Source organism: Anopheles ziemanni, chromosome 3 (genome assembly GCF_943734765.1).
Source record: "Anopheles ziemanni chromosome 3, idAnoZiCoDA_A2_x.2, whole genome shotgun sequence".
Lineage (NCBI taxonomy): Eukaryota > Metazoa > Arthropoda > Insecta > Diptera > Culicidae > Anopheles > Anopheles ziemanni.
In genome coordinates this window covers 82,488,189-82,559,029 of record NC_080706.1, presented here as the reverse complement: position 1 = coordinate 82,559,029, position 70,841 = coordinate 82,488,189, and the positions used below count along the sequence as shown (strand labels likewise).

The window sequence follows — 70,841 nt, the reverse complement described above, 5'->3', positions numbered from 1 at the left end:
TTCTCTAAAAGAGCCGATTTACTCCTTCCTTCAATGTACCGCTGCTATCTACAAGCTCCGTAGCCAGCAGAAACATCAGCTAACGCAAAGCGTTATTTAAAGAATTCTACGGGTAGAACCTCCCGATAAGCTAATTGCTTAATTGGTCTATCGCAGCTTAGGCGGCTTTTTAGATATGATACTTCCATAGCGACATACCGTTTGCTATAGTCACATTGCTCTATGAAGAGGTTGGAGAATGTCTTCCAACAACGGACTGCTTGAATCTTGGTTCAATAAAAGTCCCAAGATACAAGGGGTTTTAAGCAAGTCAAGCAGCCAAGCGGCCGAGGTTAACTGTGTCGTTAGTTACTGACGTCGCGTGGGATTTGGTAGCGAACGGGAGACATGCATATTGCTCTGGTGTTTATTGCCTGTTGTTGGTAACCCCCAACACGCAATGTTCCTGTACAAACAGTAGCGTAGCTTCGATGCGAACCATCAAGAAACCATCGGTTTCTGATCGTTGTCCCCCAATCGTCAGCGACGTTTGCAGCGAGTCATCGTGCTTAATTGTGTCTTCAAACGGTACATTGCGGCCTTCCCAGCTCGCGCACGTGAGCGGTAGCAAAGAGAAGCTGCTGTTAAATGTAAAACAAAATAAAACTTAAACGAACATACACACATGCCACAAATAAACAGGTCACCATTCGCATTCGTAGCACACGGGATCCTACCGACGTCTCGAGTCGGTGCAAAATACCTCACATTCACCCGAGCGAGATGCACTGGGACAAACACACTGCCTGCCAAAGCAGCGCCCGAACGGATCCGACCGATGGACGGCAGGTTGGGCAAAAATTTGACGGCTACAAATTGCACTGGCTCCGCGCGAACAGACCTCAAAGATTCCAATCGTTACCCGAGCGTACGTCGCCGAGCTGACGAACGCCAGGACTCGCTGGCAAGAGAACGGTATATAATCAATCCGTCCGCTTTTTGTAGACCAAATGTGTTTTGTTCTTTTACTTTCAGTGAAACAAGTATTTCGCTCCCAAGCGTCCGGAGCGAGCAGAACCCCAAGCAGCATCTCGTCGTGAGCTGCATCTCTATACCGCTGTCTTTCGCTCTTTTCATCGTTTATAACTTTAATGAACATTTCGCTTGGACGAGGTACTGGATGCGCAAGGGGAAAACCTTGCCTGTAGTACGGTACGGTTAGTACGGAGGACAGGTTGGTTAATAATTACGGTCAATAAATTATTAAAGTGATTGTGTCCAATTTTGGACACTCTTTGTTGAGCGTTTGGAGCAGAGCGAGAGTCTCCCGCGCCCGAAGGCTGCGGCCATGATTGTTCCTCATACGAGGAACGACGATTGAGCAATCCGGGTCGGGAAATGGGTTGCCAAGGAATGAAATACGGAAAGGAAAGGTAAAGGTAAACGTAACGCTCGAGGGGAACTGCGGGACCGTGGGGAGTGGAGAAGCACTGCAGTGACATGTGCCATCCCATTTGACAGCTCGGTCCGTCAGCGCCTTTATATGGCTGCACCGAGAATGAGCCGTAAATGTGCATTGTAAAACAATCGAGACCAAATTGTTATGGCTCCAATTTGGCTGCATAACGGTGCAGGAACTGTTTGCACTCGAACGCACGATCGCCGTTTATAATTATCGGTGTGCAGTGGATCTTGCCTCGCCGCATCGTAATCGATCTTAACGATCGCTCCGGGTAGGATGCGTCCGATATAGCGTTTATAATTATCAGTGACCACATAATCGGCACGAAAGCATCGTCTGCCGGAGAAAAAGTGATGTGATTTGTGCAGTGAACGATCGTGCAACATTTCACTTTCCAAATATTGTATAATCACGCAATACCGATACGTCTGTGAGCAGATGCATAAGTCTGTGCGAACAACAACATTTCTCAGCGTATGTATAAGGCAGACAGGATTTACATACCCCGCCACGTCACGGATAAGTGATGGTAATGCATACACTCATTTGAATAGCGGATCGGTCATCTTGAACGGACTAACTGACCCACATCGGCAGCGGCTTCCCAGCAAACCCTAGCGGTATTAGGCGCCCCAACGACGACTTGATGTGCATCGTCACCGTCTCCAGCTCCCTGGGGACTCCCCGTATCAATGCAACGCTAATTAAATGCCACGCCTTTTTGCACAATCACACGTAAAAGCTCGGTCCTGGGGAGGAGGGGGGGGGGGACTCCCTGGACGGGCTTTATTGCGAAAGATTTCTCAATGGCGGAGCAAAACCATCGAAGACATAGAATTAATTTCCCCGGCAGTGCCTCGGACACGAACTGCCCGGATTTTCCTTTGAAGTTCCCAAAGCTTCCTCCAGGAACTTAGCAGGCGATCCCAAGTGTGGACTATTATTTGCGCAAGACAGTTATGTTAAGTCTTGGGCACAACGCATTGTGTACCCGGTGGAACTCCTCTTTAGGGCAGCTCCTATTTAACTGGCTGTACTGCTAGTGGTGATGGTGATGGCGGTAGTGGTGGTAGCTAGTGCACCCAGAACACCAGAACACTTTACCGGATGCATAATTGCACCGTGCAAACAAAGGCCCCACTGGCGATGTGCAGCCCATGGCCGAGGGCACCCCTTTTATGTTCGGACTAATGCTTTCTGGAAGTCCACAACCGGAGGTGAATCGCCGTGAGCTTGGCTTTCCCATGGCTAAGTACTTGCCAATAGAAACAATTGAAGTAATGGCACGATTTGGTCGATGGGAAGGTGATGGCAATGTAGGGCGCCACCGATGGCACTCCCTCCCGTGCATGTAGGTTTAATTAACAACCATCCAAATAACACCACCACGTTTTATCTGCAAATCAGAAAGAGCAGCTTGTTCCCTCATGAAGCAAACACAAGTTTATCGTATTTCGATACTTCCATCTATTCAACATCATCTGAAGTTTGGAAAAACTCATAACAAAAATTTGAAGCAAAACAAACTTATAGTACGGAGTGTACTGTTGTGATGTATAGAGGTTATTATATTTACTCCTCACCATAGTAGACCAACAAAACAGAAAGTTCAACAAGGAACCTTTTTCTTCAAGATTAAAAATCTTTAATTCTAAGAGTTCTACTTTTCCTCCTACAGCAACAAACCGCTTCCCGGTCAATGCACCGATACTCTATGGAGTCATAAACTTCAGACAAAGGTGACCCCATCAAGCACTCCGCGAACCGAGGTGTTTCCACATAATAGAAGGCCTTGGTAGAGAAATTGTTATCATTACCGGTGAAGCCAGCCCTGGACCGTCCTGCTCGGTGACACCCACATGCCGTGGTACAATGGCAACCTCAACCACTGAAGTCCACCGACGGTCGGCACGTGGTTATAGGTTGGGGTGGATAAAAGTCAAAGACTCTCGAACCGTCTCTCCAGAGCTCTGGCTGCGCCTACGGTCAACGCACCTCACGCTATGCTGAACGTCGGCGACGGTTGTTTGTTGTATCGGAGACCATGAATAATCGGACGCGGTTGCGATGTGCGATGTTTTCCATGCACCACCCTACCCCTCATGGTTGAACCGACCTGCTTCTCCCGAAGTGTCTTTGTTTACTTGCTCGATATTTTCCACTCGATTTTTGTTCTTATACTTCAGAGAACCGCGGGATCGCTAGTTTGGTAACATAGAAAATACCTTCACTGGGAGGAAACATACACACACACACATACGCGCGGGGAAGACAAATGTTGGTCGGGTGGTTCGTTAGACCTGGACACCCGGTAACAGAAACCCAAGCTCCCGTTGAGTGGCGAATGGGAGCGTATAGATTATGGTAGTGCAGACTGGTCGAACTTCAGCCGACACGGGTTAAGATGAGTTTGGTTAAGCTCCAAGACTTGCGTCGTTTTTTTCCATCGGTGCATATATTTATGTGCAGCGATCAAATACCTCTCGACCGAACGCAAAAGAGGAAACGTTTGGTGATCTCCAACGAAGCCCAACAAATGGTATACCGCGATGTTTGACTTCGAGACCTGAGAGAAAACTTTGTTTGGTTATCGCACCTTCTTCCCCGAACGTCGCCCAAAGGCCTGCCGGATGCCGGGTGCCCCCGTGGTGCATTTTGTGGCCGCATCTTTATTGCTCCAATATCCGGCACTTTTCGCCGACTTCGGTTCACAAGAGAGCTTCTAAAGCTCTCCCAACTGGCAGACCAGCCAACCATCCCGAATGGTCCCGGGCTTGCGGGAAGACGGTGTAGACACCGGGGTAGCGAAAAGTTGTCCCGATATCCCGAAAAAGGGCAACGCCTGATGGACGAATTTACGAACTTCTGCCCCGGACCGTACCGAAACCATCGGTACGCCAATTTTGCGCTCCTTACTACAGGCCCCCGAAACCCGGTTCGACGCGACTTTGTGCCTTCTACGGACATCAACATCATCTTCATAGCCATTTCCGTACGTGCACGTTTTGCCCCGAAGCGATGCTGGCGCGCGCGAAAAAGAGGGATGCGATAACAGTCCGGTGGGCTGGCCGTTTTTCAGTGCCGTGCGCTCTCAATAAGCAGTTTTCGTGTTGACATCTTGTCTCGACGTTGTTTGTTCTGCGTGTAGAATGTCTACACATGGCTGTACATGAAAAACCAAAGACGGTTGGTCAAAAAGCACGAGTCACCCCATTTCCAGTCACAACAGGGCAAACCCTCTGCATACTCAAACATCGCAGCGCAACGCTCCGAAGAGAAATGAATGGTAAACATATTCGGGGCTACTCGAGGAGAAAAATATGACTTTACAATGTTGCGAACAAATTCTTCAAAACATTCCCGCAGCCCAATGTATTTTGGATGGCTCTAGATTGGAGGACGCCCACGTGCACGACGTCCAAAAATGGAGTTCGCATGCCTCCACACTGATAGCTGCCGCATTTGCACGTAGGTAGCGACCTCTGCAAGACTTAATTAAATCCCTTCCGTTTATAAATGTACCCATTTCCTGCCCATTCTCTTGTGCTTTTTTCTTTCTTCTGTGCATAAGTATGTCCACTTTATATCTGATACGGGAAGATCAAATGTATTCGTTTGTCCAGAACCTCGCGTGGCGTGTGGCGTTGTTTTCTGCTACTCGCGAGTTGCGTAGGAGGGGACAAATGAACACAAATGGAACGCGCTCGTCCCATACCTTTCCTCAGCTCTAATGAGATAATCATTAGCCGTTGTGTTTCGACGAAGAAGCACCGGTATCCCATCCACCTTCCAGATGCTGATGGGCCTCCGAACGTGTTCCGTTGGCGTTCAAAAATGTATCGACCGCCCGCGGGAGTTGTGAGACCAAACCCAACCGCCCATGAGGCAGGTCTAATGAGTGCAAAGATCCTTTAGTATGCATGCCTTCTGCGCCTACGCGTTTAAAATTCATTGGGACCTCACATTTGGCAGAAGGCCTCAAGTGGTAGTAACTACTAGAGGTCGCTGGGAACTCAAATCCATTTCGCTGACACGGACACTTTCGCTTTGCTCATTTGTGTCAAATTCTCTGACAGCTCTTAGCGGCAATTCCACTTTGACTTCAGAGACCTAAAGCGGCAGCTATCTAGGATGTTTGGGAAACATTAAGATTTTGCACCGGACTGCTCAGACATGGGGCTTTTCTTCTTTCCCAACCGTCGAGCGTAAAGAGCGGTTCCGATTAGCTTAAGATGGAATCGATACGCAAATGAGTTCGCACAGGTTCGACATGTTCCGCCCGTCCCGGACCCGGACATGGCGCATGCGGAACACTTCGAAGCTGCAGCGAAGCTAAACTTCTTCTTTTACCTTGCCTTGAACCTCATGCATCGCGGGCTAACGGGAACTACATACAGTGAGCAGTAATCGAAAGTTTAGCACGAGGTTGTAAAGCAATAAAAAAGAAAGTTGTAATGGCGTCGGGACATCGTGTGGCTTCAGTGGTCCGACCGCAAAAAAATGTGGGATTCAGGCTAGGGTGTCAACTTTTTGATGTTTTTAGATCCAGTTTCTTGTGGTTGTTTGCGACTACGAGAGTCTGAAGCATCGGATATATAGCAAGAGTTGTTGGGCTTATTTGACTATTGTTGAAGTAGGAATGGAATATTCCAAACCGCTGACACTTTACTTGGCTAGAAAGCTTCATGTTCCGCGCACGCCTTCGTATTTGTTTTAAAATATTTGCAAGAAAACGGGTTAAGTCCAACTTTGGAAGTGGCAAGAATGGCACTCTCCCTGTGCTGCGCCACCAAACAAAGCCGATTCCTGATAGCCACAAGCAGCAATGCGCTTAACGCCTCCGATAAGGCGCCGGCTCGAAAGAATTACACGCCACTACATCACTAATCGCCCGCCGAACCTGTTGGCTCGGTTCCGGAGACTTTCACCGCGTGATTATCCTCCATAAAAAGACCGAACTCTCCGCAGTTCGCAACCAGTCCAGCAACACCACCACACCGCACTAGGGCTGCTGCCCGTTTAAAGGAGAACCACATTAGCGAAAGGGTAATAACGGCAGCCATCGGGCTGTGCCCGTGCTCCACATATTTGGTAGCGCCCGGGCTTTGATGGGCGGGTGGGCAGCAGCACCTTACTTTTACTTTTCAAATCCTCCCCATTGCTGGAAGGTTGGCAAACATTTGCGCCTCACTGCGGGCCCGCTGCGGGTCTACGGTTTCATTGAGACAAATTGTGCGACTTCTAGCAGGTCGTGGTCATGGTCGGAGGGCAATTCCAAGAAAAGCTAGCGAAATCGGCGTTTAGATCCTGTTATGGCCAGCCGGGTCGGTTTTATGGCAAGTCGTTCTGCAATAAATCCATGAAAGCTATTAGAAATGACTTCACGACTTTGGCCTACATTTGTGATATCCAAAACCAAAATCTGTTGCTGGTTTGTGTAAATTTTATAAATTGTTTTGAGAGAGTTATCACTGAAATCTGAGTAATATTTTCTCAACCGTCGAAAGTTTTCACTCCCTTAGTTCATTGTTTCTAATACATACTCCATCGAGACTCGCACGACTAAATCGTGAATTCGCAATATAAAATTAATAATCCTCCAACAAGTATAGATTGTGGATTCCACCATTAGAACCACGTCAAGAAGCACCCGCTAAAATAGACAACCAACCCTGGTCGGTGCGCCATGAATCAAAGATATCAGAATAGACAAACTGATTGCCGTTCCCAGGTGAAATCTTCCTAGACAGAAAAAGAGGTACTTCAGGGTGTTGCAGAGGAACCAATTTGTACTCGCCGCGCTGGTCAGGCAAAGGCAAGCGAGCGTGCATGTAAATTTTCACAATTTATCACTCCCGTCAGAACTACTGGTATCGTCATGTTGCAGTCTGCGCATGTTATGTTCACCCCACCCAAGCTCCTCTTTTTCTCTGTCTACGAGTTTCGCCATTGAAAGTCGGATGCGTTCGGTCAAGCCGCTCGAAGCTGCGGAACGATGGGTAAACGAAAATCGTTTGCGGTGTGGAAGTTTGTGGTTGTGCAAATACAACTCACTTAAGCGCTAGAACTTAAACTGGTATTTATCATAGAAAACATTCTTCCAACTACACTTGAGGGAGACCTATCGCCTATGCTGCTTGGTTGCTGCCTTTGCTCCACAATTTTTCCATCTCTACGGACTGGTTCTACTCCATTTGAAAGCCCCCTCGAGGCAGCGTGGTCCACGGCTATCGCTTGGAACGATCATTATGCACTCGACCTAGGGTACACACATTCACACGGCTGTGCAGACGAGATGAGTGTTTCCATTGCTTCCAGCTCGTCTTCGAGTCTGGCGCCCAGTTCCAGTGAAAACGGACAGCATATGGCTAACAATCCTACTCCATTGACCGCCGTTTGCGCGGGCACGCTTGCCACTATATGCAAATTGATACACGCTTGTGAGTGACGTTAACATCTTCCAATTGGCCGAATCGAACTTCCTGCCATCAGCTAATGCACGTACCAGACTTCCAAGAGATCGACGTCATCCTTCGATTCAAGCAGTTGCAAACATTTCTCTCCGAGACTAAATCGACTCCCCAGTGCTGGTAGAAGGGAACGGGATTGATTCATGTCGGACCCTGGAAAGGAGAAGCAACGCTAACAGGACTGCTTGCACCAACGTCTACCGTGTAATAATTAAAAAGAGATTAAACTCCGCATTCCAGTCATTTCCACTGAGCTTTAGGGAGAAAAAAAGTCCAAACAGTTCATGGAACTCGTCAGAATGTAGCACAAAACAACCCGTTCAACTCCAAATCGATCAAACAGACGGATGGAGAGTCAAGGATGCACCTCCGAGAGCCTTGCAGCAATCAAGTCTCGCATGGACAACTGATAGCAGGGCAGATGCTTCACGAGACCATTACACTTTATCCGAATGAAAAATCGGCTTACGATAAAAACAAAGTCACTCTGCGGCAGAACGAGTGGCTTGCCCGTTGTGCGGGAAGTGAATCATAAACGAAGTTCATCCATTAGATCCACTCCCTCACACAAACACACACACCAACCCTTGTCGCCATCGATCTCGCGCGAGGCGAGATGATGTAGTAGATTTGATTTCCTTAATTTTTTATTATTACCATAAACGCCACGATTGGACCGAGGAACGCCATAAAATCCGGTATGAGACGGACGCAAACTGGCGCGGGACCGTGTTTTTATTTTTCCTCCACCCATCCTTCCCTCCACTAGCCACCCCTGCGTCGAGCGGTCCGGGATCGAGAAAGATATAGGAAAACCTTAAAAGAGTGGACATTTGAAACCTACCACCATCGATCGTCGATCGTTTCGATCTCGATCGATCGACTGCACATCGCACGCATGGATCATCCGCCGTCCGAACGAACCGGGCGGCCGGTGTACAGCGACGGGGAGCACCCAGGACCACTTCCGTCAGTGGGATGCTCGTCGGCGGGAAGATTAATTTATCGTGATAAAATTCTTCCTCCTGCCTTCGGTGGCGTATCGCGCGGTTCGTCGGCGGACGAGTGCAGCGAGCATCAACGCGTCGTTTGCGGCGCATACGCCTCTGAAGAGATGCAAGTCCACGAGGCAGCGTTGTATGCTTAAGCAAGAAAAATATGGTTTCTTTGATTATCCAAACTAAGACTTTGAAGTAAATTGAAAATAAAATTTTCCACACAGCCATTTTTAAAACTATTGAGTCAACCCTCAAACTTTACAGTAGTAGGTAGTACAATTCAAACTTTATAAAAAATTAGCTTTGATTCTGATGTACACTTTTTCTTTTAAGACGATGGCTATTACGAAAAAGATACCATCAGCTATATGACCCTTACAAAGGATGATTGTATTCAAGAGCACATTTACCAAATTTTGTTGGTCAAAGTTTAGCCGCCCATTTGTTCTGAACTGTCCACTGTGCAGCACTCTGTAGACGCGATTGAAGGATAGACACCAGCCGTAGCACCGATCGAGAGCGATAATCTGCAAGACGCAGCGAAGATCCAGCGAATGCACTGTCGTTCGATTTCGCGGGCGATTTGCTGGCGGGCAAGTAATTAAGCACGGCGCAGACAAGTAGGCTTACACGACCAACGCAAGGACCGGGCGAAGATCGCGACCGGCCGACCCTTCTACTCTTCTGGTTCACGCGCCTGCCAGAACGAGGAAAGGGACTACTCACTCACGCTTGATTTATCAATCGTACCGCACGATGCGCACGGATGGTCGCGAATACCCAAGACACACACACACACTCACACACACAAAACAGATTGAAGGGGCAGTTTGTGTCCGCTCCGCGGTTCCCGGCACGCCACTGAATTGAAATATCACATACTGTCCGCCGTGGTCGACGCCGCCGATGGTGAGGAATTTGAAGCATTCGCATACTTCGTCGACGAAACGTTCCGTCTGCCCGTTCGATGAGTCGAACTCGATTATGTTGAGTTTTGTGCACCAGTGCCTCGCCCCTCCCGCGCCATCCGCCGGCACCGGATAAGTCTTTGACTTTTGAAATATTTTTTTTCACTGCTTCACCACCATTCTGCATCAGTGGATATTTCTTGTTTTTTTTTCTTCATAAGACCTACCATTTGTCTGTTCATCTTCGTTTTTATACATTTTTAGCCGTGGTCCACCGATGACCGATACGGTCGAGTCAACCGAGTTCCACGGACGGCGTGCCTCCGCCGTGGTATTAAGAAGGACGAGCAGACCGACGGAAGAATGGCTGACGATGCACTCGCATTCCGAACAACTCAGATGGTACCCTTGAGTGGGTGGAGGCAAAAAGAGTCTTCTTTTCAAATCATCCGTTTAAACTTCCACGAGTCTAGTAAGACCAAGGATAATTCTACACCTAAAAGTAGTGTTATGACTAACATTGCAACCGAGAGAGATGGAGAAAGCCGGACATTGAAATCGATTGTCCTTTAGTTCTCGTTCTTATTCGACCAGAAAGTGGACCACATTTACGATTGATTAATGATAGTTTGAAACGCGCCTTTCAAAGACCACAGCAATCCTACGGCGAACAATGTTTGGCAATCGATTCGGTCATCTTAAAATTTGAGTATTAGATCATACCTATGCAAACGACCGAGTGGAAGCTGAGGTTTGTTCCACATTTTGTTCTGGGAAACCCTTTCGAAGACCATCTATCAACATCGCTTATTAATGAACCGAAGGATCATTCCGGAAGATTACTTCTACTTTACGACGAACCGCTGGTAACGATTATTAAATATTCAGCTCGCACCCCCGCAACACTAGTTCCTTGCATTCAGCAACGAAGTTGTACCGACAGATCGCATCGCATGCTCCTCCACCGTTGGCTTTTGATTAATACACATTCAAAGCGGACACAAAGTTGCCTTTTAGTGCCAACATTAACGGGACGATACGATGAGCGTGAGGTGAATTTTATCGTGCAGCGCGACACCACGTCGCATATTTCTTACAGCCGTCCCCCGATGGACGACAGCTTGGATGGATTTCCTAGACAAGAAAGGAGTCCACTTGAACCTTACAATGTAGCTGCCCGGGACCGGGCAGGACCTGAGCGCCAAGGGACAAACGGTTTGACAGGATCGCCGTCTTAACGCCTGGGGAAGGAATGAAAAGGCAATCGGTGACGGTAATCGGCTCGGAAGATGGTCGAGATGGTTGCGTGTTGGGTCCGCACTATCGCGGAAAGCACAGAGAAGTGGCGTAGACGTGGCGATAGTCGATATAAGATGAACCAACACTCCATGATATAAGAATCAAAGCGCAAGGCAGAACATTGTTACATTGTTGTTGAGCGACGCATTCGCACATTGCACAGTGCAGCAACATATGCTCCGTTTGCAAATCGAGTGCGATTAAATTTTAATCACCTCGTTTATTTCCACCCGATGTTAAATGAGCCTGCCCGGACGGGAAAGTGTACAGAATTCGTACCATTGGGTAATAAAATAAATACTCTGTGCCGACCGAAAGACCAAGGGCATGACTCATGCGGAAAACAAGGCGCCTCGAAGAAGGAGTTCGATAAATGAAAATCTTAACACCTACATTAAGTTCAAAGCAACTTTACAGTGGACTACTAAATTGAGCTCAAGGGGTAAGTCTTCATGCACATGGTACTTGTTGATATTAAAGTTATACCAGTAAAGTCAAACCAGAATTAGCGGCTAAAATATATGCTTGCGAACGTTACGTGACGTTACGGAAGACTCGACGCGCACAGGAACTAGGCCACTGAAACATCACTTCCGCTGTAAGAAAAACATGCCAATAAGCTCGCGTACGCCGAGTAGGAAGTGACGCATCTCACGCCCGCCAACCACGCGGCGCGCAATTGTTTAATGAGACAATGAATCCGCGGGTTCGTTTGTTTGGAAATGGAAACCCAATTGCACGAGTGGTGTTTTAAATCGAAAAGAAATCTGCACAGACAAGTTCCACTCCCCCTTCATCCAACCCCGAACTCGAACCATTTCCAGCCCGATGCTCTGGGGCTCAAGCTGGGGCTTTGAACAAAAGAAGCATACGTACGGCGTAAGCCCATGGACGCCATGGAGGTGATGGTGATCGTGTACATTAGCGCACCTGAACATGCAGTTGTTGCTCGCTCATTAGCGCCGGAAAATGTATTTTGATAATCGTGCCAGCCAGCTTCACCTTTCGCCGTCGGCGTGTGGATGCTTCAACTTTTGCACCCCTCTCCCCTTACTCCCCACCCCTTTTCCGCCCCCTTCTGCCTGCCGAATAAACTCGCGGGCCAATTACGCCAGCCAGCCCACCACCGTCTCGTTATGCAATAGCGCTCGGAAGATCACACCATCGAGCAGAAATTGTGTCAGATAAACCCGGGCTCCGGTGTGCTTTCTTTTGTTTTTCGTTTCCTTCTTCTTGGGCTTAGTTTTTGTTAAATGGAAATCTTTAATACCTTTTTAATATCACTGTGGAACGCAAGCCAGCCGTTCGCCGGGCAACACACTCTACATTAGTACATCCGCGCCATGCGTCGTGTCTAATTGCACCCGCTCTCCATCACCTCCACCGCTCGTGTCTGTGTGTGTTTGTACGTTTCAACCTGTCCGGGGATGCCGGGCAAACGGCGAGGTCGCAGCATACGCACGCGAGCAAGCAAACGAACGGGATCGCGGAAGCGGAGCATAAAAAATAAACATTTGATGAGCAGCACATAAAATCGCACACCTCCGTCGAGGGGGAGAGTAGCGAAGGCGGAGAGGGTGGAGGGGCTGGAGACGATGAGGTGTTCCGTTCCGATGAAGTGCTGCCACGACGGGGTTGAACAAATCACCCCACAAATCCACCCCGGGACGGGAGAGATAGCAGCATTAGCGAGAGGAAAAACCAAATCTCCCTCCGGCGGGGAACTCGCTTCGAGAAAAAAAAAGCAAGCCAAACCCGGACAGAATAAAGATCAGTTTATCTAATGGCTGCGTACTGTCCTCGGGACTACGCACGATGGACGTGGCTCGTCCGTACCGCGTTGGTAGTGGTGGAAAAATCTAATTTGCCTCCGAGAGTGCCACAGCAATAAACAGCCGAAGGGGACCTGAACCGAACAACTGTAGCCATTTAGCTGATCGCCTTCCGTCGGCACAGCCACCCGCCAGCTATCCGCACCTTCAGCAGGGCTCCCAGAACTCCCGGCAGTCACCCTTCCCTCCCTCGGGAAAGGAAAAAGGTTGAATAAAAACAACGCACCTCCTTTCCCTCGAGCTCTCGAATGTGGTCTAGGCGTCGCCGTGCGTCTGGTAATCTACGCACAGGGCTACACGAACGCGACAACTATAATTGACCGGAGGCATTGATTTTCTACTTTATCGAGCACGGCCCTGCCCCATCCGCTCCGTGACAGGGTCCGATGATGTGATGTTTTCGTTTCAACCCTCCAGAGCCCCGTTAGATGGTGGTCGAAGTTGAACGAATGGAAAACCATCACCGGACCGTGCATTTAGGCGTCGACGAGGGTAAGGTTCTTTTAATCATGCAGCTGTGAAAGTACTCAGCGGAGTGTCAGCGTTTCAGAATTCAAAAGCAAACGGTAATTAGCACCGGTGAACCAGCTCCGGAGCGCTAGGGGAGGGAATAGTCACTGGTGGCGATTAGAAGAGGCGCGTACCCAAACGCAAACGCACCGACCAGTTTCTGCACGCCAGAATTGCTCGGAATGCACTCCAATAGAACGCGATGAGTGAAAACAGCTTTGGTCGACCAGCTCCTTCCCAGGTTCAGGGAATCCAGAACCAACGACGACATTCTTGCCCGTCGCGTGTTATCGTCGACATAAGCTCATCAGTCTGATTGCCATCGGACTCACGGCAGGAGTTGTGGAACTGGAGGTTCCAGCCCGCTCGCGAATGCCACAGGACGTTTGACCACAAATTCTATCGGCGTCCTCCACATCACGATGCACCACCATCATCCACCATCACCCTCCGCCAAAGCGAAGTTGAGAAAATCCGATTAAAGCTCGTTTACATATAATACGGTGTGGAATTGCTTGCTCGCCCTGTTCGAACGCCACAGGTTTGGCGCGGGCAGAGTTCCATGTCACCATGTTTCGCCGGATCTGACAGGAGCCCAAAGACGGTGCGCTCCTCTCGATCACGTCGATAGGCGATCTGATTCGCCCTTGCTTGTTCTCCGGCGGGGCTTAGACGTCACCGAGAATTAGCAGGCCGACCGCGCGCAGTTTAGATCCGCACGATCCGTTAGTTAGGAAAGCGGAACGAGCGGTTTGGCGGCGATTGTTTTGGGATGCCTATAATCCTATCAATACGAAACTCGATCGTGCCCGCCAGCCTTTCACCGGCCGCCAAGAGGTACAACTCCGTTGTTTCGGACCGTTTGGGTGCTACTGTTTAGCACATTCTTGAGCCGCCGTTGCCGATGGAAGGTGCCGGTCCATCTAAATGGATTAGATTGTTTTATTTCTCAATTGAGACCGGGTTCAGACGGTACCGGAGGGTTTTAAGAAGTTGCTACCGGGGTTTAGCTCCGGCCAGTTAAGTTACGCATCCGTGGCGCTCTTCCAAAATGTTTCTTTTCTCGTTCCGCGCACCGCTCGTAAAGAACTTTAGTGTCATAAGCGCACGGACTTACGGTCGTTTCTAGGCGTGTTGGAGATTATTCACCCTCCCCGTATCCGTAACTGCCATCTCGGGCCGCCTGAAAGCTGGTTTAAATTTTCGCCGGTAACACGAGCCGTACAGATTGCCATCATCATGAACTGGCTGGGAAGGAACCCTCGCACGACGTCACGCCGTGGAAACAGTGTCCACTGACACATCGAGAGGCTAAGCAGATTTTATCGAAATCCATATAAATAACCGGTGACTTCTAGTGGGCTATTGGTGCGTTGCAATGGTGTGTGATCTATGCTTTTGTGTACAGACGAGTGCAATTTGATCCTGTCGTAGAGAAACCAACCGAAGGTGTGGTTTCATATTTATTGCCTCGAGGTATCACTGTAAGCCATTATTGAAAATATATTTATCATGAAAAATAGTACCAGAATTGATAGCAATTAAAGTGTGCCTGGATGATTTACAACAAATCTTAACATTTTTTTAAAATTTGCTTGAGATGTTAAAAGTGCTTTTATCCTATTTATAGTCATTCCCCCCATATTAGATATAAATTATTTAACAAGAAAGTTCTAAAGCATGAATATTCTAAACAGAAGCTAAAATAACTCACAGTATCTCAAATAAAACGGCGCCTACACATAGCCCAAAAAGCCTATGTTTTTTCAAAAGTACAAGTAAAACCTCCGTAAAAACCTTGTCGAATCGCGCAGCAATTATGAACTACAGATCGGTGCGAGATTTTGATCACTAGTTAAAACTGCTAAACCGACGACCGAACCTCCAGATATGCCGATAATTAGTGCAACGCAGCAATCAGCATTAAGCATAATCTTACCGACATCTCTAGCAACACCTCCCCCGGACTCACGCCACCACCATATAAGAAAACGAAAAGGGAGTGTTGGCACCTTGTGACCACCTATCTTTTGGGGATGCAAAATTTATGTAACACTGATCCGCGCGATATCGTGCACCGGTGATATGTTGCCCTCACTTTTTTTTCTTCACTCTCTTTTTACAACCTTGCTTCGGTGCCCATGGGACGACCGTTAGTTGCCTACTCTTTCACCTTCGCCGGCATCGTAGCAGTGGAGGAATGGGAAAAACATTTTGCTAAAAAAAACCGTACACTCAAAGGGAGGGAGTGTAAAAATCCATTAAAAACCTACCTCAAATTGGTAACGCGCTTTGAAAACTATCTTAGCCTTGTGAGGGGTGGGAGAGGGTAGACGGGGGGGGGGGGGGGGGGGAAGAAACGTTGAAGGAGGAAAACAGGACAACTCTTCGATACGTTCCGCGGCCCGGGCAAACCCTAAACCGCCACTAATCCTAGGCTGAAGAAAAGAAGCGAACTTACCTTTTTCGACGCACCGGACAAGGGATCGGTTGTCCTCCTTCTAGGTCAGGTTTGGCCGAGACAGGTTGAGAGAGGTCGTCTGAGGGAGATTTCGCTTCCCTGCGTCGCTGGGTACGCACCGCACACGTTCTCGTAACACGTTTGAAATGTTTTTAACACCTTTACCACCGGCTCGCGTTGGTCAGCGTGCGCGAAATAATGAGTAATAAATGTTGCCAATTAAATGTATGCACGCAGGGGTAGCAACCCCCTCCTACCCAAGGGCCGGTCGGACACCAGACGGACGCGCACTTTTCCGCGACAGTTGTAGGTTTTTTTTTTGTGTTATTCCTTCGCACTCCACACTTCTAGATTTTTCAGAGATTAGCCAACCATGTATGTAAGCAACCGAACGCCCGAATCACTGCAGACCACTTCGATATGCCACTGTCACTCACCAATGTCGCACGGCAATATTGCACAACGAATCTGGTTGAAAACTGCTTGAAACGAGTATTATTTCTTCGTGTATGTGTGTATATGTTGTTGTTCACGAACCGTAATGCTCGTTTCTGCGATGAAAAACCACAACTAGCGGCGCACCATTGAGCTTACCCTGCAGAAATAGACAAAGATTAAAATGAGCTGATTAACTAGCCCGGCCAGACCGAGGCACTGAGCTGAACATGGTAACCGAACGATCGAACGATGCCACTAAATGTCACCAGTAGGTTGCAGGCGAACGATGCACTTGCAGTGCAGCAGTGCACAGTTTACCATTACAGCTCGTTCCCGATGGTCTCGCTCGAGCCACTTCCGTTCGATTGCGCAATTGTTATTTGCACTTGAAATTAGAGTCGATTTGAGCCCCCTTCCCTTACCGAAGGGGAAAACAACAGACTGACATTTCGGGACAACGTCGGAACGGAACGAAAAGCTCCTAGAACCTAGAGAGCCGTTGGGTGGGCGCGCGCTTCTCTACGAGCTCCACAGATTCCGCAGTTCCCAAGCTACAAAGCGCTTGGTGCCTTGGGCAAACAAACCGAAACGCCTGAAGAAGAGAAACCCTTCCGAAACCAGTGTCAACACGAGGGTGCGCGCGCGCGCTCGCACTCACGGTTGTTCTTCGAGGGATGAGGCCTTTAATGCTGTCGATTATTCATTTATCTTCGCCCCGCGGGAAGGTTGCCATGCGGGTTCGGGCCGCAGCAGCAGCATACCACAGCAAACACCGATGCACTTTCCGGTTGCCCGCACCGCCCCGAGGGCACCGCGCGTCGAAAGCGCAGATGCAGAACGCCACAACCGTACACGATGCGAGAAAGAGCTGTGCGCGCAAGCAAGCGACGAACCTCCGCCGTTGCGTCTTTGCGCGGTCACATTGTTTGCTCGGACGTCGAGGGATTTAAATTTGTTTATCAAACACTGTGCACTATATCTTTCGTTTCGGGGCTGTTGTTTTAGCCGCGAGCATGTAGAATATCACACGCGAAAGGACGCGGAACCCGCAGCCGGGTGACTGGCCACCATTGCTCGGCGGGAACAAATACTCACAGAACGTGGAGGAACACCGAGAAGGTTGATGTTCCATATTCTCGAGATTTAACATCCTTACATTTGACTGCTGCCTTCATAAATCACTTTGTCCCTTAACTGTTTATTGCCTCGAATATAATCACTTTTCACGCCAGCCTTTATCGATTAAAAACATCATTACTCTACATCACATCCTCCATGGTTTCCGCGATAACGAAACGGTATAACAGGTTGCCTCGATGTCTTTCATGCCCCTTTTTTTTGTTTCTCGGTCCACTTAGGCAAAAAGGTCACCGAAAGGGGCATAAACCTTCCCATCGCCTTTAGCATCTAACAAAAGGTGGACGAAATTGTTCATCCCTTGATGAAATAAAAAGTGAAAAAATAAAACAAAGTCACCACATAACACTCGCACACACTTGCAACGCACCGGGTCAAAACGGATCGGAGGGACATTTTTCTCATTCCACCCCGTCCGAAATGATTCTTCTTCTTCGCCTTGCTCTGCTGGTAGCAAAACACGTTCATCATTATCTTGTCAAGTCACGGAAAGCGCAGAAAGGGCACGAGGATGCGACCGGGATCAGGACGGCTACCGCGGAGCGGGGTGACAAGAATGTAACACAGGAATGGCACAATTTGGCAATTGGAAGCAACCGCAGCAAGCGACGAATTCGACAACAGGTTCCGGAGGATGCAGCTCAAGAAGTGTGTGAAATTAAGAGAAAGAAAAACGATTGTCGAAAAATAATTCAAAATACCACCAGCAGAAGCATCCACCAGGTGTCCGTGTGCATCCGATCAAACGTGCTGAAAAGTTATTTCAAACTAATGAATCGTTTTTATTTTCATTTCGCACACCCGTTTTCGTTGACAATGGACACTTGTATTTATAGTTTTGTTAAATGTTTGAGCACATATTAGCACTTTTAAATTATTATTTTGAATTGATAGTAAAGTTAATAGAAAACATTTTTCATTGATGTGTGTCCTAACAGGACTTGTTCGTTTTATCCACGGGAGAAGTGCACGAAAACACAATCAATCTACGATTTATCTTCAACTTACAAGACACAACATTGCTTCACTCCATGTACTTTTCGTGCACGAATTAAGCCAACACTTTTGATTGCTCAGCAGAGGCAACTGTTAACGTACCATTCACATACAAACAAGATAAACAAGTTTTCTTTTTCGGTTTTTGAATTCACCATTCCACCGCAAACACTAAAATCCTTCACAATTTCAATCGTTAAATTGAAGAGTTTCAACACAACCGCAATGCGTAACGCACACTTTACACTCCCGACCAGCTCAACACGTCGACGCGGACTGACGGCGTTTCGAGGCTGCTTCGCGATCTCTCCGTTCGCTGCTCACTGTGAACAGAATAAGCATCCAACATGTTTCGCTCCGCCATCAAACATGCCTACGAAACATGATAATGTTTCTCCATTCTCTCGGTATTTCTCATTCTATTGATCCTCTCATTATGCGTGCATGAATGTTTGCTCTCCACGCGGTGTTCGCGCATAGTTCGTTGGTTTGGGCATCAAAGATTCTTCCTTAAAAAACCCAACCACAGCTACTCTGAAGGCTTCCGAATGCTCTCTTCTGCCCTGTCGTCGGCAGTGGTTCCCGTTTTTTTTAGCTTTTGCATTTGCTTTTGCTTTGCAGCTTAACATTTTCTCTCATTTATATTTCGTTGCCTTTCTTCTCGCCTTTCTCATCTCACCGTTTCTTTCCTTTAAACCTCGTTCGATTGGGTTTCTTTTAGCAGCATCGCCACCACCATCGTCATCATCATCTTCAGCATTCCTCGGCTGCCACAGCCGCTGCCGTCTCCCGTGGGCTTCTGATTTTCCCGGGCCCCACTTTCGGGCCGCAACCGTTGCCATTCGTGGCCAAAGTGTGCGATAGTCGTACACACAACTTAAATATTAGTCACTTTAATGCGATCCCCGAGTGCTCCCATGCCTTTTCTATATGCTACTTCATTATCGTATGTAAATGAAACTATTAAAAGAATTTTTATCAGCTTTATCGTGTTATCGGCGATTGTGGAGGAACACAATCTTACACATCGTTGTACACCCTCGGAAACCCGTTCGATGCGGCAGGGAACGGCTTACGCCACAGCGCCGCTTTCCCACTGCTGGGAAGTTGTTCTCGTTGCGTTTCTAAGTATCACCAGCACCGTAGATCGGTGGTCAACCGCAGGCTTCTACCAACCGAACGATTGGAGCGAAAGCCGGGACGGAGTCAGGATGGAAAGGATGCTGCCGAAGAGAGGAACCCTTCACATTCAAAGCCACCAGGGATAGAGGTATATGCTGGTGTACGTATAAGATCGAGAGACAGACAGATAAATAGAGAGAGAGTGAGAGAGAGAAAAAAAAAAGAGATTGAAAGAGAGTAGAAGAGAACGAACATGAGGGCAGGTCTTGTAAGACGCTGGAGTACTCTTGAGGGCAAGTCTCAGCAGGAGCCTTAAATTTTCTCCGCTGGAAAGCAGCGAGGATCGTTTTGAAGATCAAGTACACTTCTCGGGAAGCTAGCCCTCTCTACAGGCGAAGGGGTTGCTAAACTTGCCACAACATCAAAGAGTAGGCCCTTCGCCACAGTGTGTGTGTGTGTGTCAATGATTTTGGCTTCCTTATGATTCGCTTCCTGAATTCGCGCACGTTGACCCAAGAGCGTAACCCTTTGCGAAGGCGATAGGGACATTCACATCGACGACACTTCAGGTGATCGGCGCTCCTACCCTATTAACCGAAAGCAAGTGCTTGGAAGATACGGATGAAATGGTTTAAACCACCCTCCATTATCTGATGCACCATGCAGCACGGAATCTCCGGAAAATCTTCTGGTTTAATAATGATGGAAATTAGTCAAGGTGCATACTTGCCCCATGGGCTGCTTGGACCCTCAAATACACCATCGATCGTGTCGCAGGGAAGGTAAGAACGTTTCCGAACCGTCGCATGCCCTGCTCAGGTCTGCTCTGCTAAAGAGAAAGGCGTCGCCCGCCGTGGCCTATCGACGGGTGATCTTGGGCATGAAGCATGGAAGCTCTGTCCGCGGTTCTCTTCGTGCGTCTGTAAACGCGACGCAAAAGGGCGAAGACACACGGAAAGGCAAGCGCAACGAAATGATAACTGTCAATCGAAGAGGGCGAGGCGGACACGCGAGAGGAGGGGGGGGGGGGGGGGGCACGTCGTGGCGCAGAAGGATGCTCGCTGAAAATGATACATTCCATACAAGGGAACGGATGGATCCGGGAAGGACATTATCATAATGCCAAAATAACGCTGAAAAGTAATATGTCATTTGGAGGCTGAGGAATGGACCCACCGTTCGCCAGTCCACCGTGCGTCTCTCCCTTGTTTTCCCACCACCACCTCGGTAGGGTAATATGGGCCTGGGTCTTGAAAATATATGGCCCCGATAGGCTGCGGAGCGAACCAATCGGTCCGTGCAAATATGTTCATTTATTATGTAAAGGGAACCGCATCATTCGAAAGCCCCGGCATGCTGGGATAAAAATTGATGGTATTAGTAGGTGCCCTAGGTTTCGTCTAGTGCAAGCTGTAGGATAAGTCGCCATAGAAACCGTAAAGACATTGTGTGAGGGCTTTATTTTTCCAAGCCAAGGACTCCATCGTATCGGTAGTTATAAATAGATATCGAAGAAATATGATTGGAATGCAAAAATATCAAGCCCACTGGTTAATCCGACACAGAGTTCTACGAACGTTAATCTTTCATTGAGCTACAAGAGAAAGTGCTGAATCATCTAGGAAACTTCATCCACTAAATTACACGTCGTCTATTTGATAGGGTCTATAACAGGGTTAAAATTATTCTAAAGAACTTTGTAGAAGAAAAATCTCAATAAAACATGCTTTTGTTTTTTATGACTTAGCTACCCGCTCTACCTCCGCTGTCCGGCAGTACAGTCTGGAAAATGCGTGAGCCCACAAATTCCTGGAATGCGCATTCCAACACATTCTGAATACAACTAAATGAGCCGACGCTAGCGGAAAGAAAGTATTGCGGAACGGCTGCGAAATGGTACGTGTGCGTAAAACCCATCGACTGGTTTTGTACGATCTTCTACCACAAAAAAGGCAGTCCCTAATTGGCGTCGGACGAGACTAGCGGTGGGTGAGAAACGAGGATGGTGAGAGGTTTGATAGTGAAAGATAACACCACGTACCCTGATGCTAATGGCCTTGGGTGGGTTTGATCGAAAAATTATTCCAAAATTTAGCACACTTCCCCTCGCAGCAGAACTGATTCGATAGAAAACCTGTTGCCTGACGCACAGTTTAGCTTTACATCGCGTTGCTTCTTCTCGCGTTACTTACCATTCCGTTAGAAAAGTTATGGAATGTGTGGCCCGCAGAACGAACATCTACTAGATCAAAACTTTATTGGTAGCAAATGATCGTAGTGGATGGAAAATGTAGGACAGTTACGGTTTATAACAGCGGCCATCGCTTAAATAATTACCATGCAGTCATCGACAGCGCCAAATTTCAGAACCAAATTTATAATAGAATCCACCTCTTCTTTATACCAAGTTGTTCGGAACCTTACTTGGTGCACACGAAAAAAGAAGGGAGAAAATTGAAATCACAGTAATCATTGACAGCACTATTGCTAAATCAAACACTTAAATAAAGCTTCTATTCTTCAATATTGTATGCGAAGGTGTATACCGCGAATGTAACATTTTGCTTCATTCCAACCCGACCCGACTGAAATGAAATACACTTTTTGTTGACATGATTGGAAAGTATAAAAAAGCGCGTATTAGGTCTTGTATCAGTGTCTTGTTGAAGCAAATGACCCTTTTGCAATAAATAACAAAAAACGCAGCGGTAATGAGATGATTTTCAATATATTTTAACCAAGTTAGATAACGAGTATTCATGTATTATTTCATTTCTTTTCAGTCAAACGAATTTTCGCATTCAAAAGCTTTGCCGAAACGACCCGCTTAATGTAACTAATGTCCACCGTCCTACCGCCCCGCTCTAGCACTGCAATCAACAATTGCAGTACATTGGTCTGAGTTTTGAAAGGCACTTTGGGTTTAAATTTCCCAACACCGTTCCAGGAACATTTCAGCAGGAATTTGGGCGAAAACAGGAGGCGCAGCATGTGGTGCAGTTCCTGCCGGATCGTTTTGCCCGGTTTCATGCGACTACGAAGCCACAGTTTTGTTTGGTTAAAGCTATCCGGCGTTCCCAAAGACCTGTCTACCATGATAAGCTTCTCCTTCGAAGCAATCGTTCTTTTCAGAAAAATCGGCTTCTTAGGAACGCTTGGCGTCGCGGCAGCAGGACAATAAAGCCGATGGTTGTTGACGAACTGTTCTATAGTACTCCGCAATTGTTCGAACGCGACGGTTAGCTGGTGGGTTGCCTGCTTGTTTTGTTCCACCGCTTCCAATAGTCCTGCTAACATGGGTGAAGTAATGCATCCTGCTTCCATACGGTGTGAAGTATTGGTTCCTGCTTCCACACCTGGTGAAGTAATGATTGCTTCTTCCGTGCTGGGTGAAGCAATTGATCCTTCTTGCATACTGGGCGAAGCAATGGTTGCTTCTTCCGTACTAGAAGGTTCCATCTAAAAAGATAGTGATGCACAGGTTATTTTTATTTTGAAGAACTGAGTGGGCCATGCAAAGTATAACGTACTGAGAATATTCACCTTCAGCTGTACCAGAAGTGTTCGTGCACCAAATTAACCGATTGATGTTCACGCGGTAAAAGCTTGTTTAGAAATAACAAATTCAACAACACAGAGGATCTGACAGTTCTCTACTTTATTTTTCTTGCGACAAGCTTAAGGTCACTTTACATGTAAGCACAGGACTCTGGAGCTTAAGGTCACTTTACATGTAAACAATATAAATAAAACAATAACCGTCACCCGTTCAACCAAACCTACATACGTAGACGTTCAGCCGGACTACCCGGGTAGTCCATACATTTTGTATGGGAGACTCCGTTTTCCTGTACTTAAGACTTAATAACTTTTAATCTATACGTCGGATCGATTTGAAATTTTCAGTGAAGATACTTGAGGGTGTTTCTCAAAATATTGTATAACTTTTATAATTTTAAAAATTCATTAAATATGTTAATTTGAGATTCCAAAAAATTTCACCCTTCACATCTATGACCCAAACCTGTGTAGCTTCAACATTTTAGATAGGAGTTTGCATTTTCTGTATTTCAGTATACGTATCTTTGATCATTGAAGCTGAATAGCTTGAAATTTACAGAAAATTATTCAATTTTTTTTCCAACAGTGTTTTAGAAATGTTCAACGTTCAAGTAGGATTGTTTCATTCGAAAACACGAATTCGATAGTTTAAACATTTATGCCTTACGTTTAGGTATTAAAATCTCAATCTAATATTAAATACAAGTATGCTACACATAAATTTGTTCAGAAAATGTGCGCCACAAACACGTTTATTAATCCGCTTCTAGTCGACTATGTGTGTGATTCGAAGTACAACAAAAGCGAAGTAAAAGTGAGCGTTATGGAAAATATCAATCTTTAGAATAGATAAAACCGAACAGACTTATAGAAGAATTACTGGCAACAGCATTTCTGACGAAAAAAGAATTAAATAACGGACAAAACTCTGTTCCCAGTTAAAGCATGAAGATAGCATGAAGCGACTGTCTCAGTTTATTAATTTTTACAATATTTTATGCAATTTTCCAAAAAAATTCAAGTATTTAAGTATCTACGAGCAAATATCTTCTTCTTCTTCTTGGCGTAACGACCTTGTTATTGTTGGTCATGCCTGCCCGTTAAGGGCTTACGAGACTTGTTTTCCCTGTTATACGTGGATAGTCAGTCCTCTAGTACAGGGGAGGGTCCGGATTCGAACCCACACCGTCGAGATGGTGTTGGGCAGCCCCGGCGCTCATGGGCCAATTTTCTAACCGGCGCTACCGCTCGGCTGTCGCGGAACCCAAAACAGTAATTTAAAATTCTCAATTTTGCATATGGATTCCCTTCTGATTTCAAGTAGCACATATTTATTGAAACAAAACACTGAGCAGTCGAGAGATGATATCCGCGTTATTCATAATATTTTGCTGTTTCTCGTTTTATTCACTATTTTACTAGTTCATTACATCGATTCCACCTGATGAGAATATTTTTGTACATGAAGTACCTTATGATTCATTAAAACAAGACTACCCTTTATTTTATGTGGTACGACAATCCCTAGTGGGGGACCAGGCCTCTCTCCGAAGAGAGTTTCTGTAACTAAAAGACGGAATCGGCGAACAGCCCGTTCGTAATACCGGAGGGTGCCGACTCGAGATTCGACCCCACACCAGTATCGTAGTGTTTCCTCGCACTATCGCTGCATCCCCACACACAAGACTAACCTATGATTCATTAAAACAAGAAATGACGGAATAGGCACAACTTTAGAATTCTCAGTCCGAAAGGCCCATTTGGACACTGCCTGAGAATACTGCTCTTTTGCTACGTGTTTTTTTATCCTACGATTTACGTTTTTCTGGTTTAAATTGTAATCATTACTTCACTAAATGTAGGTCATATGTTTCACAACATATGATGCTGCGTAGTTGATTGTTTATGGGAAGAAGCGACACTCTTCGCCCGAGCAGTTGAGTAGTTTCTGAAATCCGTTTTGCGGGTCGCCCACGGTTAGGTCGAAGAATTCGATTCGGTAGGGAACCTATTTAACTAACGCCGAATGCACGTGGTGCAGCTACTTCTTAGTTTGGAAGTACCGTATAATTTGATTTACACTCGGTTTCAGTGTAATTATCGTATAGAGCTCCACGACCTGCAGCGTTTCCTTGGGCAGTTAGAGTCGCACGAACAAAATCCTCGTAGCCGCTCGAGTGAATAGTAAATATATTCCTTTCAATCGTTGATTGCCCATATACGCCTTCCCGAGGTAGATGCACTAGAAATACTGAAAAAAGATAAAAAAATAATATTATTCGGCTTCATATAAGTCATGTCGCGTTTATGACTTACTGCATAAAATTAATGCAGGTTTCTGCAGCGCTTATGAAGAGCGATAACGCTCCCAGATATTTGGTAAGCGTATTTGTTTCAACCAGGATGTCGAACGCGGGCAGCTCTTCGCTCTACTGATCTTCGATGTATTCAGTTAGTGGGAGCTCCGGTTCGAGTCTATCAGTAACTGGAGATTGTGCTCACATTCGTCATGCTAAAAAGATGAAAAAAAAAACTATTGCACTTGTGCTTGCACCGACCGTTTAATCATCTTACTCTTATCAAATAGATTGCCTACAATGTTGCACTGGCTTATGTACGGGTCTTTTTTTCTTCCATGTTAAATAGCTTCATGATCCTTTTCAATGTTTTATACAGCGGTTTGGAATGTTCTTGTAAGTCCTCGCTGCAAGTTCGGAAGTCCGACCGTGCTGCATCCATGTGTAACGGTCGTTGTTACGGCGGAAGGGAAGACCTTTATAGAAAAGTATTCTGTAGTTTCTATAAAAAATTTCATCCAATAAAAAATCTATTCATTCGTTCTTGGTATAAAAAATATGCAAACATACCTGATATCGTGTCATACCAATCGACAGTGGGCAGTTATACGATCGAGCCTAAAATAGGCTGAATGTTTGCATTGCTTCCCCCGAAGAAAATATTGAAGTAAACGGGTGTTCTGGGTAGCGTCAACCGTCATCGCTTGATCTGGATTATGCTAGGTTTGTGGCGAAGCCCTTTCCCGTACATCGCCTAATTCTGCAGCTTTCGTTTCTTTTTACATCAGATAGGGGTGGTCGGGGTAATACGCACCTCTTAAGGAAAACTATAAAATTTTCTAACAACTTGGCTCTGGATTGTTGATTTCATCACTGAATTGGATTCATTAAAGTTCAAACTAGTTACCAGTTCAGGAATTTTTGCCTTTTTTGCTAAGAAAAACGTATTTTTTTCAGTTTTGAAAAAGTTCAATTTTTGATCGATCTGTATCTGGTTGAGGCAAAACGCCCCTTTGCTAGGGGTAATACGCACCACAACAAAGGGGCAATACGCACCACAACAAAGGGGCAATACGCACCATAACAAAGAGGCAATATGCACCACAACAAAGAGGCAACATCCACCGTCAAATAAAGATAGTTTGTTTACAAACTGGTGCATTTCACCCCGACATACTGGGTGCATATTGCCCCCATTCATAGTTGAACACATTTTCAACTAAAATATGAGTAAATCTGCATACTTTCCGAAATTTTCATGAACAGTCTCAAGCACTGATTCTCAATTCACTAAATTTCGTATTCCTCGTGGGCAAATATTGGTATTTGCCCTTAATATTCCTTAGCAGAATGGTACGTCACATTATAACAAAAATTATCTGAGCTGAGAATGATTTTGTTTTGCGTTTATTTCACGTTTCTGTTGATGTAGAGCTGCCAAACTCACAGGGTGACCATATTTTAGATTGATCTTACAGGTTGACTACTTTTTACGCGTTAAAAACTCGTCTTTCAATGGAAATTGGAAGGGGTGCGTATTGCCCCAGGGGTGCGTATTACCCCGACCACCCCTACTTTTGTTCTTTTCAACCTTTTTTGTTTAGACAATTACTCACCTCTTGGAGTAATTGGATTTTGGAATCAAAATCTAGACAGTATTGAGGCGTTCTCCAAAAGACCTGTACTGGTTTTATCTATCACTTTCTTATTCCTTTATCTTGACCGCCGATTTTACTCGAACCAAACGTTTTTACTATTGTTAGTCTTATTTCTTGTGCCTTGTTTCACTTGCTTCCTTGCCATCAAACTGGGTTGTTTGTATTATTGTTAAATGGAAATATTCCCACATTCGAAAAGTTCTTGAACAGAAGTCTGTATTACAGAATGTCTTGCTCTTTTAAGATACTGAAGTGTTTTGTAATTTTTTGAACTATTTGACGGTTGCGATTGATTCATCTTAAGCTGAACATTGTTTATGTGTTTCGTGAGTATAGCTTCATAGTTTTGCTTATAGTTTCGTAATATAGCCCTTCCGTCTTTTGACAAGGGCTGTTTGTAATCAATTGAGTTAAGTCCCGATTTGGACTCTATTTGAAGATTGTTTATATCTGTGACGACTGCTTTGTACACATATGCATAACGTTTTACTTGAGTTTTGCCTCGAAAATTCCTAAAAAGCTCAGAAAAGTTCGGAAAATCTACTTTTACTCTGGTAGGTTGCTTAATGACGCTATTCTGAGCCGTATGGACTTGACCGATTTTTTGTTTCTTGCGGTAATCATTTTGATTACTACTTTCTCCAGAAACTACCACATCATTTTTCATTTCCAGAGACCTTTCACTGTTCATAGTAGACGATGTAACTCCTTGCACTACCTTCGTTCTGTCGAGAGGAATACTACCGAATAGTCCCAGTACTTGAGGTAGACTATGATAATATTGCCTAACGACGTATTGTAACACTGGATCTATGGCAATGGCGGCAGCTACCTCATTCCTTAAGGACTTACATCCATATAGTTCGGGGATTTTCTTAGCTAGACCGTCAAACAAGCATCGACTGATGATAGGAACGTCCATACACCCCTGCGAATCACTTGCAGAAACTTCGTAAGCATTATCTTGGATTCTAATGCTGATAATTTTCTCAACCACCCCTTCTATGGAATAGGCAAACGATTGCTTCACACCGTTTTCTCCTTCGATGACGACTGTTAGTGGTGATAAAATAACACCACGCCTTAGCAAAATGTTACAGGTTAGAAAGGTGCATGCACTGGCACACGTGAAATTCATTGGAACGTTTTCCCGCACGATGGCTGCAAGTAGGGATGGGTTCCTAGTTTTGTCCATCAGCATGAGTAAATCTCTATGATACTTTTGGGTGTGATTTAGTAAGCTGTTGAGTGGTTCCTCATCGCGACGTTGAAGCATTCCTTTATGTTGCCGTTTACGATTTTTAAACCGTTCACGGAAGTCCATGTCCTTGGAAGACATTTCGACATCTTCTTTCGTAGTTGAATGCGTATCGTACTGCGGCATGACCTCAACAAACTTTTCCCTTAATGACTCCTCCCACCGGGCAACAACCTTTTTTTGAAAATTTTCAAATCCTTGCCTGTCGCCAGTTTGTTCTGCAGTCAACCCATCAAGCAATTCTGGATTCAACTCATCAAGTTTGGTTTTCATTTTGAGCTCTAGATCATTCAAAAGAGTATTCGTTACACGACAAATTCGTGTCAACTCTTGAATACGCTGATGCGATGACATTCTCGTTACGGGGTTTGCTTTTATTTGGCTGGAAACTTTAGCAGTCATCTTGTTACTAATGTTTGATAGATATTCCAACATTCCCCTTTTCCGTTCGAACGTGCTTTTGGACACAGCATTCACTATAGTCCATGCCTCATCTTCGCCAAACGCAACGTAAACTTGATGTAGCGTGCCTAGAACAGTGTGCTCATTTAATATTTCCGCAGGTTTTGCCACACACTCCCGTTCCAGCATAGCACATTCTAATTGTTCACGCTTTTCGACCATATAGTCGGTCGCCGTATTGGCCATTTCGAACAGAGTTTTTCTGAATACACATGATGCGATTCGTTTCACCCCCGTTAAACCACCGGCCGTATTAAAAGCCTGCTGTGTGCCCTCTACTGTTTCTACCACTGTGTTTAAACTAGGTACATAAAGTTTGCAAGCGTATCGTGCTGCCCGAGCAAACTTTGTAGCCAATCCAGCTATTCCGACAGTGACAGTTGATAGACAAACGCTCCGAAGCTTATATTTTGCATAATCTTGCCAGCTAAAGTATCCAGAGTAGAAGGCCGTGGTAGCGTAAATGAGGTCATTTATACCTTCGTTCATCAGTGTCATTCCAAGGTAGGGCATAATACCAGCAAAGGAAAATTCAAGTACCGCACCGATGGCGAACTGAGCAATTCCCATCGCAACCACTATTGCGGTATTGAAAAGCATGACTAAGGTCCTTTTTTGCTCCTCTAGGTGAATCAGTTCGTCTAGTCCATTAATAACGAAAAGACGAACTTCTTCCTCATTGGTAAGTTTCTTGATGTCGTCACAGTCAAGTAAAGATCCAAACGCGACGTTAGGAACTTTACGAATATTTAACGAACCTCGTAAGCATGTTAATTTGTTCATTATTTGTTTGCAGGCTCTGTTATCTTTAGTAAGCTTCAAACGATTGTCAAACTGTTTTCCAATTGTTCTGTAGCTGTCGGTAAAAACTTTCGCTTCTTTATGTCCAAGCTTAGCTATAATCAGTTGTGGCGGGGATCGCTTTGCAGCTTCGACAATACAAAAGTGATGATCGGTCGCTGGAACGATCCACTTAAACTGCAAAAGTATGTCAAAAAGTTCGTCGTTATTATTTGATGCAGCATCCTCACCCGGATAAATCAAAGCTTTAATTTCCTGTTTGGTATAATTCTGTTTGAAATATTGTTTCCATTTATGCTCAATGTCACCATCCATCACCTTAATTGGATTAATGAAGTTTTGCTCCAATAAATAAATAAATAGACTGCGATGCGGTCGAGACAGGAGTTCCAAACGAATTGGAAAAGTTTCGCCCTCCAGCTGTTCTATTATCATTTGCAACATTAACCTGTAACTGAAACAGACGGAAAGAACGCGCCGAACAATCGGCTCGTAGGCAGCACACGATAGAACCGGACCGAGCGGCATTTCATAAATCGCTAATGCATACAATCCTGCTTGTTGAGGATGTTTTTGCAGCACTTTGTGTTGAACCAGTTCCGATAAAATTGTTTCTGCCTCCATACTAGTAACAGCTGTATGCTCGATCAAATCTTCCGTTGTAATGGAATCAAAACAAGGGAAATGAACAGACTTAAGCTTAGTAGCATCGATGCTGGCCTTTTTATCAAACGACAGAACCTTGCGCTCTTTGAGAAATGTATACTTTGTTCTGCCGACGATTTCAATAAAATTATCCTTTTCGAAAATTAACTGCTCTGGTCTTGATGATACGTTTGTTGCATATAGAACCATTTGATTGCTGGTGCATTTGATAGTTTCCCTTTTCAACACATTCTCATCCATTTGCTTCGTCACAAAATCCAGTAACGAGGGATCAACTAATTTCATTTTCTCTTGATCTACAATCACATAACTCACCGTTTCATGTAAGCCTCCCTCGTTGACGAGTATCTACCAAAATTGCTCCCTACCGGGTAAGGCAATCGCACGTTTGAGATCTTTTTCAAACTTTACTTCATCGACATTTGTTGCGTACTCGGATAAGAATTTTTCCAACGACTTTGAAGATATTCCATAAGCCTGGCCTACTGTGGTAAGGTTCTTCTGAGGTTTTTTTTCCTTTACTACCGTAGCTTGAACAAGAATCCCAGCTTTAAGAAGTTCCTCCATAAGATACTCTGCGGCATGAATATCCGTATCATCATTTTTAAATGATTCCGGAGTGATAAAGTGTCCTACCCACACAACACATATGCATGTAAATCGAATATCAACTTGAAATAATCGTACTTCTATGCAATATGATTGAATCGTAAATGATGCTAAAATAATGCCTATACGTACAAAAGTGGAGGCGCTAACCGTACATTTTTAAAAATGTATATGATTAGTCGTATATTTTCTAAGTCGGCATCATATACGACTTACGATATACATCAGCCGTACATTGCTCGTTCATCTATACGTATGCATAAAGAAAATCGTATTACATTCTTAATCGGCATCATATGGAACAAAGAATATACATTGCTCGTACATTGTCTATGCTTACTGCGATTCCGATTCGAAAAATACTAATATGTGATTCAATTTCTTCAACTTAATACGACTTCGTGTTGTGTGGGTAGGATATCATCAATGGATCGGACGTACTTGGAGTAAAGATTCGCTACGTGGTCTTTCTGTTCCTCGTATCCTTTGACTCGTGAACTACGTTCTCCAACGTACAGTATCAAGTTAGTAATGGTAGCGGCTGCACTTGTGGCTAGTTTACTATGGGTATCAAACAGTTTTCCAACTGCCCGTAGTTCTTGCTGGAATTCTTCAATCAAAGACATGTTGTTCTTGTCAAATCGGTTTTCCCAATTGATTTTTTTGCCCATAACAAATGCCCTAAAGTAGTGCGCTGCCTCGGAATGAAAAGGTTCATTCAGAATTACGCGATCATAGAGCTTAATGCAGGTATCATAAAGATCCACGTATGACCCTGATTGTTGCTGTGAAAAATATTTGGCTAGTTTCACCATTTGTGCTGGCATTCCGTCAACCCAAGGAAGCAACGCCACGGTTTCGATGTGTCCTGCTTTATTTTTTGGAATCCCATCACACAGCCGTTTGAAACTGGAGCTTAGTTGATCATAGCTTTTCGCTTTATCACCATCTTTCCCAGTGGGTTTACTATCGCTATGCTCATCCAACCAAAATGCCCATCTATCCAAAAAGCTTGTTAGCAAAATTACCTGCAGCCCGCTAGGAATTCGGTCATCGTTGAATTTCTTTTTCAGTTGTTCATACTGATCCTTAAACTCATTGAAACAATTTTCTTCGGGAATTATTCGGTTCTCGTAGTACGATTTTATTTCTGATACCCGTAATGCCTCTTCAATGTCACGTTCTTTTTTCATATCCCAGATGATCATCTCGGTAAGATGTTCCTTCTTTTCTTCCCCCTTCGAATACACCACGATTAACTGCCCGGAGCCCTTATCGCCGCTGCGTGCAGCTCTTCCAAACGCTTGCTCCTCAATGCGCTTGTTGCCCGGCAGATATGTTAAGCAAACGTGTAGTCCTCCAGCATTCCTCAACTCATCTGTTATTTGTATATCAGTACCACGACCCGCCAAGTTCGTTGCTACGATCACTTGTCCTTGGTCTAGCATTTTGTTACCCGTTGCCACTGCAAACTCTTCGTAATCGCGCTCATAGCAATGGACGTTCATGATTCCCTGTCCTGTTATAGCTCTATATAGGATTTGAACGTCTTTGACGGTTTCGCAAATAATAAGAACAGATCGCTTTTCCACTTTAGTTATTAATTTTGCCTGATTACATACGCACCTAGTCCATTCTTCTTTATCGCAACAGATGATTGGCGGCGTTTCGTGGAATTGTTTTGTGTACGAGGTAGGAATTGTCACGAAATCAACTTTGTGTATTTCGCGAAGTAAATCCAGCTCCGTCTGTGATCCCAACGTGCCCGTTAAGCCATACAGATGGCGATAAAGCTTAAAATAAGAAACGTTTGGGTAAAATCCCAAATGAAGCCCCCCCGGCGCCGCATCGTCATCATTTTTTCCACGTTTGCGCCTGAAAGTATGCAATAGGTGGCACATCAATTCAGTTTGAATATTTGAACCGTTGATGTTCCGTTAGAAGCTGTAATGATTTGAACTAATCGGATAAACTGAGCAAGATGGACATCATAAACCAATGAGTCGGAGTGAAAAAATTGTTGACATATGTATGTTGGCATGAATGTACTGTTCATAGAAGCGTCAAATGACAGGAGAAATGTCAAACCGCGATGGTGACAAGGGTGCACCTCTATATGTATGAACTTTGACCATCTGAATAAAAGCACGGCGAACGCTCGGCTCAGTGTCAGTCGTTTGTGTATCAGCCATAAAGGATAACACGCTGGTGTATTTCGTTCAAAGTTCAACAGGTTATGGGCCCAGGTGAAATGGCGGATACGCAACGGTTTATGGTGCCTAAGTTGACCAATCAAAACTACCAAACATGGAAGTTTAAAATGCAAATGCTCCTCGAGCGTGATGAGCTTTGGTGCACAATTGGCGAAGCAAAGCCGGAACCAGAGACACCGGTATGGAAGCAGAAAGATTCGAGAGCACGTGCAACGATTGGGCTGTGTGTCGACGATAGCCAAGTTGGGCTAGTGCGTGACGCAACGTCTGCAAAAGACGCGTGGGATGCCATAAAAGGGTACCATGAAGCGGGATCAGAAGTGTACCTGCTAAAGCGGCTGACGCGCTTAGAATTAGCAGAAGGCGGGGACATAGAGAATCATTTACAAACGTTCTCTAACTTGGTCCAACAAATCGCAGATTTAGGAGAGCCAATACCCAGAAAATGGCAAATTGCGATGTTGCTATGTTCGTTACCGGAATCATTCGATCCGTTAACTACCGCATTGGAACAGATTTCCACCAATAATTTAACCCTAGAGTTGGTGAAGAGCAAACTTCTAGCCGAAGGAGAAAAACGACGTGAACGTTCGGGAATAAGTTCGGCAGAAGGCAAAGTGTTTCAAGTGACGACGAAGAACAAAGTGAATAGGAACAAACCAAGTGTAGTGTGCTTTCATTGTGGCAAAGCCGGCCACATGAAAAGAAACTGTCGTTTGCTTAACAGAACAATGCAGGAAGCAAAACACAATTCCGCGAAAGTGACGGTGAGTGACGAAGGACCGGTGGCATGGACTGCAAGCAAAGGCCTACCAGGAAACTGGTATATAGACAGTGGTGCGTCGCGGCATATGACGAATGATCCAACGTTCTTTGAAATTAAAGTGAATTGTGCGGAAAGTAGTGTCACACTGGCCGATGGAAGCAAGGCAAAAATTGAAGGTGTTGGATCAGGAACCCTAGTATGCGTGACAAAAGATGGCGAACAATTGGCCATAAAAGTTAGCGATGTACTTTATGTGCCCACACTGGAAGGTGGCTTAATATCGGTGAGCTGCCTAGTGAAGAAGGGCATGCGAGTAATTTTCGAAGAAAATCGTTGTCTTATCGAACAAGGAAGGCGAGTTATAGCTGTGGCAACAAAACTCGGAAGTCTTTATCACCTGTGTATCATCGGCGAAAATGCGTTGGTGAGTAGAACATCACCAAATCATTGTCTACATTTATGGCATAGACGGCTTGGTCATCGAGACCCACAAGTAATAAAGACATTATTCGGCGATAAGGCGAAGTTGGAAGAACTGAACATGACAAATGTCTGCACGAGTTGTATAGAAGGGAAGATGGCCCGATCCCCATTCAGAAGAACAAACAAAAGAAGTGAAAACAAGTTGGACATTGTTCACACGGACGTGTGTGGTCCGTTTCCTCACACACCGAGTGGTCACCGTTACTTCATCACATTTATAGATGATCATTCGAGAATGGCGTTCGTTTACCTTATGCGGCAGAAGTCAGATGCTAGTGAAATTATTCAGAATTTCGTGGCCTTCTGCAAGACACAATTCGGGAAAACACCCAAGGCCATACGATCAGACAATGGTGGTGAGTACACCGGAAAGGTGCTGCAAAAGTTCTTCAAAGAGCAAGGTATAATGAGTCAACTAACAGTGCCATACTCGCCTCAGCAAAATGGCGTCGCTGAGAGGAAAAACAGATCACTTCAAGAAATGGCATTGTGTATGTTACAAGATGCACGTTTAGAAAGCAAATATTGGGGAGAAGCAGTACTTACTGCAGCATATACCCAGAATCGACTACCATCGAAAATAATCGGAATGTCACCTTTTGAAAAATGGTTCGGTAGAAAGCCATCCTACAACCATTTCAAAGTGTTTGGATGCGAAGCATGGGTTCAAATACCTAAAGAAAAGCGTGGAAAAATGGAACCCAAGGCAAAGCAACTAAGATTCGTCGGATATTCCATCCAAGAAAAGGCATACAGGCTTGTAGATACTAGCACGGACCGCATTGTGATTAGTCGTGACGTCGTATTCAACGAAGCATCGTGCGAGCAAGGTGATAGTGTTCCTGTTGATGAAATTATACTCGACGTTGATCCTGATCGATACAAACATGATGATGTCGATGAAGAAAGCAACCCGATCAACGTGCAGGAGGAGAATTTTGATACAGCGGAAGAAAACGAGCATTACTCATCGGGCTCAGAAGACCTAGACCAGCCGGTTGCCGATCCATTAACACAGCGATCGACAAGAGGTAAACCACCAGCTAAATTTACCGACTATTTTTTAGGTTTGGTAAGAACAAGTGTGGATGAGCCAGCGTCGTACAACGAAGCCATAACATCCGTGGAAAAGGACAGGTGGATGGAGGCTATCGAAGATGAGTTCCGATCCCTAGAAGCCAACAACACGTGGGAGCTAACGTATCCACCCGAGAACAGCAACATTATCGGATGTAAATGGGTTTTTAAGAAAAAGTTGGACGCGAATGGAAATGTTGATCGATATAAGGCAAGACTTGTAGCGCAAGGTTTCGGGCAAAGGAAAGGATTTGATTACGAAGAAGTTACTGCACCTGTAGCAAATCAGTGCACATTAAGACTCTTGTTGACAATAGCAGGGCACAAGAAGTTTTACGTTAAACATCTAGACGTCAAGACTGCGTATTTGTACGGTGTGTTAGATGAAACCATTTATATGCGACAACCACAGGGATACTCAAAGAAAGGCAAGGAAGGTTTAGTGTGTCGCCTGAACAAGAGCATGTATGGACTAAAACAGGCCGCAAGGGTCTGGTACCAAACAATATTGGGAATACTTGAACAGAACGGATTCAAACAATGTAAAGCGGACACATGTCTCTTCAAGATGGAACGTAAGCATGATATACTATATTTGTTAATATATGTAGACGACATGATCATTGCAGGAAGTAGTGAAGAATTAATCGAGAGCGTGGTTAAAATTATCAGTAAAACACTACAAGTCTCATCCTTAGGAGACATAAATTGGTTTCTGGGGATGCGAGTGATAAAAAATAAGGACGGATTTTATAGCTTGATACAAGATAGTTTCATACGAACAGTTGCAAAACGTTTCGGTTTGGATCAAGCAAAGGTTTCCAAGTACCCTATGGATCCAGATCATTTCAATAATAGGCTGAAGAGTGAGGGTATGAAAAACAATGATGATTACCAAAGGCTTGTAGGAAGTCTACTTTATTTAGCAACACACACACGCCCGGATATAGCAGTAGCTACAAACATATTAAGCAGATATGTAAGCAACCCTACAGAATCCGATTGGTTGGAAGCGAAAAGAGTAGTGCGTTATTTACTATTTACAATCGACAATGCGTTGAAATTAGGAAGCCAGAATGAAAAACTTGTGCTTGTAGGATATAGCGACGCTGACTGGGCTGGAGATACCAGTGACAGGAAATCTTGTAGCGGATACCTATACCGCTTAGGAGGAGGCACAGTCAGTTGGTCGAGTAGAAAACAGACTTGCGTTTCGATGTCTACAATGGAAGCCGAATACGTAGCTCTATCTGAGGCAGGACAGCAAGCGGTTTGGTTGCGTAGGCTATTGGAGGAAATGGATGTAAAACAAAGAGAAGCAACCATTATTAACGAAGATAATCGTGCGTGCATTGAATTTACTTTGTCAGGTCATGAAAAGAGAAAGTCAAAGCACATAGATATGAAATATCATTATACTAGAGATCTTTGTAACACGAAAGTTATCGAATTAAAGTATTGTGCTTCTGAAGCAATGCTAGCCGACATATTAACCAAACCACTAGGGGCACAAAAGATTAAAGAACTCTCGATAGGACTCGGTATTAGCAAGTTAGTAACGGAATGAACATTAGATTCATGAGGAGGAGTGTTGACATATGTATGTTGGCATGAATGTACTGTTCATAGAAGCGTCAAATGACAGGAGAAATGTCAAACCGCGATGGTGACAAGGGTGCACCTCTATATGTATGAACTTTGACCATCTGAATAAAAGCACGGCGAACGCTCGGCTCAGTGTCAGTCGTTTGTGTATCAGCCATAAAGGATAACACGCTGGTGTATTTCGTTCAAAGTTCAACAAAAATGAGTATGAAACGGCGGCGCGCCCGCAGCGAGCGTAGCGAGCGGACTGCGCTAGGTCTACCGAAAAAGGGAGTTTGTTATAAATTTGTGAAATAAGGGGGGCCCGTGGGCCCCCCTCATACCGCACCCCTAGATTGATGGCGTAGCCGAATTTTCATACACTCATGCAAGTTATGCATGAGGGAGTTTATGTTGTACATCCTTTCCAGTATAATAATCATCTTTAATTTAACGAGATTTCAATTCGAACGGTTCACACAACGACATTTGTTTCACCAATTGCATACCTTTAAGGTACATCTGCTCACAAATGGTGTAGCCACGACAGCGATTTCGGCTGGGGGGGCTTCATTTGGGATTTTACCGATGCAACGCTTCATCCCATTGTGAGTTTGCCAATCCGTGCTGCAGCTGATTAATTTTCGACACAAGAAACGAATACGAGTACATATCCAGTGTACACAATATGTACACGGTTTCGATTCTATGAATGACAGACTTGGGGAGTAAGGTACTGGCGCAGTACATGCTTGCTCTGCAAGTTTGCTATCAAATAATGGGATGTTGCATAAAATTCCCGGAGGTATGCAATTCTGCGCTGGAACATTGCAAAGAGAGGTGTGGGTTCTGTGGAACCCTACAAATGTCATGTTTCAACAAATCATCACTCAAACGATGAAAAATAAAAGTCATTGGACCAACGTGTCCCGAGTTTGACAGTTCAGTGGCTTTGAAAAGGCACCACCAAGTGACCAGTGTGATGAGGCCATACTTTTCTATCCAATTTAACCTAACCTAAAACATTACAATTCCCGTTGGCACATAATAATACCCTTATGAGACGAGGGCTTTTTCTGACATCTTTGCCCAGTATTTTTCTGCTAAAATTGGCTTTTGACATGAAAATACTATCCGCTCGTGTAATAACGCAAAGTTCCACAACATGTGTTTTGCAGTTAATTGATCATTTTCATGTTTGAATTTAGCGTATTGTTAAACCTAGAGTAACGAACAAAATCTGTTGCAAACAACAGAGCAAAAAGTAAACAAATAGCCACTTTGACATAAAAATACTACCCGGTTGATAGAAATTGACATTGTTGCTGGTACTATGTAGTTCCAGCAAGAGTCCCAGCAATCTGCCATGGAAAAACTTGCTGGTACTACATGACAGCTGCAAAAACTTTGATTTTTTGTCAACCGGGTTGTCAACCGGGTAACCGAAAGAAAATCGGAATATTGCTGTCAATGGCCATCTGACACTATCTTCCAAAATCGACGGACAGAAATATTCCTTTTCTAATAAGGGTTCTTCTTTTTCTTGGTGTAACGACCTCTTGGTCATACCTGCCCGTTAAGGGCTTACGAGACTTGTTTCCCTGTTGTACGTGGATAGTCAGTCCTCTCGTACAGGGTAGGGTTTGGTCTCGGTTGGGATTCGAACCCACGCCGTCGAGGTGGTGAGCCCCGGCGCTCATGGGCCGATTTTCTAACCGGCGCTACCGCTCGGCTGTCGCGGACCCCCGTCTAATAATGGTATAAAGGGCGAATAATCGTGGTCATAAATACCGTCACCGCAGGTCTACACAGCGCTGCAACTTTCCTGCGACCGGGGTTTCTGCGATCACTGAAGTGTCAAAGTAATCAAAAAATAGCCTAGGTCGGCCATTTCGTATGTCAAAAGTGTCGCAGAAACTCCCGATCGCAGGATTGTCGCAGCGCCGTGTGAACCTGCGGTCATGTATAAGCCTCGTGTACTATTCGAAAATGGTTGTTCGAAATGTTCGATTTTTGTTGCATGGGCGGTTGTGAAAAGTCACGACGACACGTCAAACACGAACAAGATGTCAAATGTTGGACTGCAAAAAATTGTCTGACTCGTCCGACTGTAAAACCGTATTGTTGGTGCTGTGAAGTGATTCCCTTGGGGAAGGGCATTTTACGGGATTTCGATTGAAACTTTATCATTACCGGCGCCAGTTAGCTGTGTCCGAGTGGAGATAACCCGTTTGCCACACTCTAGCCAGCCACAATCCATTCCCGTTCCCGCATATACGGTCATTGTTGACACCGTTCGTGACTGCACAAAAACACAGAAAGTTTCAAGAAAACATGGGTAGGTAGAGAAGGGTGGAGGCGCTAGCCGATTTCTTCTCGGTGATAATATTTCTCCATATCGATTGAAAAAAATATCTGCTCCCTTTATGCTTTACAGGTGGACTGTTCAGTTACTTTCGTGGCCTACTAGGTAGTCGGGAGATGCGAATACTTATCCTCGGTCTAGATGGCGCCGGTAAGACGACAATACTGTATCGATTGCAGGTGGGAGAGGTGGTTACCACGATACCAACGATAGGCTTCAACGTGGAACAGGTGACATACAAAAATCTTAAATTCCAAGTGTGGGACTTGGGTGGCCAGACCAGCATACGGTAGGTGTTTGTTAGCGGGTTCTCGATCTTACAGCACCTATAAATTCTTTTAATTCTTCTTACAGACCATATTGGCGTTGCTATTACAGCAATACAGATGCTATCATATACGTAGTAGATTCTGCAGACAAGGATAGGATAGGCATATCGAAAGATGAACTGCTTTACATGCTAAGGGTAAGGAAAAAATTCACCTACACAAAGAGCGTAGACGTAATGCGCGAGAACACGTTTCATATCGTTCCTTCCGTAGGAAGACGAGCTGGCCGGAGCTATACTGGTCGTGCTGGCCAACAAGCAGGACATGGAGGGATGCATGAGTGTGGCGGAGGTGCATCAGGCGCTCGGGCTGGAGGCGCTTAAAAACCGAACGTTCCAAATATTTAAAACATCCGCCACCAAAGGAGAGGGCCTCGATCAGGCCATGGACTGGCTCTCGAATGCGTTACAGGCGCGAAAGTAGCTGCTGCCCGCAGTCATACGCCGCAGTTCGCCCTGTCCGCTCTTCCCTCTGCAGTTCCATTCATCGTTCCCCATGACGGGGTTCATCTACTTTAGCGACGACGACGACGACTACGACGACAAAGTCCCAACCGCGAAGCCCAGCCGTTTTTCGATCTTCTCGAGAGTGTTGCTGGTACTGCCGTAGGACCGCGGGACCTTTAAAACTTAGCATGGAGTACTTTACTCGATACGTTTACAATGCGAAAATGCGTGTCACTCAAATTTATCATTATCGCTGCTTTAGCTGTCCGATGTGACGCCAATGCAACATAATAACACGGTGTATAACGGGAAAATTTGGTTTCCGCTCTCATCCGCTTTAACATGCCAACCATTTTGACCTTTTTTCCTCCAATTTCCCAAATAATTTAAATGGGTGGAAGTGCTGACGAAAGAAAGGACAAACAAGCAAATACCCTAGTTTAATTAGTTTTCCTTCGCACGCCGCCCTTATCCCTTTGTTCGGTCACAGTTTCGTTCGTTTTCTCCTCCCGCTTATAGGGGTTAGATGGGAGTGCGTTGGAGCAATGCAAGCGTCATGAAAACCACACACATTTGTGTTGGATTGAAAAACATTAATTTTATATTGAAAAAAAAAAGAATATTATGTACCATTAAAAACTATTATACAAACGAATTAAGTTCAACTGTAATTATGGTGGATTTGTGTTATATGTTACTGCCTATGTAATTCTGGTTAAAGATTCTTCAATTCGACCTAGACTGATGTTGCTCGTTAACGAGCTATTCTCTCAGCTGTTGTTAGAAAAAAAAAAAGTAAGCTACAGATATCTGATCTGTTACTGCCACCAAACGTTTACCACGTTGGCACCCCGAAGCGTGACACTCGTTTCTCCTGCGTTTCCAGCTCCATCTTGATCTTGGTGCGCATGTAAAAAATGGGACAATCACGACTGGTGCAGATGACCTCCTCGTGCAGCGATCCCTGACACCTTTGGCACTCCGTCCAGAGCCGACAGAATCGATCCTCGAGCGAACGCTGGGCACTCAGCTCAGCCTGGTAGAGCGTGGCTTCGTTTGGGCCACAGTGCTGACAGAGCGCCCGGCCCTCCTGTCCGACTGGGAGCAGCGCTTTGCATCCGAGACACGCGTCCCTCTTTTTGGTGAACGCGGCCAGCGCGCCAACCTTCGATGTGACAACGGCACGGGTGCGTGTGTGATCACCTCGCAGCAGGATCGATTCCGCCTTATCACCCAAGATCGGCTCGAAGATACGCAGCAGCGGCTTGGACAGTTGGTTGTCCAGGTAGTAGTTGGCATCGATCGGGATGCAGTTCTCCAGTACGTAGATCGGATCTTCCGCCTTCATGTAGGCGGGTGTGTTTTTCGCCGCCGCTATCAGCACGTACGGAACGCGATCGCCCAGCTTCGGTGCGTTACCCGGGTCACGCTTTTTCATCTTGTTCGCCAGCTCGACGTGCGCCTGTTTGGCCGCATAGTCACTCTTGGCCAGCTCCTTCGTGATTACCAGCTGCGAAATATCGATCCGATTGCACAGCAGATCGGCGATCGTTTGCTTCGCGTACTCGATCGCACCATCCGGATTGCGCTCGATTAGCAGCTTCTGTAGGCAGTTGTTCATTAGGTTCGCCACCAGCGGAGAATTGTCACGCCGCACCGTCTCGATACCCTTGCAGTCCATCTTGTCGTACTTGTCGGGGCGCGTAAAGTAAAGCCCAGCGTAGCGCTTCTTGTTGATCAGCAGGTACGGATAGTAAACCTTCTCGAACTCGAGCTTGATCGGTTTGACGAACTTCGCACTCACGTAATCGGCAGCCTCCTTCCCGAGCTCCATGCTTCGCTCGAGCGTTTTCACTCCAAAGTTTACCATCACCGAATCGGTATCGCCGTATATGACGACCGCATCGTTCTCGTATCCATTCTCCACCGTGTACCGCTGCTCGACCTCCTGTTTCGTGTACTCGATCATCGTCCGCCCGTACGCCGTAACGGAGCCGGAAATCTCCAGGCAGGGCAACTTTCCCACCTGCGCTCCGGTAAACCCGTACACCGAGTTGGCGGAAATCTTCAGCGCCAGCTGTCGGCCGTCGAGGACGGAGCGCTTAAATGGGTCTGTTTCGACCTTGAGATCGGCCTTGGCACGCTTACGGGCGGCCAGCAGAGACTCGAGAATTTCCGGCAGTATACCCTTCCGAACCGATGCCTTCACGAACACGTTGTTCGCGGGCGTATGGGTGAGCTGATCGGGGTCAAGCCCTAGCCGGTCCTTCATGTTCGGCTGGACAAGGGTCGTGTAGCAAAGATTGTGTGCCATCATGATACTTGGGTACAGCGAGGCGAAATCGAGCGTCGAGATCGGATTTGCGTAGTAGCCACGCTTCGGTTCGATAACGGTGGCACCTTCGTACTGCTCGTCCGTGCCAGAACTCTGGTAGGACGGGATGAGGTAACCGGCTACGCGTGATTTACGCAACAGTTGACTCATGACTTTTATCTGCTGGCCACGTGTTAGCAGACAAGCGAGCGGGACACCAGTCACACGGGCCATTTCCATGTAGTTCACAATGCACATCAGCTTGTTCAGTAGACGCAATGGAAGGTACGCATCCTTTAGGCAGTACATCGCTAATCGGCGCCTCGTCTGATCGCTTTCATTCTGCAAATCCGTGATGATACTATGGTGTACGTCTTCTTTTTGCTCCTGCAGGAAGTGATAACTGACCGCGTTGAGCGTATACGAACGAAGCTTGTAGTCTCGGAGCAGCACGAACAGCAAATCGAACGGCACACGACCCGCAAAGTTGACGAACTTGTTCTCACGTCGGCCCATCTGCTTCGATTGGATCACCGTGTCCTTAATGACCGAACGTATGTTTGTGATACGCCCGAGGTACTCAAAATTCTTCACCTTCAGATGGCTCGCCCGGTTCAGTAGATACGGCACGTCAAAGTTGTTAATGTTGTACCCGGTGAGAATATCCGGATCGAGCTCGCGTACAAACACGGCCCACTTGTCCAGGAGCTCCTGTTCTGTGTCGTAACTGAGCACCTGTGCGCCAACGATTGGAGCACACGCTTTAAGTGTGAAAACATTCCGAAGGAACGGTTCCGGTTCACCCTGTCGGATCACCATGTTGGCAATTTGAATGACCGGATCGTGCTGAGGCTCGGGGAAAATTCCCTTCCGACCGGCGCACTCAATATCGAAGCTGAGTATACGGAACGGTGCCACCTTGGCCCATTCTCCCTCCGGGTCGTGTGCGATGAATGCGTTGAACGCAACATCGACCTCGATCTGGCAACGCGTTTCTGGTGCAGGCGATTTTCCCCGGTGCCGGTAGCGCCAGCTACCCGCCGGCAGCTCGATCCAGCTACAACCGACCACTCCGGTGTCGACCATAAAGCGAATGTCGAAATCGATATTGCTTTCGTACACCCGACAGTCCTGAAAATCCATCGATGGCATCATCTGTTCCTTCTCCAACAACCGCTTGACTGGGGCCAACAGTTTCGGCAGTGAAACCGTTACGCGGATGAACTGGAAACGATCCTCCCCGTTGTAGCCCATGATCGACTGGCGCTCGACCAGTTCCACATCGAGCACCGCTTCCTGTACATTCGATTTGTTCGAGCGCATATCGTGCAGAACGGCTTTGTCTAGTGCGGTGCGAAATTCCGCCAGATGAGACTTGTTAAAGCCGTTCGGTGCCGCCACGTATAGATACGGTAGGAACCCGTGTACGTGTGCGCAAACCGAATTTCCCTCCATCGTAACGCCAAACATGCGCATAATCGGTACGGGGCCAATCTGTGCCCCTGGCATTCCCGCCATCGGCTGGCCGATGTAATTGTCGATGTCGATCTGCTGGAACACTAGCGGATCCTTGCTCGGATCGAGTGGTTCTGGTGCGGGTCGGCTCCATTTGGCGCAGCTGTTTTCACTTTCTGGCCCCAAACCGATGCGTGCCGTATCAGCATCGTCGTCGAAATTGGCCAGTTCTGCCTCGAAGTAACTTTCGAACTCTTCTTCATCGTCCGCATCGCTGAACAAACGATGAAAGCAAAAGGTTGTGAACTGAAATGCGGATGCTTGTATTACATGTTTCCACCGCGAGAAACTTACCGGAACTTTTTCGGTGCACCGGATGATGTGGCTTCATTCGGTTTAGCGAACGGTTTACGTTTTGCGTTCATTTAAAAATCCAGCAATTTACGATGAAATCTTGAGGCGAAGAACGCCAACTAAATTACCGACTACAAAATGCGCGCTAAAAAACCAACAAACGAAACGTCATAAATGTCAAAGCTAACTGGTCGACCGTTATTAATTGGGAGGAAAAGTTTGTAAAGTTAAAGTTTTCCATTCTAGCTAACGAGTTGATATTCTACGAATCATTTAAAATTGTAATGAAATTTCGTCATGCTTCTCTCAAATTATAAGTACGAGAAAACTACTTTTGCTATCAAAATGCAAAATGGCTTCCACGCGACCAAATAATTTACTCTCGAAATGTGTTATCAACATTATCCATTTTCTTTTTCTTTTCCTTTTCACGTTGTCAACTGTCTCTGTCAACAATGTCAAAATACGGCAAAGTGAAAAAAAATCGAAATTTGCGGATTGATATTTTATCATTTCGTATTTATTCTTTTCGTCACACTCATCGCTGAAAGTAACAAAGATTCTTCACGAAAACAGTACAGTGATTTATACCAGGGTTGGGTGCTGTAGTGGTAATGACTGCAAGAGTGCAGAAAAGTGCAAAAGCAATTTGCAGCTAGACTTACGACAATATCAACCCCGTTCCCGGTGGTAAAATTGACCTCCTCCTTGGGCACGGCGTTTGTTGTGAAAAAACTGCCCGTGGTCTAGTTCTGTATCGACCGCCTGCCGCTAGGAAGAACGTGTGTACGCAGTGTGGTTTTTGAGGTGGCGACCGTTCGGTGAACGGCAAAAATGTACCAGAGTGCTTGCAGTGCAGCTGCTGGCGGTTGCTCCGAACCGGAGCGCCACGATCGGGATGGATTGATAACTCACGAGACGGCCGTGGCCCCGGTCGAGCACGATTACAGCGGGTTCGACATAGTAAAAGCCACACAGTATGGTGCGATAGCGCGCGTGAAGGAACTCATTGAGGCGGGCTGGGATGTGAATCAACCAGACAGCGAAACGGTCACACTCTTGCACTGGGCTGCGATCAATAATCGAAAAGATATTATCAAATATTTTCTCGATAAGGGTGCGATAGTGGACGCGGTGGGCGGAGAACTAAATGCCACTCCACTGCACTGGGCCACACGTCAGGGTCATTTGGGTGCGGTAGTGCTGCTGCTGGCAGCCGGTGCCGATCCGAGCATTCGCGACGCCGAAGGATGCTCCTGCATTCACCTTGCTGCCCAATTCGGCCACACCGCACTGGTGGCATACTTTATCGCTCGTGGCGTAAATCCCGACCTGCAGGATCGTGGCGGTATGACGGCACTGATGTGGGCAGCCTGGAAGATTTCCGCGCTCGATCCCGTCCGCCTGCTGCTGACCCTCGGCGCCAATCCGAGCCTGGCAGATCACACCCACGGCAATACGGCACTCCATTGGGCCATCCTTGCGCGCAATGCCACCGCCGTCAGCACACTCGTCCTGAAGGGTAAAGCAAACATGGAGGTGCCGAACTTGCGTGGCGACACTCCTCTTACCATGCTCCAGCCACACCTTGGCTCAATCTGGATTGGGTCGAAGGTTTCCGACCGCATCCGAGAACTTACACAGCAATCCCAGCGTCGCAATCCGTTCGTCCGCATGACCCTCGACAAGCGGTTCCGCTGGTGGACCATGATCGCCACGCCGTTCCTCGTGTTCTACCTGGCCGGGCTGATCTTCTGCGCCGACACGCTGATCATCATCAAGGTGTTTCTTATTGGGTGCCTGTATGGAGTGGCACAAACGGTGGGACAGCATTTGTTCGACGAAAACTTGATGGCGCTGCTACCGCTCAGCGTGTATATGGCCACCAAGTTATGGTTCTACGTTACCTGGCTCACCTACATCGCACCGACCGTTTCCTTCCTGGCCTCGCTCGCATTTCTCACATGCAGTGCCGGACTGTGGGTTTGCTTTCTCAAATCTTGGCGCGGCAATCCCGGCGTCATACAACCAACGCAAGAGCAACGATTTAGGGTAAATTAAAAAAAAGTCCAATGAACGACGAGCGAGTGGAATTGTGAACTGCGAGAGTAACACATTGTAATTTTTTTTTGTAGACCATTATTGAACTTTCGGAACGTGGTGCTACCGGCTTCGAACCGGCAGCCTTCTGTTCCGCTTGCTTGGTACGCCGACCGGTGCGTTCGAAGCACTGTTCCGTGTGTGACCGATGTGTGGCCCGTTTCGATCACCATTGCCCATGGGTTGGCAATTGCATCGGTAAGCAAGTGATGTTTAACCTACCCTCAGGTTGTGATTGATTGCTAATTCGGCTGCATTGTATTTTTTATTTCATGACTCTAGGGGCCAAAAACCATAAACACTTCATGGGTTTCCTATGGATGCTACTAGTCATGTGCGCCTGGATGCTATACGGTGGTGCAAATTTTTACGTACAAACATGCGACTTCAACATGGACGGTGGTATGCTTGCGTTAAATAGGAAGCTCGTGAACGAGTTCGTTGGTAACGCTGTATTTCGTTTTTCAGGATTATGGTCCGCACTCGTCGCCATTGGTTCGTGCAACCCGTGGGTCGGCTGGGTCATGGGCAACGCACTCCTGCACATGTCCTGGGTCACTGTGCTGACAATCTGCCAGAGTTACCAGGTCGTCTGCCTCGGCATGACGACGAACGAACGTTTGAACCGCGGCCGCTACCGTCACTTCCAGGCTAAGGGTGGCAAGAGTCCGTTCAACCGCGGTCCACTGAGGAACCTGTTCGACTTCCTCGAGTGCAGTTGCTGCGGCCTGGTGCAGCCTCAGCGCACCGACTGGATGCAGTTCTTCGAGTTCGACAAGCACGTCGAGCATGAGCCACTGCTTCGGCCGGATAACTTTCAGTACGTCTGAGTTCAGCTGGCGAGCGGTCCGAGCGGACAACAACTACTACCCGAACGATCGACCACCGCCGCCGCCAAACACGGGCTCCCGGAGGCGGAGGTGCCCACCGAACCCGGAGCGCGAACTGGCGGCCCTGATGAAATCCCAGGCCATCAATGCGATGCTGAAGAGTGGCAGCAAAATGAAACTGTCCTAGCAGTCGAGGGCAGCTACGAGGCGACGCCAGTTTGAGATGACACGTCGTTGGTTTGGTGGAAGGCAACGTAGGAAGATGGTACTTCGTTGTTGAAGCCACTTGTGTTATTTTTTTCTTCGAGATTACGGCTTGTGCTTCGACGATTCATGAAACTCATCCTCTTTGTTTCCGCTCGTTCGATTGAGTGTGTGTGTGTTTGATAATCGTTTTGCTGAATAATTTCAATTTTCGCCCCATTCGCTTGATATTGTAGGCTTTTTTCGAACGCCAGTATTTACCCGGCCTACGATAAGATACGAAATGAGAGATAATGATTTTGTTCTAGTTTTGTATTTGTGTTGTATCATTTTTTTACACTTTCATCACGACAAAGCAACAGCAAACGAAAGGCATTAGATAGGAGTTAAGAATGTAGAAAACGAAGTTAAATGCGCTTATACTGAGTAAATGACGAACAGAAACACAGAAACCAATGAAACAAAACAAAGGGAGCTGGAGCCGATAGGTGGCAAGATGGTTGCAAACTGAACAACTAAGAAAATGAACACAAACTAGTAGACTCTAAGCATTAATGTAACTCGATAGCACATGGCAAATTTGGGAAGGAAAAACAAGAAAAACACACCAATGTATATCGATGCGATGGGCACATGCTCTAATTTATGTACGTACGAGTTCGCGCAACAGCAATACGAATTCATTCCATTATCGTATTAAAAACCCCTATAGTCAGCCCCGATTGAGTGTGTACAGTTAAACGAAACCCGTAAAGCATGTCCCAATGTTCTGTATGATCACGACCGTATTGTTTTACGTTCGTTTTACAGCGGCAAAGATCAACTTCTGCTGTACAACTTTAAGGCTCTGGAACGGCGTAAGCAATCCTCAACCGTACTTCCCATGTATAAAAGCTTATGCTCGTTTTGTTTTCGTCTATCCTTATTCATACAGGAGAATCAAGCAATAGCGTTGAGTAGTGATCCCAAACTAACATGCAAAAATATATAAATATACAAAAATATAAACCACATCTATGTAGATAGTGTTAAATTCGTTGACGGTGTTAAAATCCCCTCCCAAAGAGTGTCGCGACACGAGCAGTGACGATATCGAACGAACGAGACGCACATAAAGAGGTGAAAAAGTGGATGGTTATACTATTGCTGTCGTAGTCAAATAGAGATGCATTAGAAAATGGAAGGTAGCTACGTTTTGTTCACGCTTTCTTGATGGCCAGTGCTACGAGAGAAAAAACGCCCCACTAGGAGAGATTATAAATGGCGCCTAGGGGATACGATTCTGTACATTTTTACTTTGGCATACAGCTTTCTTTTTTAGTAATAACGTTCCTTGCGCTCACCTAAACCAAGCGCGGTTAGCTAGGTAGCGATATGTCTAGCGTACTTCCCTTAGAACGTATAATCAGTGTTCGTTGCACTATTCGTTAACTTTAGTGTAAGGTGAATGTGGGAATTTCTAGCGGAAAGCATACCGTAGCCTGATTGGAGCTCCTCCATATTATTTTTCTGTAAGAATTCATCTCGTGTCGGTCAAGACAGTCCTTAAAAGCGCATAAGCACATGGTAGTACATTTTCGGGCATAAGTAAGTTTACTGCAGGACGCATTTATAAAGCTGGAATTTCCATCACAATTAAGAGAAATTGACTTTTTTTATACATTCATTTCACAATATTTGTTCCAAAAGAACTGTGCTTGTCCAGCATTTCGTTTATGATCCTTGTCCAATCAGTAAAATACTCCATTGTTTATTATTGCGTAACTACGGCCATTCATCATTATTAAAGCCTACGACTGAAACCCTCCTGAATATTACCATTGTCCTGTTACATAGTTGCACCAATAAATTCAATCACTTAGAACTCCAAGCTTTAATCGAACCACACATCATTTCTGATACTCTTTCAATCAGAAAAAATATATTATATCCATTTATTAACGTCGAAATATTTAAAAAGCTGTTGAAGTCTTCTGATATCTTGAAATCTTGTAACACCTTGGAGGCAATGAAATGATTTTGCTACTAACCTTATTTGCTCGAATCAAAGTACCTTTTCTTGAAATTAAAGAAAAATCGTTCTGCTGAAATCATTAAAATGTCAATCAATAAGATATGTCCAATGTGAAGGAGAAGGGCTTAAGAATGAAACAAACTGTAGTTGAAATGCGAACATAACAAGAGGCAACCGAATCGGTTTTAATGAGTTCGATGAATAATGTTTTATTCATTTTAATTCTAAAATATCTTGCACTTAGGTGCATGATGTTCTTTCCAATGGTATAGATTAAACATAGAATTAAAGTTACACATCATGGAAGTGCTCTCGATGTCGGCGAATAATAACAGCTATAAAAATTAAGAGGAATCACAAAAACATTAAAGCGCCGTGTAATAATTTTCCATTTGCGCATGCATAAGCACACTCGAAAAGGAGACAAATGAAAAAGTGTACGTTATATGGAGTAGGGAGACAAAGCAAATCGTTCGTAAATAACTACATATATCTATTTCTAATCACAACAATTGGAGTTCTCTGTCTTCTATTGCACACCCAAAAGGCACAGGCAATAATAATAGATAAAGAGTAAATAATCAAACAATAGGTATGGAATGTTTTTTGTCTCAAATTGTTCGAAAGAATACTTGCAGATGTCCTGGGTGATTATTCATACGCGTCTAACCGCCTTTTCAAAATACCGTACATTCCGAGGTCGAACCTCATGAAGCAGCCCTGTAGTCCAATTGGAAAAATGTGTTTGTTTTGGTTTGTCATTTATTGTGAAATGACAGCCGAAACTTTCTCGTTCGGCATAATTTCTAGCATTTATTTTCACTCATCCAGTTGATCCGGCGTGTAAAACCGTGTGGTGATAAGAAGTACGTGTGAAATCGTTTGTATTTAATCAGCTTTAGTCGCGTCAGCCATCCAGATACATTATGCCTGTCGATATTCTTGGGTTTGCGTATGCCGCCACCGTCGCAGCCGGCGGCATTGTAGGGTACGCCAAAGCAGGTACGTCCACGCAATATTTGTTACGACACTTTCCCAGAACCAGAAATGCATTGATGCTTTTCGCTCGATTTGGGCAATCTCTTTACGACCCCACAGGTTCCGTACCCTCGCTGGCGGCCGGTCTGACCTTCGGCGCTCTGCTCGGCTATGGTGCAATGCTGTCCTCTGATGAGCCACCGCGTCCGCTTTTGCAGATTGGCACAGCACTGGTGCTGGCCGGCATGATGGGTTCCCGGTGGGCCCGGTCCGGCAAGTTCATGCCGCCCGGATTGATCTGTGTTATTTCTTGTGCAATGCTCGCCCGCGGCCTTATCTACCACAATCGCTATCTGCCAATGCTTGGCGCAAAGCATGCCTAACTCACACACTGTCCTGCATTTTCGGTGAAATATGCATTTATGCAAGCGTTGCAAACAACCGCCGGAAGGTCGTCGGGTCTATGAAGGTGGGACAAGTGAAGCTAATAGTAAAAGGTACGGAGTAATGGTGGTGGGCTGCCGAGGCGCAATAAATGTCTAACTAGTTTTGTATACGATGATTATTTAATTTTCAAGTCCGAAGTTTCGGGTGCTGCGGTTCTTCCAGGCGGAAAGAAACTCTAGCATGTCTCTGTCCATAATATCAATTAAAGACTTTGTTTAATCCGGTTCCAGGGTTGAACTTAATATCGTCATTTTACTAAATGTTGCAGCTTTCGGTTTTTTTTTTTGATACACGTAATCATTAAATACTATTTTATTTAATTACAGCAATACTTTGTCCACCGACTATAAATCGTAAGTAAAACAATTTTCCCTTCTTTAAAAAATGACGATTACGAGCAATGTTTTGGTATTTTTTGGTATGTTTCGGTACTTTTGCTACACAAAATAATCGTGCCACACAAATCGCATAAAGTTTTCACGCACTTTATTGTTCGTTCAAAAATGTCACCTACATTACAACGTTTAAACACGTGGTTTTGCGATGAATGCGTAACATTATGCTTTCCCACTTTCGTTCTCTTTAACTGCTATGTATGTTTTTTTCTTCAAAAAGCTATTGAAACCCTTAGCAATATGTTAAGCATGTATAGTCTGTATTACCCCCTGGTTAAGCAAATGATAATGTTGAATACTTTACGCTTGTACCCCTTGCATTGGATGGTGCACCCGGGTCTGGGGAGTACCTTTGCCAATGCCACTGTATTTGGAATGTATGATGCTGTGTTTCCGTCCCCTCTCCGCTCGTGCTTAGATAGTGGCTAATCACTAGTTCCTCTTTTTATATCTACTACACCGAGCCCGAATACGCATGTTCGCCCGCCAGTGGGAATACTATTGCCTCCTGTGGGCTTCATGACAAAGCAAGCTCGGTTTTAAATTGTACACACATAATTTCAAACGAGACAATGGGGAAACAAAAAGGTGATTAGAGTTTTAACTCACCGCCAATCAATGCCAAAGCGAAGGAAAATCACAAGCAAATAAATGATTCAATTAACGCTACATTGGAGACCCCGTCTCCGGGCTTAAATAGATGCTTCTGTTTTTTTGTTGTTGCCCTATTTAATCTTTCGAGAAACCTTACATCCTATCAACAAGGTAATGTAAAGGGCCAGCAAAACAGAACTGATACTTAGCGGTTGAACCGGCAAAACTAAATCAACTGAATGCAAACCAACGCACACCGACTGTGGCAGAACAGGGATTGGTAGGGCATTCTAGCTAAACATTCCCCACACCGACATGACCAGCTTGTACAGCAGCAGCAGCACGACCACCTTGGTTGCCTGATGCAGCCAGTAGAGACTGGAAACGGAAGAACGGAAAGGATTAGGATCATTTTCATGCGTTTTGCACGATGGTAGCAGTTTGATAGCTTACCGGTTCCAGCGGATAACGGCTTGCGGAACCGTTTCCATCGGGTCGTTCAGCAGATACCGCCGGATGCCACAGAAGTATTGCTCCAGAAAGTAGTCCCAGTTGATCTGACGCATGTCGAAGAAGAATAGCTTCTGGTCGGCACTCGACAGCTTGCGCCAAAGCCCGTTCATGTTGTCCATCTTGAACTGCCACTCGCGCATGGAAAAGTATTCGATCACGTCCATGAAGCGATGGATCTTCTTGTAGCTGCGAAGGAGTCTGCGGAGATTTTTTATTTTGGGAATGAATGAAATTTGATTAATGGAGTCAGTCGACACTGCTCGGTAACGACGGCATTAGCATACGGACACACAGACGCTCGTCCGAATTGTTAAGACCATTTGTCTCGCGTTTGCGCGTCCCACTCCTCGCTCTTGCTCACCTGGGCTTCCTGCCAATGAGGACCGCAATGATGTCACAGAGGACGGCCGGTGCGTAGTGCAAAAAGATGATGGACAGGTAGTGCAGCACAATGTTGGGATTGCTGGCGTAGCACAGATACCAGATTGCCTTCATCGTCGGATACATCGAGCCAAACTTGATGGTGGTGTGCGTAAAGTCGCCCCAAGTGATGCAATTGTTGGGCTCGGTGCAGAAGTTGTAGATCGGTATTTCCGGATCGGGTAGAATTTCCCTACATTAGAAGACGGGAAGCGGTTAGCTTGTGGTTTGGCGCACGTTGAGCAAGCACGATTTTTCCGACATCGGCCTACTTACGTTCGGAAGCGTTCAGCAATGTCCCAGGCCGACGCGATGATACCATTGACGCAAAGATCGACCGGCACCATGTTGGCCACTTTGGTGGGATCGGCACGGAGCGTTCGTAGCACCCCAGTTCCGGCACCGGCAATCACTCCCGTCGGGCCGTAGAAATTATCGATCCATCCAGGGACCGGTTCCTGATAGGTGGCAATAACTGGTAGGGAAAAAACCAGGGGTTAGTTTTTAATTTAATGTATTTTGTTGTGTTGATAGTCGCAACTGAAATTGTCTTTCGATTCGAATATTTTTAGGTCATCGTTGTCCAACCAAGGTACCAGAATTCCGAAACCGTTCCAAACTTTCCCCCAATTTCGCTTTCACGATACGTGCTGTTTATTCGTATTTAAGGCTGCCCTTAAACGCCTCCACCGAAGACGCCTGCCCTTCCTTTTCATGCACCCTCGCGGCGAAGGTATTTGGTTTGCGTTTGCGCCCGATTTCAGTGCGTCCAGTCAATGGGCGTCAGTTTCCGTTCGGGCACGCGTTTCACGCACGCAGTTTAACGTGAGTTATGCCCATCACGTGCGCGGGATCCCAATCGAATGCGCGACATCAATACTTTCCCCTGCCCTGGCACGCTGGTCCCTCACCCCGCCTAACGGAGACTTGACCATCGATGGCCATGGTCAACGATGACGAGATGGGTCCAATCCGATCCATGGAGGGGTTGACGTGCGCATCTAAATCTGCAAACCGGACGCAAACACACGCGTCTAAACACCATCTGACTCCTGCGAGAGCAGTCGAACACCCCAGACCGTTGGTTCCGTTCGTAAACTTGACATTTGAGTTGGATGCCATGCATAAAACCAGATCCAGATGAGCATTTCAATGAATAAACATAAAAACGAATAGCGCTACGCAGATGCGAAAATTTGCACGCGTTGAGCACAAATGGTACACGAATTCGAATTCGATTGGTTCAACGCCACCAGGGTGCGTATGAAGAGAAGAACGTATCGAGAAGTTCGCTCGAATGACCCACTTTCTGCGAAAACTTTGTGTGTTGTTTTAACTGTTTTTTCGAGATCGTTTACCTTCACCGCTGGCAAGGTCAGCCGGGGAAGGATTGCATAATTTTAGTGGTTCCAGCGGGCAAGTCAGCTTAAAAATTGGAGGTGAAGGATTTTCACAGCCTTACAATATGAATAAGTAGTTTTCATGCCCTTTATATTTTGAGCAGCGCTAATGTATGAACTTTTTTAAATTATTTGCAGAAATCGAATCGCAGACTTTGAAAGAAAGCATTTGCGTGTGGGTGTGTATATGCAAAGCTTGACCAACTGACGTCCGATTCTGGAGCTATACCTTGGAAAAGTCGCAAAACCGTGCTACCGCACCGCAATGTTGAAATGTGTTCGCTCCGTCGATACATACCAATTAGTTCGTGGTCGACGCCGAAATTGCGACATTGGCCGTTGGTACGCACGGACAATACCGTATGCATGGTACAGAGGGTAACCTGTTGGCGTTGAGCTTCTACTCCACCTTGATGGAGTGAGCTATGACCGAGCGGAGTCTGGTACGGAACGGACACCATCCGCACCTTATTTTCCACCGCATTGTTTTTATTTGTGCAACGATGCAGACACTAACGGACATCGGAGGCTAGCTTTTATCAGGCTAGGGAAGGGAACCGCTACGAGGATGGTTCGGTTTGCCGGAATGGTTTTTGGAGAGGGTAACATCATGGTGACGATGATGCATAACCACCGGCAGGGCCGGACGAGCTGGTTCCTATGGGGAAGCGGGTGGACACACACACCCGGGCAGAGACCAGTAGCAACGTGTTTAGTGGCGTCAGCATCGTAACCATTGATGTGACGCTAGCATCCATCGCCTTGTGCTCCAACACCTGACATACACCAAGCGTTCGAACTGCTGGCGTGCCACGTGTTGTGCAAAAAAGAAATCGTCCCATCGTTAATGAGTACCCGATGAGGACATCGACTTGGAAGACTGCTGGTTGTTCTTCACACGCGCGTAATCACAATTGCGAGATGATGCGGGCATCGAGCAACCGTTGGTCGAGGGCCGGGTCCTTCGGATGTGCAGCACCAGGCACCTGCACAGTTCCCGCATCGGAACCGTTCCGTTTCGTTATCGCACTCGATTTCGAACAATATTGACTTTTCCATTTGCTGAGATCGCGCCATTCATTGTCAAGTGGGATATGTGACTCAGGGGCACGACAGGCACCACCAATGGGGTTGATCCGACACCCAACCGGCGTTGTTGAATCGATCGATGTGAGTTTTGCTTCTGTCGCAGAAAACGCCTCTCGCACTAGACAATCCCGCGAAGGTCATCCAACATCGGCTTTTGGTCGAAATGTTTCGTCTATCGCGGAACGTGCGATGTTAGAAACAAAAGGAAACAGAAAGAAAGAGCGAAGAGTGGCAGAGAAAGGCAACGATGGAAGAAACGGTTTTACGATCGAATTCCCACCGAACGGATGAAACTTGTTCACTAACGTCGACAGCGGCCAGCTGCACACCGGATCTTGAGCGAAGTAGAAGTGTGTATTTCTTTTTCCTTATGCTACACGCTTTGATCCTCCCCAAACAAACTGATCTCGTTGGTGATGACCATTATGTAAAGATTGGTATTGGTCACATTGGTATCAATGACATGGAGTTGTGATTTTTTGTCACTAATTTTTTATGTCTGAGCAGTAAACATAATTCTATTCTATCTCTGGTTTAAGAATTATGATATCAGCAGGAAACTTGGACAGCCTTCTAAATGCAATCGATGTTGATTAGTCTGATTGGTTGAACTTTGTTTTAATCAATGTAGTTGATATTAATTGATTTATACATACTCTGCTAGAAGTCTTCACAAATTTTACAGTATTATTCGATTATTTAAGATGATTAATTTATTTCTAACTAAACCCACTGAGCTTGGGGGGCACAAAACAAAAAAAAGCACTTTAGAGCACACCAGAAGATGTCCTGTCTCTACTTGGAAACAGTAGGACATGTTAATACAACTATAATTTCAAGGCTTACTAAGCTTGATTTTGATTATTTACAAAAAAAAAGAAATGCATTTTATCGAAACGCCAAGTGCACCCATCTCACATTTTTTGAACATTTGTGGGTCGAGATGGTCCCTTTAAAATTTAGTGGTCTAAAATTTTCGAATCAGAGGTCTTTTCTATTCTGTATTGAACACATTTCTCTTATGTTGCCTTTGTCATAGCAAGTTTCAAACATATCTTGTATCGTACTATTACGTAGTTTGGATGTTTCGGCTGTAATCTAGCAATCTTTGCCGTGGCGAGACGCGGTACTGTTGTGCAATCAGAAGAAAATGAAAAGAGAGTACAATTATACGAAAAATTGCAATATCTCAATTGTAATCAATCTCGCCCCGAACGGCCAGTGATTGTCATTCATCGCAGCACCGTTGCAGATCGTCCCTGGTCGCGAGAGAATGAACGGAGCGTATGCAATGCAAGAGGAGGCATAAGCGAGAAGGACCCTCCGGTGGTGCGGTTGTGACCGAGCCGGAGCGACGTCCAGTCCGACGGGTGTACGAAGATGTTGTATAACCGGCCATGTGTAGCGACCGACCCAACAGTGCAAGGCAAGTGGCAAACGTGTGTGCGCAAATGATGTAAGGCACAAGTGGTCCGCGATACGACGGTTAAGATCGATGCAGACCTGGCAGGTAAGAGGCAACTCCGTGCCATGTACCTGAGCACCATCGTGCAGAGCTGATTGGACAACCGTCTCTTAAGTATGCTTGCCGTATGTAGGAATGATGATCGAAACAGAGACTGGCCCCCAACACACAGTATGTATCCTAATGTCTCACATCCAAATGTGTCGTTTGTCGTTCTAAATCGTAGGTTTTCCTTCCAGCTTATTTTAATAACAATCGGCAAAAGAGGAGTCGTGACCAATTGCTACCCTCGCGTCATCCCCCCTCGGTTAACGTGTGCAAACATCGCCTCGCACATCGCCAACCCTGCGGGATGACGTTAGCGGAAACCGGAGCCATCATTCGGGTTGTGTGAAATGTTGCGGACGCGCCTCAGTTTGTATTGGCGCATAATTGTTTGCTTTTATTTTAAGGGCGGCCACATGTTTACGTGCCCGTACTCGGCCAAAGCGTCGGAACCAGGTCTGTTGTTTGTTTGGCTTACGATCCCCAAAAGAAAATATCCTCCGTTGGGTAAACTCGAGCTTTCCAAAGCGAATGGACACTTCCGTAAACAGCCCGTCCGTATTCATATGTTTTATGTTGAGTACGGAGAAAAGCAAGGTATTCTAATTGAAACGAACCTCTGTACCGACTGACGTCATTTGGCACATGGGTTTTCAAATTCGGCCGTTCGCTTAAAGCATGTTTTATATTCTTCAGGAAAACGCGAAGTCGTAAAGGGTAAAGTTGATCTAAGTTTTTTTTTTGCTCTTTTCAAGCCTAGTCAGAATGTATGCTATTCGTCATTAGAATGATGAATTCAACTCGAACGAACGTCATAAAGTGTCACGAAATGTTTTTATATCGCTTCGTGCCGTCGCGGTCGACTTATGGCCGTTTATGATGATGTTGATTCAATCATCGTTTTTTGCTACTAAAAGAGCAAATGTGTAAGCAAACAAGTGGAACGCCTTCCGCGAGAACGTTTAGTTTCACTCGATTAAATCACAGACCGAGCGTGTCGATGTTGTTCCACGATATGTTTAACTTTTCATGGTAAGCGATGGCAGGCTGATTACGTCCGCCTCTTGCGATGAGATTCTCCAAACGCAAGGCATGCCAAAGTGTTCCATTCGGAACCCGTCCGGTTCCGGTTCACACTTTTCGGCGGATATTTTTTAAAAATCGGTCCATGCCCTTTCTTTGATTGTGTCCGTTCGACACTCTGCTTGTTAGTGGAGGATTTTCCCATCGAGTGGGGATTTTAAGTTTTTAGTGCCTGCCGAACGACCCCATGAGTCAGCGAAGTTTTATTTGAGTTTTTCTTTCGCTCGCCATTCATCAAACATCAAACGTAAACGTTCGTTTGGCGAAAGGCACCAGAGGCATTTTGGCGTTTTTGATGTTTTCATTCCACACCTGAGTGATTAGTGAGGAAAAAAAAGTACAAAACAAAGCGAATTTTATGAATGAATTGTGCTGGAGGAACTTGCTGATTAATAGGCACCTTACTTTTGAACCATGTAATTTGTCGACACGCGGTATAAACGTGTGAAAACTGATGTTGCTTGTTTGTCTTACCGTTGTTAATTACTAGGACCTTATTAATGAAAACATTCTTGATTTTATACTGATATTTTTTAAATATATCGAACAAAGGATTGAAGTCACGTTTCTTTATCCGACCCATTTGATCTAAAGATCAAATTGCGATTGATTGGGCAATTAAATTGGTGCAAGGTATTAATCACCATTAAATTTTATTTCTAAAAGACCTTGCCGTGCCCCTGAACAGTTTTGCTTCTGCCGATATTTTGATGTTGAATGTATTTTTCCAAATCGCGTATTTGCATACGTTTGTTGTTCACAGCGGTTCGTTTAACGTTCACCGCAGATCTCTAACTTTTGGTCCAATAAAATTAACATTTTTTAGCATTCCATCCAAAGATCCGAGATTTCCATGGATCATGACCTTTCCCTTGGACTGACCATACCCCTTAACGATTGAACCTTGAATGTTCCGCTGCGTTGCATTGCGCGTTGCAAATTAATGTGTGATTTTTACACAAAGCAAAGCACCCAAAGAAAGGCATTCGAAGAAAATTGGGTAGTTTGAAAAGGGGAAGGTACTTAACGAGATGCTCGTCAATGGAGGGAGGCAATCAAGGTTGATCGATTAGATCCAAAGAGGCTATGGGTAAATTAGGAAAGGACATAGTGTTCGATAGAGGAGGGTCATCTGGCGTTTCTAATGATTCGGTAAGGCGTGAAAGTATTCATTTTAATTTCAAAAATAACGTTTGACCCTGATTGTCGAATGAGCAACTACCGAACCGGAAGGAAAAACCCAGCAGGTCACTCAAGATGGCCATTAATCATCTCCCCGTAGCGGAGTAACCGTAAGCGTGCGAAGGCCAAATGTAATAAGTTGTACAAACTGCTCACCTCAACAACAGCTGCTTGGGGTGCGTCCAAACGCACCGGCCAAATACGGATGTGTCGTGAATTATCGATACCTCACTAACGATCTGTGAGTGCTTACCATACGAGATGCCACCCAGGTCCTGATTTCCGCGAATCGAGCATTAAAAAATATCATCGTTTGTTTATTCCGCTTTACGCCATGGAATGGACGATGGAAGATAAAAATCGCCGCACACTGTTGCATCATTCTAGCAGGCGGGGGAAAAATGGCGCTATGTCCGAGGACGACTGAAACCTCACCAGACGCTAGCGATCCGCCTGCTGGGATTCAATGTCAATGGCAACCACGTCTCGAGGGACGCATCTCGGCGTCACAATGGGGTCGTAATAATCTGGCGAGCCTACGTGATCTAACGCAGACCTCCTGAGCCTTCGCTTGAGGCGTGCGACATTGGACGGTGAAAGATCTGCTCTATCCGAAGACCCACCGACAGAGGACGAGATGCCGCGATGCTGGTTATTGAACAGCAAGTACCATTCATTACTTCAAGGCAACAGTGTTTTATCTCACTTGCTAGAACGAGCATGTGTGCTACGTACGGCGTGTTTTTTTTAAAATTTTGTTTGTTGCTGGCGGACAATTTTGGACGGATGATTGAAATGTCCTCACCTTGAAGTTGTCTTCAGGCGCAATAATAAAGTGCTCAAAGTATCGCCTCGGACTTCTTGCTTGCCTGGTGTGCAGCACAAGGGTACATATCAAACGTGAAGCCTAATTACCGTATGATTGTGAAAAAAATCATATCCATCCATCCATACTTGATGAGGCACAGTCTCAAAGTTCAACTATTGGCCGAAACAATTAGCAGTGTCTGCTACCTTTCACGAGTGAAACTACGTGTAAAAGGTTCTACGTTGCAGACAGTAATACATCATTACGTGCATGCATGATCGTCGGTTGTGGAACTAAAGTGCGCGAAAAGTATTCTGGTGCTAAATATGACGTCACTGCAAATTATAATAATGTATGTAGTAGAATGCAGGTCTTTCTCTTCAACTTTAAATATCTTTTTGTTTTCTGGTTTTATATGTCTCTATGGAGAAGTCATTTTCAAGGAATGTTATACATTGTAGATCCTAGCTTGCAAGCCCTGAATAAAGTGTTTAAACATTAGCCATAGGGCGTTTGAATTGCCGGTGCTACAAAATTACCTCAGGAGAAAGGATCTGGTGAACCGCAGAACCGGTAATGAAAGATTGTGCAGGTCTTGGAACATTATCACCGACGGTTGCGCATTTCGCGAGCATTTATAACAAGGCAGCTAGAATCAAGCTATCGATTGCCACACGTTGCTTAGCCATGCATAAATGAGCTATTTTCAGATCGTCCTGCGATCCGATAGCAGCAAACCCGCCGAAGCGGTGTACGCCGATCGCCGATAAACCGGCTGGGATTGGGAAATTTTTCGCAGTAACCCTCTATCGACTGGTTTCAAATTTAAATTGCCACCACACTTCCAGCCAACGACCTTTGGCAGCACCGTGCGCGTCCGGCCCTGACGCACACGAAACGGGGGACAACACCGACGGCGAAGGCCGCGCGGGAGTGCGCATTAACTGGTGGTGATATGAGTCAATAAACTGAACCACCAGGATGATGTCGAAATCTTCTCTCCTTCCCGGCACGCCGTTCGTCACCGAATACCAAACAGAGGACTCGAGCACCTGATGCAATTAACTCGGCGCACATGAACTGTTTGATTAACATAGGCGTGCCACAAATCGCACACGTGGATGTGTGGCCACATGGCGGCGTTCGTGCAAATAGAGTGTGCGGTTACTTTGTGCTAGTACCTGGATGTTTGGCGTTGGGCTTGATTGGGATTGTAAAATAATCCCCTGTTTTTGTAAAACTGACCTCTTAGACCAGCGGTTTGCTGTTAGATTCGAACGGTTCGGTTTCAGGTCTCCGAAGGCTTTAGATAAGTCCGAGTCGATTGTTACCGTTTTTGGGGAAAAATCATTCGGTTTCGGCTGATTGCGGAACACTTACCGATACCCGGCCGAAACATGCCGACCGGCATGCCGCGACTGTTTTTGCGCACCACGTCCTCGGCGATGGCCTTCGTGAAGGTATACGTGTTCGGCCATTTGTCGAGCAGCCTGCGAAGAAAGTTGGGGAAGGCATCGCGGGATTAGTATTGCCACAGTTTATCGGCAGGTCAGGCCCAACTTACACCGGTGTGATCTTTTCGATCATGCCGTCCGTCACGCAGTCGGTCAGGTGGATCATTTTCTCCGACTCCATCGGCGGGTCGTAGAACCGCTCGTCGACGACGGCTTGCGGGCACTGCGTGTAGGCGGTCGAGACGTAGATGACCGACTTTAGCCGCTTCATGTCGTGACACAGGTCCAGCACGTCCCGGCAGGCTTTCACGTTGATCTGCATGGCCGTTTTCATTTTCTCATCGAATCGCACCGTGGCGGCTAGATGAAAGACGATGTTGACCTGCGAACGGGAAATGCCGCAAACCCCCGGACGGGTTGCAGTAGCGTTAGTGTTTCACCCTGGTTTTTCCTACCGCGCCATTATTACGTTTTCCGTCAGGACTTCCCGGTCGGACGGGCTGATGCCCAGTCCGGGCTGCATGCAGTCGCCGGCGACGGCCCGAATTTTGTGGTCGTACTTCGGACAGGTTTGTTTCATTTTGTCAAACATCTGTGGAGCGCGAGTGAGTAAGGCCATTAGTAAAATTCACTGTTCCTCTGCCTGGACTCGGGGGCGCTCTTATAAAATACTTACAGCATCGTCGAAGATTTCTTCCACGCGCGAAAAAATGTCTTTGCCCCGTTTGCTTCGCACCAGGAGGAAGATGTTTTCGATCCCCGGACAGCTGGTCAGCAGTTTGTAGATAAGAGCTGCAAAGGGAGAGAAAAGGACGATTTAGAACCGATTTATGAATTACGATTAGAGCAAAGAACTACAAGCTTTAGGCTAGGGGTCTTCAAAGTCGAAAGCAATAAAATTATCAAGCTCAAATATGAAGTTAATTTTGTGAAATGTTGAATTTATCTCTGAACCATTTCTATTTATTGCTTCCAGATACTACGTTCAATGTCAGACCTGTAAAACACCTTAATTTGTAATGGCCAAACTTTTATATGCAATAGTGTAAAGTATTGCTCAGATCAAAGCAATTAAATATAAACATTCAAATACTCAAAATATTACTCTCTCAGTATCATCCTTTTGCATGTTGCGAATATTTCATTAGGCTTCCTCTCCTTACATTACGAATTTTTGATCAAAATGCATAAATTCATGTGATGGCGAAACCGTGGTACGATAATGTTGATAAAATTAGTTATTTATCTTAGTATGCATACGTGATGAGCAAACTTTTTGTTTTTTACAAGCTTTAACACATGCCTGCTGCTTCCATATCGCATGACATTAACACTCTTGGAGTGTTATAAAAATGCAAGAATCGCCCAAATCCAACGTCTCCTTTTTGTGCACATGTTAACTGGTTCTTCTTGGCCGTGCCCAGTGTTCTTGAAAAGATATTATCCGCCGCAAACAGGTTTAATACCCGACCGAAGGTTTGTGCCCATTAGGGAAACAACTAAAAATTTCTGTGTTTGAGAGAAATTTACCACCAGTGCTGAGAAAGGAAAGGAGAAAAATTAGCTACACCACGCGACTTTTTAAAACGAATATTTATCGTCACTTCTCCCCCCCTTCCCGCACCACGCCGTTCTTGCTAGTTTTACCTTTCGGAACCGATCGGCCACCGCTTTGTGTGTGTTGCTAAGGGACGCTAGGATTGCGGTTGTGAAATGTTCGCTCCAAACCAAACTGGTTTGTTCCTGGCGGGGCCACAAAATACAGTCGCTAGGTTTGGGAGTTCGAGCGAACCGGAGAGGAACTACGAGAAAATGGTAATTTCCTGCGAATATTCGGTGTTCGGAAAGACGCCCGACCTCGCGCGGGGCCGAAAGACAGACGATAAGGAGCCGTGCTTGGCGTCTGGTGGGCGACTCATGGTTGTTGCCGGTGGTGAATGGCGATCGGCGTCGACTGCCATGGGACCATTCAAGGGGAATAAAATCCGTCTGTTCGTGCAGACTGACTTTGAATCTCCTTTGGCGTCTCCCTGGCCGCGGTGTTGACCGTGAAATCAATCGGATACGATGACCAGATACATGCGAGAGGGGGCGTAAATGACGAACCCGCGAAATCACGGTCAAATATTGAACTAGCGATGTTTCATATGCAAAAATATATTTGCTTAAATTGACGGACAGGTGTATTCTGCCTGCGGTTTGTAGGACATCTGAAGTTATTCGTTTTCTTTTGTGTGGTTTGTGAAGATAATCCTACAAGCCACAACCGGTACACAAGCAATCCTTCCGCGAAGCCTCGCCTCGTGCAAACCATAAGGGTTTTGGTCATATTTACAGACCTTAGACCACCCTTAACACCGTGGTGTCCAGCCGACTTAACTTTTCCTCATTTAAATAACAGGTTCGCCCGGCTCATCTCGCACGATTCTACTGGCGGACCTTAACGGCTGGAAAGATTTCGCGAAACACTATCATGTGTCACGCCACCACGGGCCATCCAGTACGATCAACCGGAACTAAGGGACAGAATAAAGCCCCCGCAGCCGTTCCAGCGGTGTGTGCGTTTTGTATGATAATTCCCGAAATTCATGAAACTGCCTTAAATGAGTCCCCACGTGTGCGTTTGCTTGGTTGAATGGTGGTTCTTTCTTCACCCGAACACCTTTTTACTATTTTTATGTGCGACTCGCTCCGGGTGGAGATTCCGTCCCACTCCCCACTCCTTCCTCGCGGACCGTTGTTGTTTGTGAGGCATACAAAATTTCGATGATTTAGGGCGTCGAAGGCAAATGGCCGATTTTAATCTGCCTCATCAGGACTAACATAGGAAGGGATGGGATGCTGCTGGGATCGGTGCGTCGGTATGTAGGGATCATAAAACTGGCCCGCATTAGGCTCCTATCTAACGAGCTCCATAAACAATATTGCTTAGGGTTGTTCACCCAGCGGTGATGTTAGAATAGGTAAAGTTACCAAGCAGGATAACTTAGCGAAATGGAGAAAGACCCGGTGGTTCCCAATTCATCAACCTAAAATTTTTATTATCTGCTCCATTAAAGGACTGGAACGTATAATAAAATACGCGTGCATGATGACTCGCTGTAGTGGAGTTTCCGGCGCGTTGTTTTTGGCCAAATTTCTCCACTTGCAAACGTGCCGTGAAACGATTGTGTCTTAGGCGTGATGGCGATTTCACGATCAACCTTCACTGCTTTTTGGTTCAATCAATTATCACTTTTTAAAAGCGGTCCAGTGAGACTTTGGCACCTTTTCGGGGGAGCTTACCCGCCCCGTTTTCCCTGGTTCGTGCACCGTTCGTAGATCAGATTAAAGCATTACAACGAAACGCGAACGCACGTGATACTCGCGGTTTGCAATCTATGTGTGACATTTATTTGACCATTGTTAGGTGCGACATTGAAATTAATATTTTTTCCTGATTAAAACATTGGTAGAAAAATAAAACAAAACCTCATCCTGCCCAACCAGGAGACCTCAGGTGTTGTCCGAAATGGAGCGCACGTTCACTTTTTCCCTGCATCGGTGCGGTGGGTTCGTTTCGCATTGGCGCATTGAAGTCTTTCGTGCGTCCGCAAACCGCCAACCGCGTGCGACTGCGATCTCCAGGGGATTTGTTGCTCGCTTGGTTGTGTTGTTGTTTTAAATGCCGTCCGTATGGTAAAATGTGTACCGCCGGCTGGAGTGTTTTTCTTTAATTTTATTTTCTCCTCGCCGTGGCAGAGCAACTCCTGTCGCCAATCTTCCGTGGTTGCAGCATGCCCGCGTACCGTAACCAAGGGGTTGCGCGTTACGTAACCCGATACCGGAGCGGCCCAGGCCGCAGCAGCAGCAGCAGCAGCAGCAGCAGCAGCAGCAGGCTCGTCACAGAAGTACAGCCTGATTCGTTGAACTTTAGCCACCACCGGTGCGGCGGTGAAAGCTTTCCGAGTGAAACTTGAAGTGGTTACTTCTTGCGAACAAACGCGGGGAGAACAAACAGCTGATCGGGTGGACGACCCGGGTGGCGTGTACCGGTCTGCGCAATCCGAGGTGCCGCAGCCCAGCCGCGCTGCTATTCTTGAGACCGGTCGTTTCCCACATGACGTTCGAGCAACCGGCGCACTGGTGTATGTGCGCAACAAATTGGCGCAATTGCAACCGTTTCGTCGTAGGAAAAATAATCGATCTCTCGTACGCGGTGCGTCCGCGCGCCCGGGCAGGAGGACGAAACGAAATGGGGACGAAAACCGAACCATGCCGCATGCGGTGCGGTGGGTTTTGCAAACCAGAAATGAAAACCGGGTTTTAAAGCTTTTCCCACTGGCCTGGACCGGGACAGGACACCCACCCCGACCCGACTGGACTCGGCGCCGACCTCAGAACATCGACGCGCTAACTGAAGGTAACTCCTCCTGCTTGCAAGCTCACATTTTGCGTTCGCTCAATTTCGTCGACTGTTGACCAACGTAGTATCAAGTCGTCGTGTGCATATGAACGTCGGCAGCGGCTTTGCGTATGTTTTCGGTTCGCACGATTTTGCAACTCGGACGGGTTTGTGCTGGTCCGTCACTGACACTTTAACACCTGGGGAGTCTTTGCGGGCATCAGTTACGATAAGCGATACTGTATCTGGTTTTCGAGCAGGATGTCAGATGGGGAAAAAATTAAGGAGTTTTGTATATTCTGTTGTAACCTGTTGGTTGTTTGTTTTTTAAATTTATTACTCGAATTTAATTGAGGAAGTAAATATCGGTTGAGTAACCGTGTGTTATGCACATACATTAAGGGAAACAAGAACAGCACCACCCTATGTTTTGGCATTATTTTTCATGAAATTTTAGCTTTTTCCAGTTTGGAACGTAATTGCAATAAGTTTCACTACTTTTCGGATAGAAAAATAGTGCACCTTTAACGTTTGTTTAGCAATTGAAGATAAAGAGATAAGAGCGCATTTCAAATACAATTAAATAGTGTTAGACTTACTTTTAAAACAAGTATTTGTATCTAATCCCTTTAAAAACATTTTATTTTGAGTAATTTGGATGGATTTTATTTAAAAGAACTTCAAAGAAGAAATAACTTTGGTGTGTAACAAAAATTCAAAAAATAATGTTCACCTAAATGTTTGCAAATGTCAGCCCCTTTCTCAGGTCAAGGAAAAAGAACTGATAAAAAAGCTTCCATAGACACTGAAAATTTAAATTCGCACCCATTTCAACATGTCTTCAAGTGGCACGTGGTGTTCAGAATCCTTTGCTCGAAAGAACAACGGTAAATCAGCTGTTTTGTTTCACACACGGTTACGCACCGGCTAGAACCGTGACGGACGCCAATTAGGGTTCATTCACAAGAACTTACCGCGGCCCGTCAAGCCGACGTCACCACCGGAATGGAGCCCCCGGGTTCGGTGCCGTGCTGGCTGGCGCTGGTGGTTGTGAATAAGAGGAATGAATGATAAGTATGCGAAAAAAAAGTTCAGAAAAAACAGTACGAAGGAGGAAAAAGAAAGGAAAAATCGCCAAACAACTTCATTTTGGACGTCTTCCGATGGTTAGAAATCCGACGTGTGTGTGTGTGTGTGTCTGTGGTCGATAGAGGGGTGGGAAGCTTGCAAATTTTGATGGATTGAGAAGTCCACGTTGGATACGATCACATTAGCATAAGCGATTCTTCATCATTCTCTGCTTGTCATATGCATCAGTATAATTTCCTCAATCATACATTTTTCTCCTTTTAACCGTGTCTGCATAGGATGGGGATTTTATGTTTAAAAATCCTGCAATATGAGTCATTTTTTATGCGTCAGTCATCTGAACGGAACTCTATTTTCCACGCACGTCTGCAAATAAACCCAGGGAAAGTTCGACCATTTTAAAATCCCACTAAATGTGAACGCCTTTAAACTGAAAATACCGAACTTTAGGATTGTCCCACTAAAGTGACAAACTAATCATACTTATTCTGTGTCACCATCAGATATCTGCGTCACCATTGGGCATTGATTTATAAGGTTCCATATTTTTTTAAGTTTCAATTCACCATGGAAAGTTCTAGTGCTGATCGCATGACGTCTTTCCCGTTTAAAATGGCTGACATTTTAATCCTTCACTACAAATGGTTATCCATCCTTGATGAACCATCTCTAGAGAAGTTTGATGAGTTTGAGAAGTTTGATGAATAAACAATTCCTATTACTAGTAGTTAATGCTGATGCTTTGGTTTAAAATGAGCGAATCTACAGTGTGTTCTTTTTTGAATTGAATTTGATAATTGATCCGATACGAAGATTTTGAAGTTATGGGTGCAGTTTATATTTTTAAGATAATCCAAACCCTCGCGTTAAAAGCGAGCACATGGCGGATACAGTAATATTTGTCATTTTCCACGAGTGCACAACTTCTCACGCGGACAGTTTTGCATTGCTTCCTTGGACGGTCCGGTGAAAGGTACGGTAGGTGTGTAGCTTAAGATACAAAGACAAAAAATGAAACAAATGTCATACCCGTACAAGCAACCAGGTACGCTCGGGAAAGTGATAGTTGTACCATTTCCTACCGAGCAGGTCCGAAATACGATCGCTTTGTCGGTCAAGGTGAAGATGAAGCAAACAAAAGCCTGCCTTAGCGCAAAAACGCACACCATCTCCGGGGCTCGGGAATGTGTTTACATAATTCCTGCCGGGGCAGGATCATGGAACGTTGCTGTAGCGATCGTTTTAGTGGGAGGCAAGGAATTCGGACCACAGACGACAGTCAGCGATGTAAGATTTCGGTACTGATGCCCTGAAAAACCCCGTCTCACAAAGACACATCCTCTGAGTTGACTTCAAGTTGGCGCACATCACCAAACGGAGTGGAATATTGTAATATTCAAGCGTTCGCCTGTGAAATGTAAACAATTCACACGTTCACATTGACGGTGGGGGAGGAAGTGAAGTGAGGGGAACAAAACGGTCGTGCGCGTCGAGGTGAAAGACTATTTCAAGGTTGTGTTCCGCACAACCGCAAACAGCCAGCGCTCCAAACAGGAGTGTCTTCACCGTGGCCGACGATGGACGACCGGGCTGTGGGTAATTTTTGGGCGAAATTGTTCAGACAGTTTTCAAGGATCCTCGCCATTCGGTTGCGGTTGTTGCGCATACGGGGGTTTTTTTTTACGCATTAGCAGCGAGCCGTAGGTCGTACCTGCCTCCTCTTAATCGTTCACGACAATGTACTAAATAATTTAAAAGTGCATCTATTTATCGTAATCCGATTGTATTACACCATTTTCAGGGGTTTAACAATTGTTTACGTACGGTTTTAAACGCATCGTAAATGTAACACAATTGCAGAGTGTCTGATTTACGACACATTACTGCTGATAGGCGGTGGTACTGGGTAATTTCTCCACACATCCCTTACCGGGCCGGAGCGGCCCGAATTTCCACCACAAAAACTGCACCTCATTTACACCGGTGATGCAATTGTAGCGAGTAAAATAAATAAATAAATAAGACACACCACCATCGGAAGCGGCGCATCGATGTTTTCAGTACTTGCCTCACCGTTGTATGCCGCCCGTCCGTATCGTGGACGGCGCAATGAGGTCAGTGGAAACGTTTCCCTTGTGCACGCGCACACGCGGTGTCTTACATTTTAAGGCTACCCGTTTCCTTCCCGTAACGGAAGCGATTACCAACGCGCCGCACCGTAGGGCCCAATAAAACCATTTCAACTACGACTCCGGTTTGGGATTGATTTTTGCTCAACTTTCAAGCGAACAAAGCATCAAGATTTCAAGAACGAAGTTAACGCTCGGGGCATACTCACTCTTGCCAAGGAAGCCGGTGCCGCCGGTGATGAAGACGCTGCACTTATCGTAGAACTGCTGTATTTCGGTGATCTTCTGGTCGATCTTGCCCGTCGTCATTGGGCCCTGCTGGTCCGGGGGCCCTCCGGCCTGGCCGAGCAGTTCATCGTCGTAGATGGAAACCGTCATGCTGCGTCCACGCTTGTGATACAACGGTTTATTTCCGATTTCTTCTTGCACTGCAACCTTTTTCTCAAATACGTCCTTTGTGGTGCTAAAGGCACTATTTTTTTTTGTTGTGTTTAACGATTATCTTTTTTTCACGCACTTCAAATCACTAAGTTGTATTCTCTGAAAACAATGATTAAAAATTTGACTATGAGTAAGGTAAAAATTTGGTTGATGTATTATGGAAAAAAGTGTCACTCTTTTTCTAATATACGCAACCATCGGCATGAATAATTTATTTTCACTATCGTAATTATGTACAATTGTTATGTACATACAACTTTTTTAATTTCTTAAAGATTTCGTAGCCTTCTAAAGTGTGTTCAAAGCATCGTTCATTCGCGAAGAAATATAAATTAAAAAATTAGCTTCTCCATTTAAAATAAATGATGAAATCAGAGGAAACAATTACAAATATTAAAAATGCCATAACTCTCGGATAGTTTTCCACTGGAAGGCGAAAGAGCACGGAAGCCAACAGTGCAGCCACCTGCGGTATAAAGAACGCTTTACGCCTAATTGATAAACAGATTTAATGGGCTTGATAATTTTATCCGCAACCGTTGCAATATGACATGGATTGATACTGTCTTAGCCCGACCGACACCTTTCAACTTTCCGGTACAACACCGTGGAGAGTTGGCGTGTGTTGCCACCCTGTTCTTTGGATAGGGAAAAATTAGCACCGATTGCTACCCCGGTGACGGAAGTTGGGCGACGTGCAATTTCGTTCCGTGCTCTCGGGCGATTATGACACTAACATCATCTGGTTATTGACCATTATGCCTATATGCATTTGTTCACCGGAAGGCAGATAGGGCGTATACTGGTCAACCGTGAAATATTGTCCCTGCATGCTAATAACAGGCATGGTGTGGTTTCTGAAAGTTGATTATTGTTTTTAAGACACTTTTTATTCACTTTTCGTATGGAAAAATCATCACTTAATTGAAATGTTTGTTTTCAATCGGTGTAAATTTAATGTAAACTAATATTATCTCCTATTTTTACGTGTAGAACACTTTTATACGTTATCACATGTTTGACAAAAAAATTACTTTGTGTTTTTACGATTAAAAAACATTTAAGTTTAATAAGCATCAACTCTGTTTAACGTGCAACGGCTACGACTGTTCGACAAGTGTCCTCGCGTACTCAAAATGTTCATACATAGAAAAACCACATCCACACATTTTTTTTCTTATCACTTTTCTCTTCCGCCCGTAAGAATCACACAGTTTTCCCGTCTCAAGTCTTTGGTTTTTCGCCCAACGTTTGTTTTCCTATCGATTCTCGTTTCAAGACCGCACAGAACGTCCTTTGCTTCCGGCTCCATTTTGCACGCACCTTTGCTTTTTGGCGGTTCCCCCGAAAGGCGATGCTCAATCGGCAACGATCGACTGAAGACTGTCGGACGACGGCACCCGCGGCTAGCACCGGACTGCCACACTCGAGCGCGCGAACTCTGTACGGCGTAGGTATGGGCGCCCG

General features: G+C 45.6%; 5 protein-coding genes across 7 annotated transcripts; 3 read left to right on the top strand and 2 right to left on the bottom strand.

Annotated features, from left to right (window-relative positions):
• Window positions 1-39,130: 39,130 nt before the first annotated feature.
• On the top strand, window positions 39,131-40,402 carry LOC131286292 (ADP-ribosylation factor-like protein 1). Its single transcript, XM_058315226.1, has 4 exons — window positions 39,131-39,385; window positions 39,485-39,701; window positions 39,767-39,878; window positions 39,955-40,402. The coding sequence occupies exons 1-4, from the start codon at window positions 39,382-39,384 to the stop codon at window positions 40,162-40,164; spliced, it is 543 nt and encodes a 180-aa protein (XP_058171209.1). The 5' UTR covers window positions 39,131-39,381; the 3' UTR covers window positions 40,165-40,402.
• Window positions 40,403-40,983: 581 nt separating this feature from the next.
• LOC131288300 (DNA polymerase delta catalytic subunit) lies at window positions 40,984-44,442 on the bottom strand. Its single transcript, XM_058317420.1, has 2 exons — window positions 44,311-44,442; window positions 40,984-44,230 (listed from the first exon to the last, which is right to left on the bottom strand). The coding sequence occupies exons 1-2, from the start codon at window positions 44,379-44,381 to the stop codon at window positions 41,023-41,025; spliced, it is 3,279 nt and encodes a 1,092-aa protein (XP_058173403.1). The 5' UTR covers window positions 44,382-44,442; the 3' UTR covers window positions 40,984-41,022.
• A 431-nt stretch (window positions 44,443-44,873) lies between these two features.
• On the top strand, window positions 44,874-49,045 carry LOC131289802 (palmitoyltransferase Hip14). 3 transcript variants are annotated; one of them, XM_058319117.1, is made up of 4 exons: window positions 44,874-46,362; window positions 46,446-46,608; window positions 46,693-46,809; window positions 46,879-49,045. In XM_058319117.1, the coding sequence occupies exons 1-4, from the start codon at window positions 45,145-45,147 to the stop codon at window positions 47,238-47,240; spliced, it is 1,860 nt and encodes a 619-aa protein (XP_058175100.1). In that variant the 5' UTR covers window positions 44,874-45,144; the 3' UTR covers window positions 47,241-49,045. The 3 variants fall into 3 exon arrangements, with proteins under 3 accessions (XP_058175100.1, XP_058175099.1, XP_058175098.1); XM_058319116.1 differs by having other exon boundaries at window positions 46,693-46,812; XM_058319115.1 differs by having other exon boundaries at window positions 46,693-49,045.
• A 1,200-nt stretch (window positions 49,046-50,245) lies between these two features.
• Window positions 50,246-50,858, top strand: LOC131287924 (transmembrane protein 14 homolog). Its single transcript, XM_058317019.1, has 2 exons — window positions 50,246-50,460; window positions 50,557-50,858. The coding sequence occupies exons 1-2, from the start codon at window positions 50,385-50,387 to the stop codon at window positions 50,817-50,819; spliced, it is 339 nt and encodes a 112-aa protein (XP_058173002.1). The 5' UTR covers window positions 50,246-50,384; the 3' UTR covers window positions 50,820-50,858.
• Window positions 50,859-52,162: 1,304 nt separating this feature from the next.
• On the bottom strand, window positions 52,163-69,311 carry LOC131284703 (fatty acyl-CoA reductase wat). Its single transcript, XM_058313565.1, has 9 exons — window positions 69,143-69,311; window positions 62,008-62,123; window positions 61,801-61,923; window positions 61,442-61,713; window positions 61,258-61,367; window positions 53,082-53,280; window positions 52,747-52,998; window positions 52,326-52,583; window positions 52,163-52,250 (listed from the first exon to the last, which is right to left on the bottom strand). The coding sequence occupies exons 1-9, from the start codon at window positions 69,309-69,311 to the stop codon at window positions 52,163-52,165; spliced, it is 1,587 nt and encodes a 528-aa protein (XP_058169548.1).
• Window positions 69,312-70,841: the final 1,530 nt, after the last annotated feature.

What these genes read in the sequence shown, in the direction of transcription:
- LOC131286292 (XM_058315226.1), top strand. An exon ending in GGTGGCCAGACCAGCATACG is followed by an intron (nt 39,702 to 39,766) that starts GTAGGTGTTTGT and finishes TTCTTCTTACAG; the next exon opens with ACCATATTGGCGTTGCTATT. An exon ending in AACTGCTTTACATGCTAAGG is followed by an intron (nt 39,879 to 39,954) that starts GTAAGGAAAAAA and finishes TTCCTTCCGTAG; the next exon opens with GAAGACGAGCTGGCCGGAGC.
- LOC131288300 (XM_058317420.1), bottom strand. Translation starts at nt 44,381, where the DNA reads ATGAACGCAAAACGTAAACCGTTCGCTAAACCGAATGAAGCCACATCA. An exon ending in GGTGCACCGAAAAAGTTCCG is followed by an intron (nt 44,231 to 44,310) that starts GTAAGTTTCTCG and finishes TCGTTTGTTCAG; the next exon opens with CGATGCGGACGATGAAGAAG.
- LOC131289802 (XM_058319115.1), top strand. Translation starts at nt 45,145, where the DNA reads ATGTACCAGAGTGCTTGCAGTGCAGCTGCTGGCGGTTGCTCCGAACCG. An exon ending in CGCAAGAGCAACGATTTAGG is followed by an intron (nt 46,363 to 46,445) that starts GTAAATTAAAAA and finishes TTTTTTTTGTAG; the next exon opens with ACCATTATTGAACTTTCGGA. An exon ending in ATGGGTTGGCAATTGCATCG is followed by an intron (nt 46,609 to 46,692) that starts GTAAGCAAGTGA and finishes TCATGACTCTAG; the next exon opens with GGGCCAAAAACCATAAACAC.
- LOC131287924 (XM_058317019.1), top strand. Translation starts at nt 50,385, where the DNA reads ATGCCTGTCGATATTCTTGGGTTTGCGTATGCCGCCACCGTCGCAGCC. An exon ending in TGTAGGGTACGCCAAAGCAG is followed by an intron (nt 50,461 to 50,556) that starts GTACGTCCACGC and finishes ACGACCCCACAG; the next exon opens with GTTCCGTACCCTCGCTGGCG.
- LOC131284703 (XM_058313565.1), bottom strand. Translation starts at nt 69,311, where the DNA reads ATGACGGTTTCCATCTACGACGATGAACTGCTCGGCCAGGCCGGAGGG. An exon ending in CACCGGCTTCCTTGGCAAGA is followed by an intron (nt 62,124 to 69,142) that starts GTGAGTATGCCC and finishes CTCCCTTTGCAG; the next exon opens with CTCTTATCTACAAACTGCTG. An exon ending in CTCATTGGCAGGAAGCCCAG is followed by an intron (nt 52,584 to 52,746) that starts GTGAGCAAGAGC and finishes AAATCTCCGCAG; the next exon opens with ACTCCTTCGCAGCTACAAGA.